General features: G+C 32.7%; 2 protein-coding genes across 6 annotated transcripts; both read left to right on the top strand.

Annotated features, from left to right (window-relative positions):
* Positions 1 to 5634: 5634 nt before the first annotated feature.
* LOC123538003 (jerky protein homolog-like) lies at positions 5635 to 16551 on the top strand. 2 transcript variants are annotated; one of them, XM_045321960.2, is made up of 4 exons: positions 5635 to 6208; positions 12059 to 12184; positions 12876 to 13042; positions 13548 to 16551. In XM_045321960.2, the coding sequence occupies exon 4, from the start codon at positions 13879 to 13881 to the stop codon at positions 15460 to 15462; it is 1584 nt and encodes a 527-aa protein (XP_045177895.2). In that variant the 5' UTR covers positions 5635 to 6208; positions 12059 to 12184; positions 12876 to 13042; positions 13548 to 13878; the 3' UTR covers positions 15463 to 16551. The 2 variants fall into 2 exon arrangements, with proteins under 2 accessions (XP_045177895.2, XP_053386004.1); XM_053530029.1 differs by lacking the exons at positions 5635 to 6208; positions 12876 to 13042 and having other exon boundaries at positions 11802 to 12184.
* Positions 16552 to 20981: 4430 nt separating this feature from the next.
* Positions 20982 to 27690, top strand: LOC123538321 (jerky protein homolog-like). 4 transcript variants are annotated; one of them, XM_045322326.2, is made up of 6 exons: positions 20982 to 21581; positions 21837 to 22503; positions 22700 to 23102; positions 23258 to 24761; positions 25199 to 25266; positions 26392 to 27690. In XM_045322326.2, exons 1-4 carry the CDS (start codon positions 21567 to 21569, stop codon positions 23910 to 23912), a joined length of 1740 nt encoding a protein of 579 aa, XP_045178261.1. In that variant the 5' UTR covers positions 20982 to 21566; the 3' UTR covers positions 23913 to 24761; positions 25199 to 25266; positions 26392 to 27690. The 4 variants fall into 4 exon arrangements, with proteins under 4 accessions (XP_045178261.1, XP_053386003.1, XP_053386002.1 ...); XM_053530028.1 differs by having other exon boundaries at positions 20982 to 22503; positions 23258 to 24312; positions 24661 to 24761; XM_053530027.1 differs by having other exon boundaries at positions 20982 to 22503.
* The last annotated feature ends 33680 nt before the right edge of the window (positions 27691 to 61370 follow it).

Here is a 61370-nt window from a genome sequence, read left to right as displayed (position 1 = left end):
AGAATATTACATTTTCTAAGTAAAAGTTAATACTTCCGTAAAATATTCTTCCATTACTCGACGTTTATATTATGGTAATTTGAGAGTCTGTAACATTTAGACGTCTTCCTGTTTACGCGTAAATCACGAAGAAGGAAACCAGAACCATGCGGTATTCTACATGGTTTTACTCGTGTTAACCCTTACCCTGCTAGATTTGACCTTTTTCCAATTTGGACAGTACTTTTAACTTGTTGAAAGGGGTGCTTATAAAAAATACTGACTGAATTGCGAACAGTGCAGATCATGATCAAACTGCATTGAGATCATGATCAGACTGCACGGGTTAAATTTGTCTGGACGTTGCCTAAAATTTCAAGAATTAGGGCTTACATGTCATCTATTTAATCTAAAGAAAAAACATTATCAAAACACGACCGTTTATTATGCCTTAAACCCCAACCTTTGCTATAAAAAGAAGTGGGAGGAGCCAAATTTCAAATGGTGGCTGTTTTTTGCAACAATTTTCATCAGAGAGAGATTTTTCAGGAATTTGATAGAAATAAGTTGTATTCATTTTTTAAAAAAATATGCAGTTGTGGGGACATGTTTTCTGTACACAAAAATGCATTCCTTCCACAAATAATCCATTGAATAAATTAGATACAGCAGTTACAAAATACAAAATATCAAGGTATTTATTGAAAATTTGAATCTGAAACGACCTTTGACCCAAGTCATGTGATGTAAACAACCACAAGATGTATATAACCCACTTGTGTGTATGGAGCAAGAACTATAGTTCACATCATAACAAATGTGTTTACTTTGATTATGGTTAGTTTTGAATGCATGCACATCTATACATGCATTTCTATTATGATTTGACATTATGATAATTGAGTTAATAATTAATTCCACTAACCTGAGTCCTAGGTCCATCATAGTTATAATTCCAAATGATATGTTATCCATTTGTAATAATTCTTAGATGAATATTAATGTCTATGATATAAGTCACTGTTTTGAAATAATTGTAACTTTTTAGTATATACATAATTACATAATACAGAATTTTAGTTTCTTTTAACATTTTTAAAAAAAATATATACACTATATACACGAATTTTGGCATCTAGTTCCATTTATGACCCATGTATGGTTGGCCTGGAAGGTTTGGGTACAAGCCCCGCACTTGGTTTATAACACATGCTGGCATAATTTCCCTTAATGTCCACACATCAGCCTCTGTCCCTGTCCTGTTTAATGCCCTTTGTTTCTTCTGGATATACTGAGGAAAGTACCAAGCCCCTGCATTTGATAGCATATTCCAGTATTTCTGGTACCTTTTCTTTCGTAACCCACTATTTCTCTCATGTGGATTTGCTCCATCACCGAGCCAAGACTGTCGTTGTTGAGTAACACATGGATACAAGAAACAATGTGGACATGTGCGTCTAATGTCAATATCTTCAACGTTAACCCGTCTGTCATCCAGATCATCATCATTGTCATCATCATCAATGTCCCCACCACCTGTCGCTCCCTCAGTTACTGGACATGGCACAAGTCTTTCCTCATTTTCAACAAGCAAGTTCTCACTATTGTTAGACTCATTAAAATCATTTTCCTCATCATCCTGTGCCCACTCTGATTTGACTAAAGAATTATCAAAATCCCACTCATTAAATTCAAAAAAATGAACCAATGTATCAAACTGTTCCCTTGAAACTTTCAAAGTAATTTCTCGTTTTTCAGCCATTTTGTCTCAAGTCTCACACAAAAATTTTGCCGGGAAATTTCACAATGATCTCAGCATATGTGGAACAGATGATTCCATTATTTCGTTGTACAGTTTCTGTTTGCTTTTCTATAAATTGTTTTGTACTAAAAGAATACTATATGCTTACAACTGTATAATTAAATTTTAGTAATGCTGTGTCCTTTAATGGGGCAGAATATTTTAACTCTTTAATTTTTGAAATAATAAAGTCAACATAACAGATAATCCTGCAACCCCTAAAAAATTGTTTCTAGTGTCTATAGAACTTGACCCAAATTAGTTTATGATCCACTGACCATTACAGTTATCTGTTTCATCAAGATCAAGGATTTATTTTATGACCCAGCATGAAGCATTCTCCATCAATTATCTATATATCCACATGTAGACTGCATTTTTGTGAATACTGTATTAAGTCTAATAATGTAATTTTCATTTCGTGAAAATCCCCATTAAGTGAATTAATATTCATTAAGAACACAACTAAAATTTGTATACATAATTTCTAAAAGACGCCTCATTAATACCAATTAAGACAGTTAAATAAAGAATTTGGAAAATTTACAATAAACAGCATATTTTAGGTCTGGTAAATGCTGTTAGGCCTTGGTAAACTAAGAAATAATATTAATGAAATTTAAAGTACATGTACATATATTATTTCAACATCAAACTCATTTTTTTTCACTGTTTTTAACAAGTTTTAAAGGGTATAATATATAAGGTTTAATATGGTAATAAAGAGTTTACATTCACCATTGATCATCATGTGTGATGATGTAAGACTTATTAACTGATACCAATTAACACATTGCACTACAGATGTCCATATACCATACAAGTGGTCATTTTAGATTTGACTTGCATAAAATAAAGATTAGAAGCATTATAACTTATATATATATATAAAGGATATTAATATAGACTTGCTTATGTACCAATATATATAAGTAAATAAAATATTTTAACAAAGACAAAGTACATCACTCTAGTTTGTGAAGATGGAACAATCAAATTTGAATGAGGGTGTTGAAAGAATTAAAGACAAAGCTAAGCACGGATTTTCAAGGAGTACAAAAAAAAGGAAGTCAGATTCGGGTTCACCCATGAAACGGAGAAATCAAAAACGCAAGTTACAGGAAAAACAGAGTGTTTGTGGAACAATCAAGTTCTATGTAGAAAATGAGGCAGAAAAAATTAAACTCTTCAATAAAGTTGATCAATGTAAGCTGCTGAAAAGTGAAAAAGTGAATGATACAAACAATGCAGTCTTATTAAATACATTGTTGGATTTCTACTTAAAAGCTCATGGAATTGGATCTTGCAACAATTCAAAAGAACAAACACCTGTTACATATGAATCAAAACATTATTTGTTGGCAAACAGAGAGGACACCAGTGAAAAGCATTTTCTGACAAGCAAAAGTGCCCTTAGAAACATGTGTCATGGGATTCTTGAACACCACATAAATTGTCAAGCCCCTATCGATATTGACAACATTGACTGGTTTGGACATGTTGCCAAAGTGCATTTTAAATGCAAGAATGATCATCTTTTTAAATATGATTCTTCACCTCATACTGAAGGTGGAAAATTTCTTGGAAATATGCAAGTTCTACATGGACTGTTTACCTCAGGACTAAGATATTTGCAATATGAGAGACTCTGTGAAGGTTCCATGTTTGGTCAGTGCCCGGAATCTATGTATTCTTCATTGAATGAAATGTACTGTGATGTTACTAAGGAAGTGGCTCAAGAATGTATCACAGAGGCTAGGCAGGAGGAGGAGATAGCATCCATACAAGAAGCTGAAGAAAATGGTACTGTGTATAAAGGAATTAATATTCTAACAGATGCCAGACATGCTACCAGAAAAAATTCAAAACAGTCTGATGTAATTGCTATAGGAAGCAAATCACACAAAATAATCGGCGCAGTAACAATAACAAAGACTGATGACCCAGTAAGCCAGAGACATGAAATCAATGGAGTGAAGCGACTATATGAAGATCTGGATGATTATGGTTTATCTGTGCATATACATGGTCATGATAGAAATTTGTCAATTAACAAATATTTGCGCCAACAGAAACCGGAAGTTGAAAATGCCAATGACACTTGGCATGCTGCAAAAGGTGTTTCCAAGGTAATTAAATCAGTGACAAATGGACCTAAGCATATGCATGGTAAAACATGGCACAACGAACTAAGAGACAAAGCTGCCTCTGTTAAAACACATGTTTACTATGCGATGAAAAATTGCCAGGGATCAACAGAAAGACTACGACAAATTCTTGACAACATTACATTACATTATCAAAATAAACATGAAAACTGCTTAGCGGAATCACGATGTAAAACAGACAGAAATTATATGCCATCAAAGTTAATTCTAAAGGATAGTTTTGCGGTGTCTATTCTTTCAAAAGCAATAAAAAGTCTTCAAATATACAAGACACCAGAAGACTATGTTCATTGCATGGATACCCATTATGTGGAATCATATAACAATGCATGTCTGATATATCATGACAAAAGAATATCATTTGGCAAAAACGAATATCAGAGAAGAACGAACATGGCAGTATTAGACTGGAATGAAAATGTTGACAGACCTTACACGTCTGTTTCAGTGACAGAAGACCCCAGAAACCCCCGGAGGCAGACAGGCAAAAAGGCACTGATTGACAAAACTTACATTTTCAAGTCTGTGTTGTGGGCAAGAATTATAGATAACCTTTACCAGATAGCCAATTAATGTTTACAACCCTGTGTGAAACTTTGAACTAAGAAACTGTCATGCGATGAATATACAAGTATTTTATAAATATGATTTATTTTTATTTATTATAAAGTATATAATCAGATCCTCTAAATTTTTTCAAGATTTTACTGAATTAAAAAGTAATATTGCAATGTTTTATACAGATGTTACAATAATGTGTTATGATGTTCTTTGCATTTGCTATCATTGATTAATATGACTAATGTATAAAGTTTACATTAAAATGTAAATGCAAATACACATTATTTATGAAGTACATGAAATACTTGGTGTTCTCTATGCTGGTGACCATTAGTTGCTACTAGAGGCAAGCATTATCAGATACCTGTTGGAATCTTATCGTCTGCTACAGATAAACCACACCTACAAATTGTGTGTGTAGCAGCTACCGGCGATTCCCCTTTAATATCTTTTTTTTCACTTATCTTCGATATCAATAAACTTTAATCGGTCTTAGTCCTAAATATAAGACCTGACATAACTCATATCACTTTATAAGTTCATTTTAATTGATATTTTACATTTTTTATTTCCCATGTTATGTGAGGTCTTAACGTTGAACTGAAATAACGTATAGCACAAAAATCGCTTCAGATCTGAATTTTGATCTGAAGGTTTTTAACGACTTTCTGGCAAAATTGACTGAAAATTTCACATTGAGTGTGAAGAATAATCATAAATATGCTTTATGGTAGCAATTAAAAGTTATATTTTACCTTATTTGTTATTAATTATCCGATTAATTAATCCAGTATCCAGTCCGTTGAAAATTTTGAATAATGGCACGGTAATAACCGAGGGGTGTTCCAGATGTAAACATGATTTGCATATCAGAATCATTTTTTGAACGAAAGATACCTTTTCTCTATCCCATACAGAGAAACTATAAATGTCAATAATCTTTCTATTTTCAGAAGAGACATTTAAAATTTATAGAGATACAAATCGAAAATATACATGATGAAAATAAATCAAAATTACAATGAAAATATTTGGCGGGAAATATTTTTTCGTCTACCGCCGATCAAATTTAATTGGTACTTTCAATTTCGAAACAAGATGGTGGCACGTCAAATATAAAGGCATACAGACACTAAATAGCCTGAGCACCTATGAAAAAATGGTAGTCGCATAATGGCGGATTCAAATAGTTCTCAGTTTTTTTTGCTGTAAGAAGGATTTTCCTTGAAATCATTGCTATATATTGGTTGAAATCATATTGCATGCCTATACTTGACATACTGGTAGCATTTGCATGTTGAAAAAAGACTCCAAACTGATTTAACATGTGAAATTTATTCATACACCCCTACCCTAAATTGTGATTGTCATTTCAGTGTAAAAATTACGGTGTGTCCGTTTGACCAGAAATATTTTTCTTGCATCAAACATGACCCCTACTTTTCTTTGGATATTTTTACAGTATTAATGTTGATCTACAAGAAAATGTAAGCTAAAGAAATTTAAAATGGGTCTAGGTGTGTATTGCAGCATTGTGAAAACTTGTCATTTTATATAGAATATATAGTGGTGGCTATTTAGTGTGTTATAACCTAAACATTCGATGTCAAAAAAATAAACCGACATTTCGTGGATAATAATAGATTGTAAATCAGTTTAACCTTGCAGAATTGAAGCAAAGGTTTTTTGTTCCATCTAGGTACAAAGTTTACTGACTTTATAATTCTTTAGAAATTGAATTTATGCTACACTTCTTTCATACTAAGCGTTTAGACGTCAAAAACGGCTTTGATAGTAAAAATGTAAAATGTCAGAATATTGAATGTTGGAACGTCAAATGACAACTTTTTCACGTCTAATCAATTGGACTAATCGGTCTATACTATACAAGTATAAAAAGTACCAAACGCAGACAACTAAGTAAAAAATGCATTTATATATTTTTACATAACAGTTTTTAGTATTTTATGTATAAAGCAGGTATTGCAAAATACGTTTTACACAACTATTCAGCCATGTATAATAACCTACACTGCTATTCATGTGGAGAGGCCACAAGTTTCTTACACAAGCAAGAATATAATACAAGATCAAAGTGATAAAGTAAAGAAACTTATTCTATACCTATTTTATCTATCCAATCACGAACGTTCATTTGCAACACGTGACCGTACAATATATTACGGTATTTGGATGCACGTGCGTACAAAAATCCTGTATTTTCTGTATTTGGACGCACGCGCGTCCAAAAAATCCTGTATTTTCTGCATTTGGACGGTTCAACAGTCCCATGTTAAACATACGATAAAGCCCGAAACGCGTGAAAATGTTCCGAATGTAAATCGGATGAAGAAGGCGCTCTATGTACAGAGTTTGATTATGCGTCTTGAAATCTGGATTTAATTTGAGTTTTTTTGTTTACAACACACAAGAACGATTCAAGGGATAACAATGCTTTCTGATTTAGATATTAAAACGTTCGTTAATAATCAGAAAACTTAAAAATACAGTAAAAAGGATCATCAGATGTTGGAATATTTGAAAAGTCGCTTAAAGAAACCGTTCCGGACGAAACCTAGAAATTGGTTTCAGCCCTGACTGTCTGAATAGCTACCTCAGCAGTTTTTATTTAACGGTTAAGAAACAAAATGGAGAAGATTATGAATGGCAACGGACGGGCGGTCAGCATCCAAAACATGTCTGCTCTATAATTCAGTTTTCGTCGGATCTTCACCAAACTTGCTGACAATGTTTGTGGGCATTACATCTCGGCCAATTTCGATAACCAGCCAAATAGTACCAGGCACTCTTTGATTATAGTCCTTGAATTACTCGAAAAACGGGGAATTTAGCCTTCTCCGCTCTTTTAAGTCGAACAGTTTTCATCCGATCTTCACCAAACTTGCTGACAATGTTTGTGGACATAATATCTCAGCCAAGTATTATTACCACCTAAATCGCCAAATGGCTGTTGTAGGGAGGTTGCACCATATACTTTTTTTAATAATGATACGCAGAAAAAACAACATTCAATGAATTACGTATATTACGTATGAAGTGAAATAAATATAGAATAAAAAGGTTATTTAAGGTCTAATATTGTTCTGTATAATATATATTTGCACTCATACCAAGCTGGGAAAAACTAGAAAAGGCAGGAATACAATATTCAGTGAAACATTTTTAATTTAAACTATTATTATAGTAAGATAAAATAGATATAGAATAAAAAGGTTATTTAACATTGTACTGTACAGTACAATGTTAAATAACCTAATAATATTGTACAGTAAACATAACACTATTTAAACATATCGTATAGTAATGTAAAACTATGTAGATATATCTTAAAATTAAAGTAACACTGTTTAAATATATCGTGCAGTAAATGTTACAATATTAAAGATATAATTAAACCCAACAAAACAAACAAAACTATTTAGATATATCGTGCAGTAAACGTAACACTATTAAAACATATCGTAGAGTAAACATAACACTATGTAAACAGATCGTAGAGTAAACGTAACACTATGTAAACAGATCGTAGAGTAAACGTAACACTATTTAAACATATTGTAGAGTAAACGTAACACTATTTAAACATATCAGTAAACGTAACACTATTTAAACATACCGTAGAGTAAACGTAACACTATTTAAACATACCGTAGAGTAAACGTAACACTATTTAAACATACCGTAGAGTAAACGTAACACTATTTAAACATACCGTACAGTAAACGTAACACTATTTAAACATACCATAGAGTAAACGTAACACTATTTAAACATATTGTAGAGTAAACGTAACACTATTTAAACATATCAGTAAACGTTACACTATTTAAACATATCAGTAAACGTAACACTATTTAAACATACCGTAGAGTAAACGTAACACTATGTAAACATATCGTACAGTAAACGTTACACTATTTAAACATACCGTACAGTGAACGTAACACTATTTAAACATATTGTAGAGTAAACGTAACACTATTTAAACATATCAGTAAACGTAACACTATTTAAACATATCAGTAAACGAAACACTATTTAAACATACCGTAGAGTAAACGTAACACTATTTAAACATATCGTACAGTAAACGTAACACTATTTAAACATATCAGTTAACGTAACACTATTTAAACATACCGTAGAGTAAACGTAACACTATGTAAACATATCGTACAGTAAACGTTACACTATTTAAACATACCGTACAGTGAACGTAACACTAATTAAACATACCGTAGAGTAAACGTTACACTATTTAAACATATCGTACAGTAAACGTAACACTATTTAAACATACCATACAGTAAACGTAACACTATGTAAACATATCGTACAGTAAACGTTACACTATTTAAACATACCGTACAGTGAACGTAACACTATTTAAACATACCGTACAGTAAACGTAACACTATTTAAACATATTGTAGAGTAAACGTAACACTATTTAAACATATCAGTAAACGTTACACTATTTAAACATATCAGTAAACGTAACACTATTTAAACATACCGTAGAGTAAAAGTTACACTATTTAAACATACCGTAGAGTAAACGTAACACTATTTAAACATATCGTACAGTAAACGTTACACTATTTAAACATATCGTACAGTAAACGTAACACTATTTAAACATATCGTACAGTAAACGTAACACTATTTAAACATACCATACAGTAAACGTAACACTATTTAAACATATCGTACAGTAAACGTAACACTATTTAAACATACCATACAGTAAACGTAACACTATGTAAACATATCGTACAGTAAACGTTACACTATTTAAACATACCGTACAGTGAACGTTACACTATTTAAACATACCGTACAGTAAACGTAACACTATTTAAACATATTGTAGAGTAAACGTAACACTATTTAAACATATCAGTAAACGTTACACTATTTAAACATATCAGTAAACGTAACACTATTTAAACATACCGTAGAGTAAAAGTTACACTATTTAAACATACCGTAGAGTAAACGTAACACTATTTAAACATATCGTACAGTAAACGTAACACTATTTAAACATACCATACAGTAAACGTTACACTATTTAAACATACCGTAGAGTAAACGTAACACTATTTAAACATATCGTACAGTAAACGTAACACTATTTAAACATACCGTAGAGTAAACGTAACACTATGTAAACATATCGTACAGTAAACGTTACACTATTTAAACATACCGTACAGTAAACGTAACACTATTTAAACATATCGTAGAGTAAACGTTACACTATTTAAACATATCGTACAGTAAACGTTACACTATTTAAACATACCGTAGAGTAAAAGTTACACTATTTAAACATACCGTAGAGTAAACGTAACACTATTTAAACATATCGTACAGTAAACGTTACACTATTTAAACATATCGTACAGTAAACGTTACACTATTTAAACATACCGTAGAGTAAAAGTTACACTATTTAAACATACCGTAGAGTAAACGTAACACTATTTAAACATATCGTACAGTAAACATAACACTATTGAAACATACCATACAGTAAACGTTACACTATTTAAACATACCGTAGAGTAAACGTAACACTATTTAAACATATCGTACAGTAAACGTAACACTATTTAAACATACCGTACAGTAAACGTTACACTATTTAAACATACCGTACAGTAAACGTAACACTATTTAAACATATCGTACAGTAAACGTAACACTATTTAAACATACCGTAGAGTAAAAGTTACACTATTTAAACATACCGTAGAGTAAACGTAACACTATTTAAACATATCGTACAGTAAACGTAATACTATTTAAACATATCGTACAGTAAACGTAACACTATTTAAACATACCATACAGTAAACGTTACACTATTTAAACATACCGTACAGTAAACGTAACACTATTTAAACATATCGTAGAGTAAACGTAACACTATTTAAACATACCGTAGAGTAAAAGTTACACTATTTAAACATACCGTAGAGTAAACGTAACACTATTTAAACATATCGTACAGTAAACGTAACACTATTTAAACATACCGTAGAGTAAAAGTTACACTATTTAAACATACCGTAGAGTAAACATAACACTATTTAAACATATCGTACAGTAAACGTTACACTATTTAAACATACCGTAGAGTAAAAGTTACACTATTTAAACATACCGTAGAGTAAACGTAACACTATTTAAACATATCGTACAGTAAACGTTACACTATTTAAACATACCGTACAGTGAACGTAACACTATTTAAACATATCGTAGAGTAAACGTAACACTATTTAAACATATCAGTAAACGTAACACTATTTAAACATATCGTACAGTAAACGTTACACTATTTAAGCATATCGTACAGTAAATGTTCTACTGTTTAGATTTACAATTGAGTAAATGTAGTACTATTTAAACACATTGTTACGTTTAAGGGTAACATTTGCTTGTTACTAAAATGCTAAAGGTAACATATAAACAAACTAGCAATTATTAACATTAACACTGTTTATCATGAAATGTAACAATATAAATACCTAACAAAAATAAACAAGCTGTAAAGTCCAATCTAATATGCAAGAATAGTCCAAATCCTGTCTTGGTCAAATCAAAATCCAGTCAGTAATAATTCCAAAGTCCTCACAGTATTCAAACTATATAAGTATATCAAAACAATATAAATCCTCTCTTTAAAAATATTTCTTTTAATCCATAACATAAATGTGTTGACTGTCCGAACTTGTAATAATTTGCTATTAAGAAATACAGGAATGTTTTTCAATAAGATCTCCTGTCGTCTGACATCCTCCTATTTAAAGCACCATGGAAGGTTCTAGCAAGATTCTTGAAAACTCGAAAAACCTAGATTTAAAAATAAAGTTAACATCCTGTTGATAGAAAACCATAGAATATAAATACATTATTGACATACATGATGTCTCTAAACCTGAACAGCTTTTAAGAGTAAGCATAATGGGCAATAATTTGTGCATATCAATATAGTACAATTAACGTTACACTATTTAAACATACAGTACATAAAACGTAACACTACTTAATAGTCTATAAACAGTTCCTTGGAAAAGTAGAACGCAACCTACCAAAATGATATATAGAAGTTTTATGTTTTTGCTGATCACAAAGTACCAGGAAATATAACAACACAAAATCTAGATTAACGTAACGTATGCAGTGGAACTAAAAATACAAACTTCAAGTAGGCACTACCTATTTTAGATATATATTTAGTTTACTGCATCAAAGTTCACAAATTAATTATTAAAGTATCATTTTCTGAAAAAGTGTTATTTGATCTGAAAAAGGTCCTGTGTAAAATATTTGAAAAAAAATGGAGACATTCCACTTTAAGACATTATTGAAGGCTCAGGTGACTATTGACCTATTACGTCATGCAAACCATGCTCTTTTTACAACTCGGCATGAAAAAAGCATAATTACGACAGTGAAAAAAGAAAAATATGTAAACAGTAAAGTAGGCATTTAACTAGAGCATTTTATTTTCAAGGGAAATAATTGTGGTCTGACTGTATTATTTTGAAAATCACAGTTGAGATTTTTTTATGTGTGCACCGGTACAGTTTTGCGGGGAAGCGAAAGTTGACCTGGAATTTTGTCTTCTTCTAAAAACAAGGTAAGTTGACAGTTTTTGTTGAAATGTATATCTGATAGCTGACACATAGGAGAATGTTTTGGTTTATACCCATCTTACAGATTTTTTTGAAAATGAAGAGAAACAGGGGGAATTCTGTAAATTTCTTCTTATATGCAAATGAGCTGAAAATGTATTGAAATGACTAGATCAGAAGTTTATGCCTTTCCAGTAAGTTTTTTCCCTACCTTTGACGATAGTTATTAAAAAGTATAGATATCAACCTCTTTGCTGATATTAGTACCTAAAATTTTCAGCCTGTGAATAGCTGTGGAAATTTGGGACTTCCTTTTTTTGAAGATATAAATAGATCTAAGCTATATTTAGACTAAAGTTTTTTTCAGTATAACAGCATGTAGAGAACCCTTACATACAGTCAAATATTCTTGATATTGCAAGGAAATATCATGCATTTTTCAAGTGCTTGCTGTTTCTTATGTTGTGCATACTTGATATAGGTCATTGTCAATGTCAACTATCATTATACTGACATTTGAAGTTGTTGTTTTTTTCTAAATTACCTCCCTTATATATGCATTTTTCTTCATTCATTTTATTGATAATTACTTCCCTTTATGTTTAGCAAAAATTCTCAGATTGCATTTAATTAACTCCCTTTATTTAACATGAAAAATTCTCTTGTGTAATGATTATTTGTATATTTTACTTACAGTGTCTGATACAGTTAATTCGCCGGTTACGACGCATTCACCGGTTCCGAAGTATTCCGAATGTAATTCTTGTCAACAACGTGACATTACTGATCTGAATAGCCATTTATTTTCCTCCTCAAACAAGCTATTAACCATATATATTTCAGCTCCCATTAAAGTTAAAAAGGTAAACAAAATCATATTTACAATGTGTCGAGTGTATGTAAATCGAATATGTCAGATTAGACCGTTTTGAGTGTTTCGTTGACACATGGCGGGCATTTTTTTTTTTGCAAACAAATTCAATCTATTTTTTTTTCTGGTTGGACTTACATGTCAGAGGTGTATGTTACATATTAAACTTAGTTGGAAAAAAGTACAGAAATTACTTTACCTGTGTATTATATCATATAGCCATTTTTGTTAGTTCCGAAGCATGTGTTACTGAATTAACATCCAGAAGAGGCATCCAGTGGGGAAATGTGTAAACAGCTGATTTCATGCAATTTAGTAGCAATTATTAGAAAATCAATGTTTTAACATTAATTTGCCTTTAAAGGTAACTTTTTCTGTTTCCCAGGGTGTCTGTCTGTCTGTCTCTGTCTACCTGTCTGTAATATTACCTATTTGTAAATTGGAAATGTGGGCTGCATTTTTCAAGAAATTACAATTTCTGATTTTGTTTGTTTTAGCTATTTGCATGATGAATGTGGCATTCTCTTGTAAGTTCAACAAGACCCCAACAAAAAGTAAGAAAGTGGCCTGTAGAACTCCTGTCAGCCCAGCACAGAGTAAGGCAAAGAAAGTGACTTTGAAATATAAAGGGGGTACAGAAAATTACCTGGGAAAATTGCCAGAATAAGAGATGCTATTACTGAGGTAGAGAATGGAAGTTCTGTTCGTAAAACGGCGAAGAAATTTGGCTTTAGTGAAAGCTATCTTAGGAGAAGAGTGAATGGTGAAGTAAAGATTGACAGTAGAAATGGCCCTAGTCCAGTATTTTCTTGTGCTGAAGAGTGTGAAATGGCAAAGTGGTTGTCAGAAATGTCAAAAAGGGGAATGGGGCTTGGACCAGCAGAATTTTTAGATTTCGTTCAAGGTGTGGTAAAAAAAGAAAAGAGAAAAACTGACTTTATTAATGACAGACCTAGCTACACTTGGTATTATAGTTTCATGGCGCGCAATTCTCATTTGATTGAGAAGAGACAAGAGTCTTCTCTTGAAAATTCCAGAGCTAAGGTGACTTCACAACAGCTGGATAAATGGTTTGCCAGTTACTATAAGTTTTTATCAGAACTTCATCTCCTTGACAAGCCACACAGAGTTTACAATGCTGATGAGTCGGGGTTTTCAATGGGTAGTAAGGCTTCTGTTGTTATAGGTCCGACTAAAAAAGAGTATCCTGATAATCTTCCTCACTTGTGTGGACAGACAAAGAAACGTTTAACGGGAATGTTTTGTGCTAATGCTGAAGGAGAAGTCATTCCTCCATTTCTTGTATATCCCCAGCCAAAACCAAGTGCATATGACCCATTAATTGGTAGTAGAAAAGGTACTGCAGTAGAATATACAGAAAAAGGTTGGATGAATGGAAAGACATTTCTTAAATTTTTACAACATTTTGACCAGTATGCCAGTCAGGAAAGACCAGTGCTATTACTTATTGACAGCGTGAGTAGCCACATTGACTTGAACATTTTCACTTTTGCAAAAGAGAAACAAATTGAACTTTATAGGTTAATACCTAATGCGACCCATTTCCTTCAGCCAGTTGATAATGGCGTGTTTGGGCCTCTTAAGAAAGTATGGTATAAAATTGTCAGGAAATACACAAAAGAAAACCCAGGTAAAAGCATAGGTAAAGAAAATTTTGCTGGTAAACTTCATGAAGCATTTATGTTGTTTTACAAACCACTTACAGTGTCTAGCAGTTTTAGATCTACTGGTATACATCCAGTTGATAGGTCAAAAATTAGTGAAAATAAACTGAAACCAGCATTAACTTTTCAAATAGAATCAGAATCGTCTGCACCATTAAATTCCATGGAGGAAAATTGCCAGCAGTCAGTGTCATCCTCAAATAATGACATTTCAAATTCACCAGTACTTGATTCCTCAGTGGAAGACAATCCAGTGAACTCACAGTCAAACAATTCACTATCTGGTCTGTCCCTTCTTGCAGATGTAGCCCTGACTGACTGTAACAATAATGTCAATAAGATAACTAGTGTAAACAGTAATTCTTCATGTTCAAAGTACGGATCTCCTAGTGTAAATATTGAATCTACAAGTAGTATTAGTACTGCCTCCTCATTTATTCCATCTACAGACTGTGGTGACAATGTTTCTGTGCACTTAAAGGAAGCACTTGTATTCCCGTCTTGCAGCAAGGATGTAATTCAAAAAAAGAGAAAATCAATGTCAGATTCTATACCGGACTGCTTAACATCATCGGAAAGTATTAGGAGTGCAGCATTAAAAAAGCTGGAGTCTGTAAGAAAATTTGCAAAAAAAGAAAAACTAGCCAGGACGAAGTATATTAAGGAAAAAGCTAAGCAGACATTAAAGGAACAGAAACTTCAAAAAAAAAAAATGCAAAGCCAGTGAATAAAAGAAATACTAGCAAAACTGGTGGTAATAAGTCATCTACCTCTAAGAGGACAAGAAACGCTAAGAAATGTCTGGTCTTTAAAGATAAAAAGTCTGATAATTGTGTTGTTTGTAAACTGCTTTCTGAGGATGAACTAGGATGGGTTCAGTGTGATCTGTGTGACTGTTGGCTACATGTGGCATGTATTCCAGATGATCATGAATATGATAAAAATGCTTTAAGCCAAGAAAATGTTGACTTTTATTGTCACATATGTGTAACTTAAGTTATCCACAGAATTAAAGGTAGATTGTCAATGTTTTTCTGAATTTTTACAACTTCATTAAGACAGCATAGAAAATGTTGATAAATTTATTGTTATAAATGTAGTATTACTGGTACCATACTTTATTTTTTGTTGCTTCTACTATGAGATAGCTTCTACTTTAGATAGCATTGTGGTCAGGTTTTCCATTACTACATTGATTATATATTATAAATAATGATCAACTTTCCTTTGACACAATTACTGTTTACAAACTGAAAAGTACTGTCAATAACTTGAATAAAGTAAAATCAACCATGTAACAGTATGATTTTCTTTATTATACAATGTAAATGATTTTCTTTATTATACAATCAAACAATTAAAGACATGGCATCTTTCTCAGGCATGGCAGATAAAGCCTTCTCCAATAAGTCCACATGTTCCTGGTTTTCAGATTTAATAACATAATCACATGGGATTACAGCTCCTCCTCCAATGTCATGCACAGCAGGCCATGGTGGGAAGCTCTGACATGGCTCTCCTTTGGCTATGGCACTGACAGAGCCACCTGACTCTATTACCTCCCGAAAGGCAGCTGCCAAGCCCCTTGGAACATGACCAATAGGAAGTCCAGCAATGTCACTTAGCTTCAAAAAGCGTTGAGAGTCAGTAACTTGTCCATGCATGTTTGAAGGGAATTCTTCAATAGGTGGAATCCATACTAGAGCAGCATTTTCATCATGCACATGGGTGTATTCCAGATCTACCTTCAACAAAGTGTTCATTGGTGGTTTTATCTGGAAATGATGATATCCCTTTATCACAGAATCCTCTATTTTTATCTCAATCATAATTTTACAGGTGTTATTGTCTTGCTTCAGACTGATCTCCAATAAAAAGTTTTGAACACAATAAAAAAATCTGTTTGACACTTATGAAAAGTCTCGAGTGGGTAACTACCTTTAATACTTAGTAAAATTCCCTTTAGGCTGAACACCACTAAATCCAGCTGTTCTTTATTTCATATAAAATCCACTCACTTCATAACGGTGTTTCGACATTTTCTAGCATATCAGATTTTCAGAGACTTACATTCCCATAAAGAGCTAGATCGCTACTTTAGAAAAACAAAAAGAAAAGGGGGTGTTAACTTTTATATAAGAAAACTACAGTTCGTTAAATACAACCCGCTGAATTTACTACTTTTTGCTTCTTTCAATTTCTCTTTTCGTGACATTAAATTCTTACGCCGCCATTTTTATCTAGCATGCGATAGGAACATGCCGATTTCATTACAATGCAAAGTGATACATACTGAAACGCGGTAGGGTAAAAGTAAGCACGTTGCTGCCGAGAAAATGCACAAGGAAAGGAAAAAAGATTAGTACTATTTATATTTGGACTACTTGTGACTAGACCTGCGGAGGCTTACATTCTATTTGGTAGTGGTCAGCCTATAAGAGAAAATTTTTGTCTGATTTTTCCATGAATTTGCATTCATTCTCAAGGTACACCTATTTCACAATGATTCTGCTTTGTTTTGGTGCAAAATATTGAGAAAATGTAGAGAAATAACCATTCATTACAGGTCACCCCATCCCAAAATATGCAAAATTTAGCCTGTGCAAGCAATATTTCAATTAATTTTACCTTATTCGTGGAATTTACATTTACCATCCATTTAATCGTTACGATGTTTGTCATTTTCATTCAGAAACATGCTAATTTCAATATTATTTAGACAAATGAAGTGCTAAAATGCGAGAAAAGACATTTACTAGGTCCTAAAACGAACCAAAATAGTACCACCTGGTCGAAAATTCGATCTAAATTCCAAAAACACAAGAAATTTAAGCGTTTTCAGCCATTTGTTACCGTTTTATCATCATAAAGAATAGATTAATGGCATTTCCATTCATTTTCGAGGGCTTTCAGAAAATAACATGTATTGCCCCTTATAGGCTGAACACCACTAAATCCAGCTGTTCTTTATTTCATATAAAATCCACTCACTTCATAACGGTGTTTCGACATTTTCTAGCATATCAGATTTTCAGAGACTTACATTCCCATAAAGAGCTAGATCGCTACTTTAGAAAACAAAAAGAAAAGGGGTGTTAACTTTTAATAAGAAAACTACAGTTCGTTAAATACAACCCGCTGAATTTACTACTTTTTGCTTCTTTCAATTTCTCTTTTCGTGACATTAAATTCTTACGCCGCCATTTTTATCTAGCGTGCGATAGGAACATGCCGATTTCATTACAATGCAAAGTGATACATACTGAAACGCGGTAGGGTAAAAGTAAGCACGTTGCTGCCGAGAAAATGCACAAGGAAAGGAAAAAAGATTAGTACTATTTATATTTGGACTACTTGTGACTAGACCTGCGGAGGCTTACATTCTATTTGGTAGTGGTCAGCCTTTAAGTACCCCTGAAGTAATTTTTACATAAGTGTGAAAAATACGCCGGAACCGGCGAAAGTGCAACGGAACCGGATAACGTATACGGATAGTAAACAGTATTGACTTTTCTAATCATTGATGTATTTCGCTGAAAAGTATAATTGTTTTCAGTAAAGGACTTTATACCTGATTAATATGTGCTGTAATATTTGTAGAGGAAATCGTTCTCTGAAAGTTACGCGCTTTGATATAAAAATTGCGTCGTAACCGGCGAACTAACTGTACATGTAGTAGTCGAACTAATCCGACGTATACAGTTTGTTTTATATTGTGACGGTCAAACTGTAACGTCGGACCAAATTATGCCAAAAACCGAGTGGAAATCGAGTTTTATGAAGTTTGCATTTAACACCAAATTTTCACATTTTTCTGCACTCTACTTGTTATACATAATAAATACAGACGAATACCTGATAATCTTGCTTGTTTCGATAAGTAAATCGGTAAAAAATATGTTAGTTTCAAAACGAAACACGTTAGCTGAAATCCTATGTAAACAACCGCCCAACTGTGGTGAAATATGAACCGCGTCAAATCGCCGACCGGTGAACCGGTCAATTTCGTCCCCCGTTTTTTTTTTCGTAATGCACCTCTTACATGTTTTGAATTTGTTGAACGTTAGTGAGCATTGTAAAACATTTTTCTCCATGTTTTTTTTTTTATCTGTTACAATGAAATTAATAGAAATCTTCTAAATTCACAAATGTATTATCGTTCCAAACAACAAAATGTAAAAGAAAAGTCAAAGGATCCATTCATTAAATTTGACATTATGTTTTACTCTGTTTTGTTTTTCTTTAATAAATGTTTTATTTGCAGGGTTTTATCTGAATTTAACCACGTACAAACGTATAATAAAAATAATTGATTTTTGAAACGAAAATAAAGTACGTTCGCGCAAAATGGTCTTATCCGAGACTGAAATTCGGTGAGCGCCAGGAAATTTCCATAACCGTAATGCACCCGTTTTTTTAAGTAAGTGGTATTTTGCTGGCTTTATGACAAAATTCATTCGTATATAACATGAATAATTTAAATACAAAAGAAAAATGAAATATATTCACACAATACGTTTTTATAACACGTTGAAAATCGGCGAGCTTAAGGGAAATATTAACTCAAATTACCTAAACTTCTCTTATATAAACAGCTTTTTTTGATTATTTTTTGGAAGATCTACAACCCTGTTCAATCAGAAAAAAAATAACTGAGAGAAGTTTATTAAAAGTTATTTCTGTATACGAGATTTACGGAAATCGTGTCCGCGGCATAAGAGTACATATCTCCAAGAAATAAATGTTTATTTCTGATCATCGTCTTGAATACTCGGGTTTACTTTGAAAGTGTTTTAATACCTGTCACATTCTTTTTTAGTTAAATAATGTATTGATACCGGTTACAAGACCGATTCCAAATCGGCAAATTCTTTGGAAAGTTCGAAGCATAGATTTTTTTATTTATTCTAAATAATTTTTATTAGGTTTTGAATATTAGATAATTGTAATTAATCGCCTGTCACAATCAAATAGATTACCGATAATTGCAACAGGGGTGCAAATTGATATAGTAAGTCTTCTTAAGCTGAATTTGTTTGCAAATTAATTGACATCTCGTTTGAAATATGTTTTACTTCAGTAAATGCCCTTAGATTCTTTGGACAACAAAATAATAATTTTTTTAATCAGTAATGAAAAAACGACTTCTAACAACGCATTGTTGGCGAAATATTGAATGTCGCAAGTTTTCTTTAAATATAGTCACTATGCCGGTTTACAAAAGATACGCATATCACGCGAAATATATAATTTGTAAGTCATTATATTTATAAGAAATATAACCACGCATAGTTATTTGATTTTGTTATCTGAAGAAAAAAAACTAAAATATGCACAAGTATTACTGTGCCCATGTACAACAGAAAGGAGCTCGTTTGTTAAGGTCCGTTAGTTAGTACATTAGTAACATGTGTCACCATCATATATTACACAGTCAACAATATAAAATCAAGTTGATTAGAGACATACATTGATAACACTTTTAAGTTATCAAAGGAAATACAGTAGATCTAATGAAATTTCCCGCGCGCTTGCCGAATTTCAATCTCGTATAAAATATTTTTGCGCGAACGTTTTTTTTTATTCTTCTCGTAAGTAAATTATTTATGAAAGTATTTTATTGAATTGTCTCAAAATTTCAAAACTAACTTAGTTAAAAAATAAATATGTAATACGATGAAACGTGTGATCCCTTCTCTAGTCTGAAACCATGTTACTTCTTCCCAGGTCGGCACGGGTGTAATTAAGCTCCTCCGGTTTTGAGAATAAATACGCCTACTTAACTGGTCTTAATATTTGCCTATGCAAGAAGTTTAGTAAAATATTTTACTGATAGTGACATGAAAACAATAACGGGATCTGAAAATTGTTTGAAGAGGGCCGATCTGGAAAAAATACACACCGTGAGGTTTGCACACGTAGACAAACTGACTTTTTATATCCTCTAGGCTGTTTTTATGTATATATATATATTCTGTATGCTGTTCATACGCTTTAAATAATAAACAACACAGTATACATCATATTTCGTGTTCATTTCTTTTAAATTCATAATGACGTAAAAAACGAGAATTCAGCGTACAGGTTTCCACAGATTCTCCAATACTTGAAATGTAAACGCTGTAAGGTGCGCGTTTTCTGATTGGTCGAAAAGGATCAAAACAACGCATTATAAAAATATCATGGCTGAAAAACAAGGTCAATACTGCGAGGTACTTGTGGATTTATGATCGGTTTAAGGTAATGCTTTGTATTTCAAGAATATCATTGGTGCAGATCGCGAGAAAAAGGTTCTTTCTTCGTGGACATGCTATATATTTCATGGTGTTTAACAATTTTCATTCATCAGTTTGAGATGCGAGCAAATGTTGCTCGCAACAGATCCCAAGTTTTTGACATACTTTGGCTTGTCGCGATGGCTGCACAAGTCAGAAATTAAAAAGCAGCCACTCAGCGACAGTAAGCTTGTCTATACATGTAGTTGCAGTCTGTCTTTGGAAGCTGTAGAAATAACAAGAAAGAGGCTGACATAGTGGTATAGTTTGTTATATATGAAGTTTATTGATGGCATTCATGTCATGATGATATCATTAAAGTACAACATACATTGATTTTCTGACAGTCATGTGTTATTACATTTGAACTGAGACTGTTTTATAATCAGGTTCGTGATACTTTTTTTAATATATCCTCTGTTCACGTATTATCGGTGTAAACATATCAACGGTGCAATCCGAAATGTACGATTTATTCACGCGCACTATGTCACTTCCGGTTTATTTTTGTTGACAAGTGCTCCCGCCATCTGTCAAAGTAAAAAAAGTGGAAAAAATGTCATTTTTGAGGGTAAGTAGACTTTATTTTCTGCTTCTTTTAAGAAAACTTTTAAAAAACAATTAAAAATAATTCATTACTTCTCATAGTATTAGGAATATACCTTAAAATGTCAAAAAAACACATCGGTCCAAGTGCGCTCAGCGTTCATGTAAACAATAGTGACGTCAGAGCACCTGCCATGTCCGATTTTTTTTTCAGCTACTGAGTTAAACTTCTGACCAACATATTTAATTGATTTTTAATTGGATGTTCACCCTTTTTCAGCTTCCAACCATTGGTCAGAATAAGAAACAAAGTAAAAGGCTTTATAATACTGATCTTCTCTGGAAAGCATATAGAGATGTTAAAGATAAGGGTGTATCAGTTTATAGGGCTGCACGTGTGTATGGTGTACCAGAGAGCACATTAAGAGACAGGACCCTTGGACTGCAGCCAGCTGTAGAAAGTAAAGTGGACTTACCACGGTCAGGTGCATCGGCAGTGTTTACAAGGGAACAAGAAAAGCAACTTGTAGATCATGTTTCATACATGACAGGGATAGGATATGGGTACACCAGGCATGACTTTCTAAATTTAGCAACTGACTTTGCTGTGTCCCTAGGTATTAGATCTGTTTCTGATGCACAGTTAACACATTCTTGGTTCACTGGATTTAAGAACCGTAACCCTGAAGTCTGTCTATCCAAACCTCAGAAACTGTCATTAGTACGGGCACGATGCACATCAAAGGAAGTGCTTGATAAGTACTTTGAGGAATTAAAAAATGTCATGGACAAGTATGATCTGACAAATCACCCAGAATACATATGGAACGTAGATGAAACCGGATTGATGATGGAACACAATCCACACCATGTTGTTTGTATTAAAGGGCAGACCCCACAGGCAGTTACTTCCAACAGGGGGAAGACTGTCACAGTTATTGCAGCAGGTACTGCATCTTCTGTGTTATGTTTTCTACCTCATAATAATCTTGTAAACCAGACTAACTTCATAAAATTTTAGCTAATCAGTTACTAATACTATGCTAATGCAAATATACTGTTAACACAATAAATTCAAATGATGGAAACATGTTTGCTGCTTAATTTGTAAATTGCACATAATATTTCTTTTGTATTTTTCAGGTAGTGCTGCAGGAACAAGAATCCCTCCATTTTTTGTATTTCCTGGTAAGAGATGGTGTGATTCTCTTTTAGAGGGTGCTTCACCAGGATCTGTTGGTATTATGTCAGAGACCGGATGGTCCAACTCAGCTGTCTTTCTTGAGTTCTTAAATGAGCACTTTAAGAAACTTGTTCCTACTAGTGACCATGCAGTTCTTGTGTTGTTTGATGGACATAAATCACATGTCAACCTCACTTTATCTACCTGGGCTGCTGCGAACAATGTTGTATTCTTCGTCCTCCCTCCTCACACCTCTCACATAACTCAGCCGTTGGACGTAGGGTGTTTTGGCCCTCTCAAGAATGCTTATTACAGTGAATGCCAGACATTCATGCGGAGAAATCCAGGAATGCAAGTGACCAGGTACATAGTTAGTTTAGCATGTTTAATTGATTAAAACATATACATGTAATTATCATTTAACTGAATCCCTCTTGTTAAATTAACCGTTAACATCCTTGTTTTAAAAAAACCTATTATTATATTTTTCTTTGCTTATATGAATTTTCTTAAAACAGGTATAACATTGCTGAGCTGGCTGGGAATGCTTATAACAAGGGTGTCACTGCAGGTAACCTTATCTCATCATTCAGGAAGACAGGTATATATCCACTTAATAGGATGGAAATAAGCTGCCAGAAAACAGCCCCAGCAACAATTTATAATGGTGGTGACAACAATGGTATTAATGCCTGTAATAATGAGAAAAGCACCTTCCTTGATTCAAAGAAAATCACTGTTGTACCCAGTGTTACACCTAAAAGGAAAGTACCACCAACCATTACTGGTGACATTAGATCTCCCTCCAAAAAAATGTTACTGAAGCCTGCTCCAAGTGAAAAAATCTCTCAGAAGTCTGAACCTAAAAGCAAAAGGAAGTCTGAACCTAAAGGCAAAAGGTCTAAACCACTCTCACCAGTGCCATGTACATCAGGTGTCTTCAATAATGTAGTTAGTAGTGACTCAGAGTCAGAAACATCAGTTATTGATGAGCAAGATCTTTGTTGTGTTTGTCACAAGGCAAGACCAGATGCACTTAACCTTGATTATATCTTGGAAATTGTTTTGTGGGCCCAGTGTGATGTATGTAACCACTGGACACACCTAAAGTTTTGCTCCAGTGTCCGTTGTGTCAGGAGGGGAGATACCTTCCTGTGCCCTCACTGCACATAAAAAATGTCTGTTATCATAATATCAGGAGAAAGTTAATTTGATTGTGACATTCAGTCAGTGTACATGAATATGAATTTTAACAAAAGTGTTGTTATTGTTTGAATTTATTTATTTTTGATATATCATATTTTATATTAATTGGCATACCTGTTACATTTCAGGTTGAAATAAATACAGAATTCTATTAAATTATAGCAGTGTGTTTATTATTTGGTATTATGACCAATTTTGGTCAGAAGTTTAGTTCAGTAGAATCTGGTAGGTATTATTTTATGTATGCACCGGTGATACGTGACAGATCAAAACAAAAATGGCGGATACAGTGACTTTGTAAATAGGTCACTGCTTGCTTAGCTGAGATGGTTGATGAAATAAAATCAGCCTGTTAAATGCAGAAAAGGTAATTATTTTAACATTCACTAATAGCAGAAAAAGTCATTTATTCGTTTTTTAAATGCGGACATTTTAAATGCTAGTACACCGATAATAGGTTACATCAGGATACATTGTATACAATAGTTGCATTTTTTTTCAATATTAATTGCAGCTTTATAAATTAGAACACTTCAGGTTCATGTTTGATATAGTTTATTAATGATTATAATTTTAATCATACAATGAGTTATGAGATATTTTATTAATTTTAATATATTTAGATTAATAAATGTAAAAAGTCTGTATTAAATGCATAGGTCATCTTTTGTACAAAAATAAAGGAAAAAAAATGTTGTATAATTTTCATTTTCAGTTTTGGTAGGGAAAAGTTTGAGTATGTACATGTACAGTTGTTTGACCTGTCTTACCCTGTGGCAGTCCAAGAAGATGTTACCATTATGAAAAATGCAGGAGGTATTATGCTTTTGTATGTTAAACATTCTTGCTCCTGAAATAACTGTACAAGACAGCTATAAGACTGACATTCCTGACAAGATGTGAACCTTCTGGACTTTATGTCAGCCTGGCATAAACATTTCTTTCCTGTAGCTTTGTGTATCCCTCAATTTACTAAGTACATATCTCCATTAAAAATAATGATAATAGATATGGTTTAGTAATAAATGTGTGATAGCTTTGTAATGTCAACATTTCAAAAATAGAATGAACATGTACTTTGATAATAAATATTGAAATACAAATTTCAGTATATTGTATCAGTCAGCAAAAACATGAAGTACATTTGTATCTTTGTATTAAGATAATTAAAACAATTATATTCAAATGCTTTGACACTGATTTTATGTTGATTTCCTAGAATGTGTGTGAATTAATGTTTTACAATATTTCAGAACTTGAAGACAATTGTTAGTGCAGAAGGGACATAAAAGTTATGACAAAAGTTACAGATATAAATAAGGTAAACTATTGTGATAAAAAGACATGGCCAGTGCTGCACATCACAAAGGCAATATTTGAATTTAATTTTTTGTCACTTATGAGTTCTGTAAAGCTGATTTTGCAATATATATAAAATGATTAGGATTAATTTTTTTTACTGTGATCTTTTTTTCACATGATTTTGTCAAGACTGACAATTTGTTCATTGGAATAAGATAGTTAAAGGCGGCATTGTGTCACATAAAAATATGTCTGCATAGTTGCCTAACATTAAATGTCAAATTGTAAACAAGGAAATTCTAAATTTGGAAAATCCTTTGTTGTTTTTCTTCATTTAGCTCAGTTGAAGGAGATGAAGTTTGAAGCAATTTTCACAGTACAACCTCTCCAGAGTAGCTCACTCTGAAGCAAAAACCTCTCTATAACAACATCATGAGAATTTCCCTAAGCTGAAATATAACTATCAAATTTACTTCTCCAGAACAACAACCTCAAAATAACTAAAATATTTGTATATCCCACAGGGTGTTGCTCTACATAGGTTGCATTGTACTTATAATATCTATGATTTCAAATGCTTTAAGAAAAACAACACTTTCAACAAGGGGAAAAGTGAACATATATTACTCATAAGGTGAAGTTTTGGCAGTTCTCAAGTTCATTGTTTTTGCATGCTATATAAAAACACTTTAGGTAGTTTATCATTATTACATCATATACTAATCAGAGGTTGTAGGTTGTTGTTGGAGCTTTTAGGTGAGATCATAGGTGAACATCATCAGATTTATCTGTTTATTTTTTTCACCATTTTATTGAATATATGTACATTGAATGTTATAAAATATGCAATCTTTTCAGACAGTCCTATTAAATAACTTGTCATTTAGTGGATCTAAGTATATGTAAAATTTAAATAAAGCAGCAAGCCAAGTAGCAACACAATCTTGCTGCTTAAAACAGGTAATTCCTTAGACAAGTTGAAATTAGACAAAATGTCAATTTGTAGAGTTACCTGACTTGCTGCTTGATAATATATTTCTAAGATTAGAATATCTGCAAATGTCTAAAATGATGTTATAATTGTTTTAAAAACTATCATGTTTTATTCTCTTTATGTAATAAAGTTTTACATTTGTATTTCCAGAAGTGCTACAAGTGTGTTGTCATGTGAAATGGAATTTACCCCAACTGTGCTGCAAGATGTATATTCAAGTGCAAGACAGCCATGCACCAGCTGTAAACTGAGATGGACCCATATAATAAATATGTTGACTTTTCTATGTATTATCATCTGTACAGAATGTGTTCATGACAAGACTGTATACATATATTGTTAAATCATTTTTTATTTCCATTATTGCATGCATGTAAGAAGCAAGCATTTAACAATTGCATTCATAGAAGTGTTAAAATGTGATCAATCTAATTTAAAGAAACACATTTAATTGGACTTTTTAAGTTTCATAGTATTTGTGGTGGAGACTGACCCAGTCATTCAGCAACTTATACTGTCTGTGTGTCATTTCTTGTATGTTATAGATTTCTTAATAATACATTAAATGTCAAAGTTATGGTAAGATGAACTCATTCATCACTTGTAGATTAATGTTAAAGCAGTTCAACATTTTACCATAAGTTAACTAATATTCTATTTAACCAGAGTTGTCACATATTTTCATATAAATATTTGTATAATACAGTCTAATCTAATCTACATGTGATGTTCCACAATTTTTTAGTTATATTTTATGTTGATATTTTATGTTGTTTTCATGTCTCAACATATAATTACTAACATCAAAGAAACTTAAGTATTTTACAATTTGGTTGGTATAATTGGTTGTTTTGTTTATATATTTTATTTTTTTCCATCCAGGAGAATAAAGAAATATACATTTCAAAATATCTCATCATTCTAGATAAGTACACTACATAATCAAGATAAAAGAAATAAGAACAAAATATGTTGGTGGAATTTTATTTTCAAAAATTTGATATACAGTCTTTGTAGTATTTACTTCTTTAGATATGTTGGACTGAAATGGGAATAACAACATACTTTAAATTTTTGTAGTCATAAGTTAATATGGGAATTATTAACTTAACTTAAAAAGATTTTATCTCACTGTTATGCAATCTGAGCTTTAATATTTTTCAACATTGTCATTGGCAACAAGGCTCAAAATTATTTGTTGTGTATACCTTGCATTCATGTGTGATAAATGCTTTTATGGTATTCTTTAATATAATTTATGCTTTTCATCTTACCATGGAATAAAAAAATATAAATTTATTTGTCTGAAAATTAAGGTAAAAATACTGACTGATTAAATTGCAATATAAGAAAGCTTATTTGAGATAAAGGGAGGTAATTCCATAAAAAAATATGTATAATGTAGATGATAAATGTAATGAAGGGAGGTAATAAAATATTGTGAAGTTATTAGTCTTCATTTCTTTGATGAGCTAATTAATTGTTTTACATTTTGGTTTATTAACTACAAGTATGACCTAACATGTGTACCTGTCCTGAAGGAAAATAAAATACGTTGTTTGATGTCCTTGTACTGTTAAGTTGTTCCTGTATTTGTTTACATTCCATGTCTGAATGAAATGAAGAAACAGACTTTAATGAGGGTATCCCGGGAAAATACCTAAGTTTATTTTTATATCAGCAAATTTGATGAGATAGTCATTCAGGAGTTGTCTATCCTATTTCCAAAAATGCTATGGGGACTAAATTTTTTGGAGTAAATATCTCTTTTAAAAAATAACACACAGCATTTTAATATTGTATATATATTATCTGATGCACTTAGCAATATATATTTGGAGTCAAAATGTTAAAAATTCCGGTTTTAATTTTTTAGTTACAATGTCTAAGTAAAGATCAAGTCAGTTACTGCCCTGGGGAAATTTTCAACAAACAGACGATTATTTTTTTTAAAGTCAAAACCCACAGAATTTCACAAGCTAAAATATGTTGAAAAAGCTACTGCTGGAAAGAGAACAATCTCTGCTACCCATATATATGCGCCAAAGTATGGGAAAATATCTAGAAATAAGACGTTCCTGTCAGATGCATGACTTATCATGTATAGCATTTAACATACTAGGTAGCTTACTTTTCCATTGCATCGATTGACAAACGGTGTTCACTCAATAATTTCACTCTATAAACTCTATAAACAGGTTGTTTCCCTTGTATAAACAGGGCTTAGGGTAAGTCTCTATGTAACGTAATGTTTCAAGTGCAGTTATGTTGTATTGTGTTTAGTTTAAATTCCTAACATTTTCACTTATCACAATAATCAATCTAGAAAATATCGTCTTTGTCTTTCGCAGAGTATTTAACTTAAATATTATATCACATTGACAAGATATATGTGTGTGTGTTAAGAAATGGTTTGGAAGCACAGAAATAAACTAACACTTCGAGTAATAGCAAAATTCATCCTCATTCTATTCTTTTTAATCTCTGTAAGTAGAGTTTCTTTAATTATAAAATGTTATTACATTTGCGGATGCGCAGGCTGGTCTGGATCCATGCTAGTCGCATATGCACTATGTTTGTTTTCTCATGGTGCGGCTCAATTATTGCTTTTTTCAGTGAACATGACTTTATTATTGTGTAAATCTTGATAGAACCTGATAAAACAAGGAGATGAATCAATTTTCTGGATCGGGCTTGTCACAATACTAAGATAATCCCCTTTTAGCACTGTTAATACCGTATATAATGTAAAACGTGTTCCAAGTCTTTATGCAGATAGTTAATTGCAGCCATATACTAATAAGATTTTTGTCCTATGTAAATTGTTTTTGTTTGTTTAGTAACATGTTACTTAAGACACAAAATCAGTGAGACTATTCCTATTAAACTGTACGTGCAGCAAGTTGATTAAATTTTGCGTCTTCAAGTGAAATGAAGTAAGAGACTAAATGGATGATAAAAACACAATTTTTAAGGGAGATAAGTGTCGTTTAAAACGAGTTTTGGAGAAAATGCACAGTTCTTTACAAAGTATTCATTTAACATTCTGTGCTAAAAAGCATTAATGTATGTGTGTTGCTTTTCAGTAAACATGGCAATTTATAACTGTTCAATATAAGAAGATTAACTCTTATACATGTATACTGAATTCTTGTTAAAACCAGATAAAACAAGGAGCTTAATTTACTTTCTCGGTCAGGCTTATCAAAACAACCAACAAAAAAGAGTACTTATGTGTTTTAAAACAGTACTTATACCTTGTAACATTTCTTCACAATCTATACTAAACCAAAGAGCAGATCCACCATTTACTATTTTGCAAATAGTTTAAAAATTATGAAAGTAGATTTCTTAAATTAAGGGGACAGTTAGATCGATCTATCATTATTAACATATCAAAATTTCAATAGTATTAAATTACGCAAAAATATGATTGTATTCATTTTACTACTGAAGCAGCCCGCCCGCTTAGCTAAATAGGGAGAGCGCAGATGTACGAATCGCGGGGTCCCGAGTTCGATCTCCGTGACGATTTGATAAAAGACACTGTGTCTGAAATCATTCGTCCTCCACCTCTGATTAATGTGGGGAAGTTGGCACTTACTTACGGAGAACAGGTTTGTACTGGTACAGAATCCATGAACACTGGTTAAGTTAACTGCCAAAAGCCCGTTTTCAAAAGGTCACAAAAATACACATGAAAGATGCGTTTTATAGAAAATAAATGCAAATGTATATACAATTTATAGAAAGAGTTAATATGTTGAATTTTTTACTATGAAATGTTTAAATTTCACACACGAATTGAATGCTCTTCTGTAATAGGGCATGACAACGCCATTATTCTGTTTTTGTTGTCATTTTCTTCCCTCATAACGTTTTCCGCTAGTTTGTAAGTTCTAGATGTTTTAGTGTATTTTTGTGACTTTCCTAAGATGGACCGAAGACGTAAAATGAGCGGATTCGTATGACAGAATAAATAGATTTTTGTTGAAATTGTGGAAACTTACCAACAACATATTGTTCTAAGCGTAGACTAAATTTCAAAATTGTATTTGTTCAGTAATTTTTAAATTACTGGCAAAAAAACTAATGGCGGATTAGCTTTTTTGTTCAGTATATATATGCAGAAAGTTAATTTAAGTCTTATATATTAATAAGTAGGATATTTGTCTTTTTTCCTCGTTTCTTTAGAAACACGTTGACTTCAGACACAAAATTAGTGACAATACTCCACTTCAATACGTGCACTTAATAGATTAAACTTGTCAATTTGCAAGAGGTTATAAGGATAATGAAACCCATTTTTCAGGATTTGTCGTAGCTTAAAATAATACCGCATCAATTAGATTACAGTCTCGTCTGTATTGCCTTTTATTGTTTCTTGGTTAATCAGTCTCTGGATTCTGCAGGTGTTATATTCGCTCCACTATAAATCCATGCAATACTGCTGAATAAGCATTTCCCCCTAATTAACCTTTTACCATTAAGACTTAAACATTAAGTAACGTACTTCTTAGAAAATGGATTCAAAAATAATAACGAGTAATCATATACCATGAAATACTTGCAATACTGCTGAATACGCATTTCCCCCTTAACTGACCGTTTACCATTAAGACTTAAACATTAAGTAACGTACTTCTTAGAAAATGGAATAAAAAAATAATAACGAGTAATCATGTACCATGAAATCCCTGCAATACTGCTGAATACGCTTTTCCCCCCTAATTAACCGTTCACCATTAAGACTTAAACACATTAAGTAACGTATTTCTTAGAAAATGGAATAAAAAAATAATAACGAGTCATAATGTACCAGGAAATTCCTTTTGCGACTACGCAAATTAATGTTTCGTAACCAGATATTCGTTCAATTTCAGACCTCAGTTGCTTGTGTAATATTTCTCATTTTCTGAATGCCATGCTTTATCTAACAAGTGATTTAATATGGCTGAAGCTGACATTTGTAAAATTACAGACAAAAATCGTACGTCAGTTACATGATATTTTCAAATGTCAATGTCACACTCTTCTCAAGGGGTCAAGTGTAGAAGAAATGCGGAAATGAAAACAAAGAAGAAGATTTTTCATGTTGAAATAGAAAGTTGCTTGGTCAATGGATCCTTTTTCTAAATGATATATCATAGATGGCATTTGTTTGCATATGTTTGAGATCGTAATACATCTTTCACCTGCAATATTCTACGAGTGAAAAAGTTTTAAAACAACTTGTACTAAACTAAAACTCAACACGTAAAACGAAAACCAGTTTTTCTCTTTCTTTATGCCTTTTCAATGGTTAGAATAAGGCACAATATTTTAACCACCTATGGTCTGGCCTGAACGAGACTGAAACGAAACATTATTCGATTAGCCTCAAGCTATTTTAACGACACCAAAGAACTTGCGGCGAGAACAAGTAAATGTCACTCATTCAAAGCAATGCAGATGAACAAGAGACGTGGGAAATTCCATGAAAAATTCACAAATTTTCTAAAACCAAAGCGGCCACAATGCATACGAGGGATATTGTTCATGATCTGCTTTACTAGCTGCAAGATAAACACGTGTACAAAGTTTCCAAGCAATAGATCTTACAGTATTAAAGAAAAGCTGATTTTAACAAGAATTACTAGTAAGTACAATAACGGACATAAATCTGATAAGATGCATCGGAGCATCGGCGTTATTGTTCTTATCTTTCTAACTTTCGCGACGTCGATACTCAGTCGTTCCTTTTTGATTTGTCAAACCACAATATGATTGGTCATTTTATCGTGTCGAGTACATTTTATATATTTTTCACTATATACATCTAGTATTCCCAAAGAGACTTGGAGATGATAGTCTTTTAAATTAAAACAGGTCTTTTATTTAAAAAGCGTTATGGTATCTGTGCTTATGTTAAAATTTGGTACAATTTGAACATAAGAAACTGTGAAATTTATTAAAGACGCAATCTAAATTAGTAATGCATAAAAAGTAAAATGTGAAATGAGGAGGTACTACATTTTGTGTGATTGCCCTTCATTTCCAATTGATGTTTTTTTTCCGAATTACTTTATCATTTAACGTAACGCCCATCTGAAGATATTTCTAAATGAATACCAGTGTTGAATTGTAACGTTTATTTAGTTCAGCATTTAAAATTCCAACAGACTTTTAATTTTATGTTAGAAACAGGTAAGACAGTGGTCCAAATCGAGAATATGCCTAATTAAATAGTTAGAAAAATATTTCTTTCAATATTTCAATATTACACATGTCTTTATATTGTCAGGGCCATAAAGGGAGGTAATCAGAATATTGGATCAAATAATAATTTCTACTAAGTTAATAAAATATTCAAACCTATGTCAAGTACATGAGAAAACAATTATCAAAAAGTGACTTTAATATGAGAAATACTATATTTTGTGTTCAAAAGAAGAAAAAAAATGCGTACTGAACACATTTTAAACAAAGGCATAATGACCCTTTAATGCTGTACCAAATATAATACCTTTACACAAATGATGAACAACATTCAATTGTCAGAGAGTGGTTACATATTTTTTGTTATACTTTATTGCTGAAATGAATTAGATTGGTGCTGAATTGAAAAATAATTTAAGATAAAAAGTATAAAATTTGTACTTCATTACTACATCATTTGAAAATAGTTTGAGCAGCTTGTTCACAGTCATTTTCGGCTATTTCTGCTTTGTTCATAAACTGTTATCAGTCTAGTAGCATCATTACAGTCATTTTCGTTTAGTGGCAGGTGCAAGTTTCGTATTATTCAGAAATTTGCCATAGTCTTGTTTTTAAGAAGCCCTGTTTTTCCATACCACTAAAGCATCTTGAGGCCCGGAAATTTGCTTAAGTTGGGGGTTGCATAGCTGAATCGTATAAATCATTTTTAGAGTATTTGCTATTGCTTAAAGAATAAGAAGTATGCATTTGTGAAAATAAGGTAAAACGAAGCATACGTACCCTTGATTCTGTTTTATTTCATTTCCTTTAGCAACCACTCTACGTGTGTATTAAGCAAGCAACATACCGAAGCTAACAGGAATTTAGATAAAAGTTTATATTATTTAAGGATTGTAATAGTAAACCTTCAGTATTTCTATTGTTATTTATAAAGTTTTGAATCGACCAACATTAATCCAGTGTGAATGGATATTTTCTATTTAAATTTTCAAGTTACTCATTTTCGGACAAAGGTAATCTAATTCCAATTTTGACTCCTTTTTTTCTTGGATCATTTAACATTATAGCATGTATTTTGGAAACGTCATAAATCTCAACCAAGGCTTTTTAGATTAGGCTTTTCCTGTTGGATGTTCATCTTTACTTTTTTCCACTTTCTCTCAACACCCACACACTTTTATCTACCCCTTATCCTCACCCTACCCCCTTCCCTAACCTCCTGGCCTTTTTGTGTATTTTGCATATAATCAAAATGTACTTGTTGTTGGAGTTTTGAAGCAACACGTCTGCTATATTTTTCCGTTAAAGTTTCTTGTTGTTGCGAGGCTATTTTGCAATGCATGGCTCTGTGGTTGTGTTTGGAACGCTCTTTGCTTCCAGGAAATATACCCTTACCTTTTATATTTGATGCATAGAAGCTCGTAAAACTACGAACACATTTTGCTATACTGTGCTTTTCTTGTGACATATGATGAATTTAACTCTTTAGTCTGTATTGTTAAATAGTAAATTGACACGAAATTCACGCGTTTTATTTTTGTTCCAGTTTCTCCCGATATATATACAACGCGTTACTTTTGTATATGAAATGTAAACGGACACAACGCTGCTTTGCGATTGGCTATTTACGGATGATCATGGTCTAGAATATATTTATAACGAAATACTTTTATCATGTATCTATCATTAAGTGAAGTAATTTTGAACTTAGGTCCAATAGAATCACTTTCGGATCCAGAGTTAGCTCCCGCCGTCACAACCTCTCTACAATCTAAGCCGTACTTTTATTACGTTTTTTCCTTCTATGTGATTAAAAGCTAAAGACATTAAATATTTCTGCTTGCCTCGCCCGTACATAATTTATGATTATAATTAATACCGTGGTGTGCAATACTCCTATGCATATGAAATCTTCTGCACATTTAGGTAGCATGTGCTCCTAAAAATTATTAAAACGAAATTTAATAACGTAACGCATGTTTTTCTCGCTTCCATCGCATGTCATCATTAAAGTAAAACCAAAGTAGCGATATGGATATGAAATTGGACAAAAAAAAAATCATACATGTTTTTCCATAATAACAGTCGCCTTAGGTAATAATCCAGGTAACAAACAAAAAACGCTTTCTTATCAAGTAACTGTCATTACTCGGGGGCAATAGGATTGATATTCAACTAAAATAGTTTCACCCGCATGATCTGCCCCTGCTGAATGCGCTTAAATGATGTGTATATCTGAACTTTGCCATACTCTTTTTATTACGGAGCACTACTTTTCCGTACACTAACGTATCTTGAGAACCGAAAGGTTGCTTAACTTGGGGATTGCATAATTGTACCGTATCGGTCATTTTCGGAGTATTTGCACATGCGTTAAGAATAACAAGCATGAATTTGTGAAAATAAGGTAAAACGAAAAATACGTTCGCATAAATCATTCCATTTGATTTTATTTCCTTTAGTAACTACTCTACGTGTGTAGTAAGTAAGCAACCTAACGAAGCTAACAGGAATTTAGATAATAGTTTATATCATTTAAGGGAGGTAATAGTAACTTTTTAATATTTCTAAGTTTTGAATCGATCAACAATAATCCATTGCGAAAGGATATTTTTTATTGTTATTTTCAAGTTATTCATTTTTCGAACAAAGGTATTTTAGTTCAAAGTATTGGCTCCTTTTTTGTTGGATCATTTAACATTACAGCATATTTAAATAGGTATTTTGGAAACGTCATAAATCTCAACCAAGGCTTTACAAATCAGGATATTCCATGAACACAAGGAGTTTAAATTCAACCACAATCATCTGGATGCAAATAGAGTGATGTATGGTTTTATAAGGGAAAAACAACAACTACAGTGTATCAAATATTGTATTATATTTTGACTTGTATTTCACTACACTAAACATTTAACCATAGTACTATATATGCTGAATAAGCTATGTCTTTTACCTTGATTTACGTTTAACCATTAAGACATTTATTACTTTGAGTATCATATCATTTTATATATGAGTCGTCTTATTTCTGCGCAAAGCAATAAACAGTAATCCTCTTCACGATTCTGTTTTCAAATTAATATTTCCTAACCACATATTGATTGCAATATGATTCACAGACTGCAATGTCAAACCACATTCACTAGGTGAATGTCAAGGCCTTGATATTACAAAAAGCTCACCATGGTAACCAGTCTTTAAATGTCAGACCATGACCACATGTTGATTATATAACTTTTGTTAATGTCAATGTTATCCTTCTCAGGTTTCCAAGTGAAGGTTTTTGTTTAGAAGAAACAGCTGGAATAGACAGTTGCCTCGCAAGTTGATCATTTCTCTCAACTATAATGTTGTGCACGTGCTTATTAATGATAGATGTACCTATTCGATTTAGACTAAAGCTACGTTTTCAATAACAACTACAAATGAAGTGCGGAACTGAAGCATATATCGCTTATCTCTCATTAGCAGTCTGTTAACAAAGCACCGTGTGGTCTTGACACTTTACAGAACTACTCCTGTTTCATTCTGATTCTATATATATAAGTAGTGCATTCTAACAGGCCATAATCAAAATGCTATGACGATAAAATTCACAGAAATGATAGGTGCATTTTTTTCTACAAAGTTAACAAAAGTTATTATTTTTCTTTTAAAAGCGCACAAATACTCGGGTCAAAAGGTACATTTTCTGCAAAAGCGTGAGGGAAAATTAATGAGAAGAAGTACTCACCCGAGAATGGTCAACTTAGTCTTAGTCCAAAATCTGGTCCATCATTAAATCCACGAATAACAAAGAATTTCATCACAACTATGTATACACACTCGCTTTAAATACTGTATGATAAAAAATAACGTTCATATCTTCCTCGAAGCTTGCGACAAAAAAAACTAATCAGCGACCTTTAATAACAGATCAGTTCCAGTTAAGTCACAAAACTTGGCACTGGCGCTGTCAATCAAATTTGACTAATTTGCATATCAATGACGCATGACTTTAAGTGGGAATCTCGGCTAAACATTTCTTTATATGTGGCGTTTTTGTAAAGTTGTTATTCGGAAAATTGATTATTATTGTTTTATTTCTTACAGTGATAAATACGTATAATATGTTGTCGTTCTCTGACTATTGTATGTCATGTATCATCGGTGACCATGTTAGAATTTTGGAAGATTTGTGAAAGCAGGTGATTAGCATTTATTTTATACTAAAACAAATATTTGATTCATACTAGAGAACGTCTGCATTGCATCAACAGAAACTCCTGCAAGGTAAATGCGATTCCGGATGCTTCGGTTGAAAGGTCAATTAGTAACATTTGTAAACACAAGGTGCGTATCATAAAAGTGAAATAACTTTTTAGCACATTTTTTTGTATGCCATTTGATAGAAAATATATTCTACATCGTTCTAATTTTTCTCATATATTTTTAGCCCTTTATTAATGTTTGAAAACGAATTTTATAAAGTGTCGAGCGATTTAACAAAATTTCTATAAATAGCGTTTTCTTATGAATGATATTTTTCCTTTCTTAAGGTCATAATAATTATATTTGTATATTATCAAAATTAACAAATACCATTTCTCTTTGAGTTAATTGTTTGAAAAATTAAAAATAATATGAGCCGCACCATGAGAAAACCAACATAGTCCGTTTGCGACCAGCCTGGATCCAGAGCAGCCTGCGCATCCGCACAGTCTTGTCAGGATCCATACTGTTCCCTTTCAAAGCCTATTGCAATTAGAGAAACTGTTAGCGAACAGAATGGATTCTGACTAGTCTGGGTCTTGATCCATGCTGGTCGCAAATGCACTATGTTGGCTTTCTCATGGCGCGGCTCATATTTAGTTATGTTTGTTTAGATTATAAGCCACAGATCTTGGAGCAGACCAAATCGTGCGAAACTCCTGAACATTTTACCACATTATCCAGATAATCAAATGGTCATAGATTGTTTAGCTTCTACTGGATTCAATTTTTTCACGAAGGACCAAATATTATGGATTGTCTTTCAGCTCGGAAAACTATGTATGAAAGCTGAATCATTATAAACATGAGGTACTTCAGTAGCACGTTTCGAAAAAAGCAATACGACAATCATGTAATTTGTATTTTAGATACAATATCAAAATAGCCTGCAATCTAGGTCTCACTTGTTTTTGAAATCAAGCCATGTTAAGGTCAATTGTAATTTTCTTTGAAAAGTATGTACATATTGTGCTGCCATTTGGTGATATTTCTTAACCAGATAATCGATGTCAAAAACATAAGGTCATCAGTCCAACACAGGCACTTTCGTCAAATGCCAAACGTGACATTTTACAATCGTTTCTGTCAAACACAAACTTTCCTCTTCTGATTCAGCTCAAGCAGACCTTTTCCAAACCATAGTATATATGGCAATAAATCTTCCTGAAGCTGACATGTGATGTCTGCAAGTTTTCTGTAAATATCAATACCACTTCTCTAGTTTTTTTGGCATATAATTGATGAAATGAAAAAGAATAAGCAGTGAGACAATATCGTCTGGCAATATCGTCTGGCACAGCCTTGTATATTTATATATTGACCACATTTATTATTCGTATCTATACATGTGCCCGTTTCTCATATTAATTAATTAATTTTCTGCATAAATACAATGTTATGATTTCCTTACATGGTATACAATAATTTGGTAAAAACAAAATGTGACAATCTTCATCAAGCTATTAAGTCTATATTTGATCTTGTCAATATGAAAAAAATGTCTTTTTACCTAATAGGCAGTGTGAGCCGTTTTTTTTCTATGTGTGTATCGTATAAAATCTTTAGCAATGTCATTTAAATAATAGATAACAAATGGCGGTTCCGCTGTTTTGTTAAGTATATATATATAAATAAATATATAAATATAAATAAATAAATAAAAAAAAATAATATATATATATATAATAAATATACGAGGCCATATACGATTAAATTGTATCAGTGTTATTCATAAATATTTTGAGATACCTTTTGGAGCATTTTTTAAATTACAGTTCTTCGATATATTATATTATGGCTAAGTGTAATTCAAAATAATTATAAAACTAACAGCGAATTAACAAGGTTTAGACAGCTATTCAATATAAATGGTACCAAAAGGTCAACTGCTATGACCTAGTTGCGTTTATTTAAAGGAGAAGGAAAATGTATATAGAGCAGGTTGTAAAGTAAATTCATTCCAATGCTACATTAATAAAAAAAACCCCAAAAACGTATAACAGTATCTTCGATATACAGGTACATATAGTGGGCTGTAGAGTAAAGTTCAAAGGCCAAATATAAAAAACATGAAAGGGTATCCTCGAGATATTTGCGATAGGTCACCTTGTTTTCAGCTTGCCAATTGCTTATTGCATGGAAATCAAGAGAAAGGAAATCCACTGCATTTAAAGGTTTCAAACAAAATTTCATCGTAATACCTACCTGTCGGAATGGACTGGAATAACATTTAGCACAAAAAATTACAATTAATTGTAAAGAACTTTCACTCTTTTTGTTTATATTTGTTTCTTTTTTGTATGTTTGATAGAACTGTCTACTTTGTGAGGCAAGGTATCGCAACATCTGCACAGACATCTATGTTTTTTGCCAATTCATATATAGAGGGTCTAGTTAGCTTAAATTGAAAAGAAAAACAAAAAAAAAAACAAAAACTAGCAGCATATATGACATCGAATCATCATTGCATATATGTCTATAATTATGCATACTTATTAAGTTATTTCTTACTATACATGCCTATACTATATAAATGTAAAACTTTAGGTGACTCAAAGATGCTACAAAACATATAAAACATTTATTGCAATAAAATTTTCCGAACCTTATTTTTCTTGATTTAAACCACTTTACATGGATAACATAAATTTCTGATAAAAGGCTTGTTTTTCTGAGCTTAAAAGTTACCATTTGTAATTGATGCCATACTGAGACACTTAATTACTTCAACTAACATCCGTAGCTGTGCCGCTGCAAACTATAGTTAATCATGCCTCTGTACAAAAAAGGAAATGAAATCTTCTTTTGAGGTAACCCGTTTAAAGGATGATTAAAACAAAGGCATCGATCGTGATGGTTGGATTTGCATTTTTGTTATCAGCTTATTTTGTGTAATAAGAGTAATCTCTTGGATTTTCATTCATCAATTAACATCTTTTCAGTCAAATAGAATCCAGATGAAAGTTGATACCAATTCTGGTACCTTGCTTCTTAAACACATATCGAGTCATGTAAAAAAATGTTTTAATGAAGTGGTGCACTTGTATTGGCAGTACATATGTTGTTACACAGTTATTGCCAATAGAGACGCAATCCTGAAAAAAAAAAAAGACAGAAATGTATTTTTTAGGTTTCATCAATCAAATATTGTGTATAGAATGGTAAAGTACAAACTTAATTCCATCTTAAAGTTTTATGTACCTATTTCCCATTGGTCTTAAAAAGGGATATGTACATAGCAAATATACTAAAGAAATAAAGTTCCACTTACCTATAAAGCACATTACCGCCTCGGTAGCCTAGTGGTAGAGCGTCCGCTTCGAGTGCGGGAGGTCGTGTGTTCGATCCCCGGCCACGTCATACCAAAGACGTAAAAAATGGTACTAGTAGCTTCCTCGCTTGGCGCTCAGCATTAAGAGGATAGTGCTAGGACTGGTCAGCCCGGTGTCAGTATAATGTGATTGGGTGGGGTATCATGCCATGTGTCTACGGCGTGATATTCCAGTGAGGCAGCACTATAAAGTTGAGCATTGTGCTCACTGCTACAAGTAGACACCGTCGTTTATATGACTGAAAAATTGTTAAAAAAGACGTTAAACCCGAACACACACACATATAAAGCACATTGGGCATTTGATGACTGTCACAGTTAAACATAATATATAAATGTGGTAAGGATGTCAACTTGTTTTACTTAAGTATGTAATACATTGTATTTACAAGCTGCTATAAATTCAGCTTACCTGTTTCTTTAATCAACTGATATCTATCACTGACGTTACAGGCACGGCTCTTTTAAACAAATAAAATATAAGTCTGCTACATTTATTTGGCAAAGTTTTTCGAAGTAAACATTTTGACTCTCTCATTGTCTACTTAAAACGTGAATGAAAAAAAAAAACAACAACATTGGCAGCTGTTGCAAAAGCAAAATTGGATAAACATTAATGTATGTTGCTGTGTTTTCTATTTCAAGAATACAACTAGAGTGAACATTTTGTCGATTGATTTATTTACCTTGTAAACGTACGTTTGCTGATCTGGTGTTCAGTGTAGAAGTTGAAAAATAATAACAATGCATTTGGATGGCATACATCTCAACATATGAAAACATTGTTTGACCACGGTTTGATCTTTAGTGTCAATGGTAATGAACGGTTCTAAAAGTTTTAACACTTCCTGTGACATTCATGTCGTCAACTGACATTTAGATAGGTCGAATGCTAGCACGAGCAAAACATTTCAAAAAGATTCATGGAAGTATTTAAGGTATTTTTAATTGATAACCATTTGTACAAGTACAATATAGGGTAACTTTATTTTGTTTACACAGAAATATTTATCACCAGAGTATCCACCAGAAACAAGTAGCATATTCATACGTTCAAAAATAGCATCACAGATAGCATTGAGGTCTGATAAAAATTGCTTTCTTGTCTGCTCTTTGATTTCTGTCCTGCTTCTTTTCTTCTTATGAAACTTATTTTTCTCGTTTGTGTTTTTAAATCTGATACCATTATTATGGGCCAGGCCAGACATTAAAAACAAAAATTTGAAATTTTGCAAATCGAAAGGACCAAATCGTCACTTACGACATACATTGCACGCACAAAAAGCCATCACAAATACTCAGCGCCTGTGGGCGTGGAGAAAAAAAACAATTGACTATTCATACACGTGATTCTGGATAAAAAGCACGAGATATAATGCTATTTTTCGTTGAAAACATCACGTTTGAATAATTGAAATCACTGCGGATGCTGTAAAAAATGTCAATTGATCTTGTTGATCTGTCAAACACAAACACTTTCGTCTTCTGATTCAGGCCATGCATCTGATGTTTTCTAACGATCCTTTCCAAACAAGGCAACAGATCTTCTTGATACTGACACGTGAGCCCACGTAGTTGCGTGTTCTCTGTAAATATCAATATCATACCTAACCATAGTATATATGGCAACAGATCTTTATGAAGCTGACACGTGAGATCACGCCGTTTCGGATTTTCTGTAAATATCAATATCACTTTTCTAAAATTGTTTTAGCAAATACATGTAATTGATGAAATGAAAAAGTAGTTAGACAATATGGTCTGGCATAGCTTTGCTAGTTATTATTTGTATCTAGACAAGTGCCAATCTTTCAAATTAAGCAGTTAAGTTTTCGGCATATTCGGTTATTATTTCCTTATATGGTATGGTACGCTAATTCGATAAAAACAAACCGGAAAAATCTTCACCAAGAGTCAAGTTATAGAATTATGGAAATGTCAAGAAAGTTGCTATTTAGTCTATATTTGGTCTTGGCAATATAAGCAAATGTTTTTCTCCCTAAAAGGCAGCATCAGGCGTTTATATTTTCTATGTGTTTATCGTATATAATCCGTAACAAGATCATTTAGATAATAGATAACAAATGCCGGGTTCGCTGTTTTGTTAAGTATATATATATATATATATATATATATATATATATATATATATATATATATATATAGTATTTATAATTATAATATTTGATAAACGTGGCCATAAACGTTTAAACTATATAAGTGTTATTTAAGAAATAATATGTTCCCAAACGTGGTTTATCGTAGAATAACCCGAGTTTTGAGTTCATATGCGTAAGAATATATCACGAAGGCCGTAGGCCTGAGTGATATATTGTTTCGCATAAGAACGAAAAACTCGGGTTATTCTACGATAAATCACACTTGGGAACTTATCATTTCGATTCTAACACGACATACTAGTATCAACAGTGTTAGAAAAAATGGTAACTACTTTTTACGACCGTGCAACGCACATGGATCGGATGACGTCATTGCACGCGAGTTATAATTGTTTATTTTTCTGTATAGTGTAGGCTATAAACCGAAAGATTGTGCACTTTGTAGAAGAGTTTTTGTTTTGTATGGTTCTTGCGTATCATATCATAATATTACAATTCTGATGTACAATAATTTATTGTAACCAAAATTGTAATGATTTTTAACCCTTTGACATTTCTTACAGGTACGAAGGTAGTAATTCGCTAGATATGCCTCTGGAGAGCCGATTACACCGTGACGTTATTTGCCATTTGTCGCGTTTGCTTAAAAATATTACCGGCATGCTTTTCAAATTTCTTTCTAGAAGTTTTCTTTAAAAATGTTTTCATTTTTCCCATCTAGCTGGAAACTTGGATAAGTAATTGATAAGTAACTTTGAGCAACTGGATGACGTTCTCTCTTCACTACAAAGAAAACACTTTCTCGCCAACAGCTGCGCCTTATTAGCTTCCAAACGTGAACGTTTTAGAATCCATCAAATGTATGAAAGTTTTTCCGTTACTCGAGCTGTCTGTTAAATACGAAATTAAATGTATCATTCTGTCGCGTTCTATGTATCTATATCAGTTTCGTTTTGTCTCGTTGGCGCGCATACCAAAACAACACACACAACTTTCAAAATCTTGTTATGGTGTGTTGGCGTGTGTGCCAAGACGACACAAAGAAACGTGTGCATAAACCGCGCGCAAGCCAACGCAACATCACGAAACATCCTAAATTAGACACCTTAGATAAACCAACAACAGCATTTACACCTGACGACATGCTGAAATTATTACGTATATAAGAATTAAAACATCACGCAAAATATTCGAAGACGAGTTTCAAATGTTATCATTGAAGAAATGAAATTGTTTTATCGGGCCGAATACAAAAAGACAAGTTTCGCGGCAATGTTTTTGCATGTTTTAATCAGTTTTTTTTATAAGTGACGATAAAATGTGAAGAACATGAAAATGTGAATAAATGCAAGGACCATAACGCCCCACTAATCACCTGACAACTCGTTTTGTAGATTCTCACTGACACTTCTTTTTTAAATTTAGCTCAATAATTACATGTAATAATATATGGAGAAAAAATGCGGAGTCAGGCGGACAGACAAAATATGTCTCATTTTCAAATGAGGCATATACAATTAGCTTTAAACAATATGAAATCAAAGTAAAGTAATACCATGAGATTTGTTTAAATGATACCACATTCTTAAGTTTATATAAAAATAATTATTGGTTAAATACTTGTGAAAAGGAATAAGAATGTCAAAATGCAATTCTTCTCAGATGACATTGACCTTTATTCTGTTGACAAAAAGAAACACTAATATTGTGTTCATCTACAAAGTTTATAGAATATTAAAATAGTTGATATAGAAATTATTTTAAATAAAAATATCTAATGTGTCATTTTTCGTTTGGTGACATGACTTTTTACGTAGAAACAACAAAATGGGATTACGACGGCGCAAAGCAATTGTAAAATCATATTTCAAACGTAACGACGCGATTACATTGTACGCATGTAGATCGATAAGGTTTTATAACAAGTCATCTTAGACTTTGCATTTGCAGATACTACAAGATTATTTTTGCCTTTGACTCCTGATTAACTTGAATTTGAAATGTCACGTGTATAATATTGTTTTATTTAATGGATTAATCTTATCAAAATCATGTCCTGCAAACGATAAGTTTACATTAAGGGAACATCTTAAAGCTTTTGTAATGATGACAAGCTTATTGCTAATAATTATGTTTACATAATTTATTGGCTATTATTCACATCTGACCTTGATCTGAAGTGTTCTTTACCTTGAGGAAAAACTGTTGGATATTTCTGTACTATCAAATGAAATGATACTTACGCAAATTTAAATAAATCTGAAATAACGGTACGGAAGGCAAGAATCTGATAAATTTGTTAGGACATTGACAGCCTAATGACAGTGTATAGAGACGGACAGACAGACAAACTGAAATATTGAACAAGAGCTCGTAGAACACGAAATGCCCCCCACCCCTTGATGCATTCAGTAACTGCACAAGGAACAGATATTTGGTCATTGTGCACTGGACGTTTGACGTACTGACCTCAAATCAATAATGAAGGGTCATTTACCAGTCAAAAGTGACCTCTGTATCAAATCTAATTTTAGACCAAAGCATTCACTAGTTATTTGGCAAAATATGTTCTACTATTCTGGGTCAATGTGACCTTGACCTTTGACCTACTGATCTCAAAATCAACATGGGTCATCTGCTGAACATGATCAACCACACTATCAAGTTTCGTGAATTTCGTGATTGTAGATCTAAGCGTTCTCGAGTTATCATCCAGAAACGGTTCAACTGTTCCGGGACGCTTTGACCTTGACCTTTGACCTACTGATCTAAAAATCAATAGAAGTCATCTGCTGGTCATAATCAACCACCTTATCAAGTTTCGTGGTTCTAGGCCTAAGCGTTCTCAAGTTATCGTCCGAAAACCGTTCAAGTGTTCTGGATCACTGTGACATTGACCTTTGACCTACCGATATCAAAATCGAAAAGGATCATCTGCTGATCACATCCAAGCTCCTTATCGACTTTCATGATCCTAGACCCAAGCATTCTTGAGTCATCATCTGGAAACCGTAGACATGTTCTTGGTCATTGTGACCTTGTCCTTTGACCTACTTACCTCAAACTTGGTAGAAGTCACCAGCTTGTCATGGTGAATCTTTCTATTAAGTTTCGTGATTCTAGGCCTAAGCGTTTCTAAGTTATCGTCAAGAAACTGTTTAACTGTTCCGGGTCACTGTGACCTTGACCTTTGACCTACTGACCTCAAAATCAATATAGATGATTTTCTGGTTATGGCAAACCTACAAATCAAGTTTTGTGATCTTAGGCTTAAGCGTTCTTAAGTGGTCGTCCGGAAACCGTTTAACTGTTTCGGGTCACTGTGACCTTGACCTTTAACCTATTGCCCTCAAAATCAGTAGAAGTAAATTACTGGTTATGATCAACCTACCTGTCAAATTTCATGATCCTAGGTCTAAACGTTCTTCAGTTATCATCCGGAAACCGATTGGCCAACATATCGACCTACCGACCAACAGACCTACCAATGTGCCCCTCTTTCTTCGAAGGGGGGAATGAAGGTAGGGTTTCACAACCCATGAGCATGTTCTTTACTACTTATAACATCTTTTTTGCAAAGATAGCTGAACAAAACTATGTAGAAACCAAACTTTAAATGTACCATTATAAGTGTTGTCCATTTTTTCTGTAATTTGACAAATTCTCTGGGCCGTAACTCTCATATATACACATTGTTTTCATTTCTGAGCACCCAGACTGATTAATAATTTCCTCCGACATACATTTCGCATAAAATGATGGGACATTTGTATTTCATAAATAAGTATTATGGTGGGTGTTGTGTACCTATGCCTTTTATAAATGATTTCAAGGGACATAGCTCTGACCCTTATGATTTACCATAAAAGGATGGATAGAGGGGTGTTCTACATCTAAATTTCACGTGCCTCTATGCAAACAAAAATGAAATGAAATATTCTTATTGAGTTAATCGATTTAAATGCTAATTTAACACAAGCATCGATCTGTTTATTTGTTATAAACTGGTTTTGTATAATAAGGGTAATCTCCTGGATTCTCATACATCAATTAACACCTTGTCATTAAAACAGAACCCAGATGAAAACTGATACTTAATCTGGTACCTCGCTACCAAAAACACATATCAGGTCGTGTTAGAAATATTTGTTTGAATGAAGTGGTGCACTTGTATTTAGAGTAAACTGTTTTCCATTGTCATTGTCAATATAGATGCAATACTGATAACAAAAGACAGAAATATATTTTTTAAGTTTAATCAATCAAATATTGTTTACAGAATTGTACAGTACAAACTTTATGCTACATTAAACTTTAATGTACTTATATTACATCGGTCTTAAAAGGACAGAAGAAGTAGGGGATGTATACAGTACATATATATCAAAGAAAGATATTATTATTATACTTACCCATAAAGCACATTGAGCATTTGATGACTAGCACAGTCTAACATAATGTATAAACATAGTAAAGTCGTCAATCGTTAAATTTGAATATGTTTTAAGTTGATTCTACAAGCTGCTTTAAATTCAGCTTAAGTTTCTTTTCTATCACTGACGTTGCAGGCATGGCTCTTTTAAACAAATGAAACATAAGTCTGTTACATTTATTTGGCAATGTTTTTCGAAGTAGAAGTTTTGAACCGTTCACTGTCTACTTAAAACGTGGAATAATAATAATGATAAAAAAAAACAAAAAAAAAACAACGTTGGCAGCTGTTGCAAAAGCAAAATTGGATAAACTACAACTAGGGTAAACATTTTGTCGATTGATTTACTGACCTTGTAGACGTACGTTTGGTCAGGTTTTCAGTTACAGAAGTTAAAAATAATAACATGTGTGCACTGTGAATGTATTTGGATGGCATACGTCTCAACATATGAGAGATAAAAGGTAAGGGTAGATTTCCCGGAAGCACAGAGCACCCAAAACACAGCCATAGAGCCATGCCTCGCAAACTAGGCCCACAAGAAAAGAAGCTGTAACTTCAAAAATCCAACAACAAGTACATTATAAATATATGCAAAACACAGAAAATGGGGGTTGGGTGGTAAGGGGTAGATAAAAGAGTCGGATGTTGGGGGAAGGTGGCGCAAGGATGAATATTAAACAGGGAAAGCTACGTCCCCCAAACGTAGTATTCCTACAACGTCGCAGACACGCACGTACAAAAGAAAAAACACACACACACACACACGCACGCACGCGCCCACACACGCGCACACACACGCGCGCACACACACACACACAACTTACATACACAGATAACAAACAGACAAGCAAGAAAAACATCGCATCGCCCATGACAAACACGCATAGATATATATACACACACATAAACAGGAAAAAAACAGTTGGGCACCTCCTAAGGACGGCCGGCAGACAATATTATGGTGGGCACGATAACTTACTCATAGTAAAATCACTATGGGGCACTGCCCATGACAAACACGTACGGATACATATACGCACACACAGAAGGTGGGAAAAAAACAACAGTCGGGCACCGCCTAAGGACGACCGGCGGACAAAATTATGGGTGGGCACGATAACTTACTCATGGTAAAAGGAGAGAGGAAGCAAATGCAAAGAAGCGTAAAAGGGAAAGGGATGGAAATGGGCGATGGGGTAAAAGAGGTAGTAAGGGAAAAGCGGAAAGAAACGTAAACAACAAACAAGACAACGTACACAACACAAAGTACGAGACGGACAGAAAACATGTTGAAAATAGGGTCACCGCCTTGGAACGGCCAGTAACCTATAGAGGAAACTGGGGTTTTAAACGCGTTTAGCTCATGCCAACCTCGCACTTACCTAATTTTCAACAAGTAAGACAATGTAAATAAAATCACTCGCGCTGAGAAAGTCTCTAACATTAGTGACAAAATACCAGATCATATATAGTAAAACAAAAATATGGTCAATCTAAGGTATAGATACACCAATGTACTCAACAACTTGTCTGAAGTCAGAGCACCAAGAGCCTAACTTTTAAGTGCATGACTAAGCAAGCTGCAAGACAAAATTCCACTCTCTCCGTCCGCTTTTATAGGATTTAGGAGAAGAGCATCAAGGTGTCTTACACTTAATTAGGTCATCGCACCATCAAATAGGAAAACGTAGCTATTAACTGTAGAGGGGTCAGTCACCAAACATGCACTGTGCTTAACGATTTTCGCATTGTATCCTCTTTTGATATTTTTTTGACACATTTTACAAATATTTATTTAAAATAAGCATTATGTTTAATTTTTCGGATTTTATAAACAACATGTCCATAGTATACCGGGTGGGTAAGACCAAGTTTTAAAAGTGTTTTAAGGTTTTGAGTTATATTTCTTTAAAAGTTCAGACGATCTGTAGTAAAATTTAGTGAAAGCCTTCCGTAGTTTATGATATCGGTAACCCTGTTGTAATAATTGTTTGGTGATACATTAAAATATTACTACCATTAAAATCCTCTAACTTTGAGCAAGCTCTTGCATAACGAATAAGTTGAGAAATATAGATACCATATGATGTCGCTCTAGGGACATCTCCATCAAGGTGGGGGAACTTGACGATTTCAAAATTGAAATCTTCTCTTTTATCATATGTTTTAGTTTCTAGATTACCTTTCACAATTGTTAAATCTAAGTCCAAAATGACGCTTCTAAGTTTGAGGTATTAGCCTTGTTAAGTTGTAACTCTTTTGGATAAGTTTGTTTCACCATTTCTGATAAATAAACGTTGTCCATATTTAAATATCATCATGGTACCTCGAGGTTTCATTAAAAGCTTCAGTAATTTCAAATTGTGTCTCAGTGGACAAACTGAGCATGAAATATCGTTTATAACAGTATAAGAATAAATCAGCAATGCGTGGGGCGCAGTTAGTCCCTATCGGGATACCAATTACTTGTCTATAAGTTTTATTGCCAAATTTGATAAATATGGTATCTAATAGAACATTGTTTGACCACGGTTTGATCTTTAGTGTCAATGGTAATGGACGGTACTAAAAGTTTTTAACACTTCCTGTGACATTCATATCGTCTATTGACGTTTGGATAGGTCGAATGCTAGCACGAAAAAAAGAGATTTAATTTTCATTAATTAAAGTAGTTAAGTTATTAAGAATAACATATGAATTGATATATCACCACGTACAAAATGGAGTGACTGGAGTTTCTTAAAACAGGCACATTTATCACCAGACCATGTAGCATATCATACGTTCAAAAATATCATAATTGTACGTTCACAAAATATAACTACATCATCAGAATACTTGTTTTGATAGATTTTATGACGATCAAATATATTTAACAGATAAAGATGGATTTATGTACATAAACTCTGTAACCTTCGGAACTATACAGAATACGAAGTAGTATTCGTTGTCGATGGTGAAAGAATAAATGCATTTTTGATCCATGATATACATGGCACTTGCCGCAAGCACACTTTTAGGAAGTGTGTTCCATATAATTGATGATTTTGCCGTTAGTGTTGGAGTCATAATCACAGAAACAGGGACATCATCAAGTTTTCCGAATATTACGATTTTGGTAACAATAGAGTATGGAGCCCAGCTCAAGAAGAAAGCACCTGTAAACAGATAGAAGTATGAAAACAGATTGGTAAGCTTAATCAAGGTTTCACAGAGTTAAAATAAGACGCGAGAAATCGCACCCAAAAATGAAAGTTATTGTGTGTTTACATGTAGAAACACACATACACTTTTTTCACTGACTTGAAATAATACTTAATATTCTCTTAACGTGCGCGTAACATCACTATTGTTGTAGTTGCTAGTCTGTTAGACAAAATGAAATTTACAGACTTTACAGAGGAGAAATATACCTTCTATTTTCCTTCTACGAATGTCAAACTCCTCAGTGATATATTTACAACTGGCAATTTCAAAACGGTACACTATTGTTTTATCTGTTTGTTTTGTCCACACTATGAATATCTTACAGCAAAGCTGGTAGTATATGTTTGTGTACATGCTAATAAAGATCGAATCCATACATAAACCGACTTCCGTTTGAATGCTGTTGCAATTTTTATTGGATATACATTCATGTTAATAAGGTTACTTAATCCAAACCAAGAAACTACGCCCTTGCAAAAAACTAAATGTTGACATGATAACCCTCCCCAAGAGCGGCAAATACTTATGCAATATTTATACCTCGTTATGTACAAACGTCTTTAGACCCACTTGCGATATAAATTGCACTGCGGTCAAAACAATAACAATTCAGATGAATGTTAAATGTTCAAGAATTATATGCGGTAAAACGGCTAATACATTTAACTATAGCTGCAATTTACTTTTTCCGATAACAGTAATCATTTCATAATTTCAAGCTCACATAGTTTAAAGCGAAGTGGTAAATACTTAAACTATACAACAAACTTGTTGTTAATAAACATTCAATCAGCAGCATAAAAGATTAAAGATATATTCAAAAAGGGTTAAGATGCAGTTCACTGCTAAGATATTTTTTTTCTTAAAGAATTGAAATCATTTATTAATATTTCAGATATGCTGCAAGAATACAAGGGGGCAATGAGAATACTATTGAAGAAAACATCCACAGGAAAATGAGATCACTGATATTTACTCAGAGAAAATATCAGTACTTCACTTAATGGAAAAATCATTTATGTAAACTTTACATAGAGAGGTAACATTGAAATGTGTCACATATCAAATTGTGTAACACGGAGGCTTTTGTATGATCATACAGGTTTTTGTAACACATAGATATTTGTATGAAACATAGCAGAATATACAGCACCTGGATACCTTTTAGTTAAAACATTTGACAGGAAACGCTACAGACGACAACTAACGGCTAATCGTTTATGATATTGAATCGACATCCAACTGATATCATACTTTGAAGGCTAATACAGTAAACCTCACTTATAAGGAACTCGGATATAAGGAACACTCGGTTATAAGGAACAGTTTTCAATTCCCCGATCTAATTCCTTCTTTATTCAATGTAAAAATCCTCGGTTATAGGGAACTCGGTTATAAGGAACACTCGGTTATAAGGAACACTTTTTCTAGTCCCAAAGTACGAAATTCAATGGAAAACCCCTCGGTTATAGCGAACAGACATAAAGAATAAAAATTATTGAAAACCAGAAATAAACAGGAGAATCGCTGATGACGTCAGAGTAACGTCGGCATTTTCAGGCGCTTTAATGCACATGAATAAACACAACTTATTTCATTTCTATGATATTCACGGATACGATAAAAAGAAAATATATAATATCATTAACATTTACCAAATACAAGACAATAGTAGACTTATATTTACTCAAGATTACGTTCGAGAGCTAAGATCTACATGTATTAGGTATTTCATGTTGACAATAGTGAACGAAAATCAGTAACGGTCACGGTCATACTGTCCTAAATAAATGTGCTAATTACGCGTCATTAACAATGGCCAACAGTCCAGTTTATCAAATTTCCAATTGTAAAAAGTATAGCAGGTGCTAAAATGGACAATTGCAGAACTATAGGTATAATTTACACTTTAATCCGTATGTATGGCGCTGTTGTCTAGTCGTAATGCACTATATGTCATAAACACCCTACTTTTAGATTTTAATGGGTTGTCTAATTTAACATTTTTGATTCTTGTAATTAAAATTTGAACCGTTTTTGTATTAGTATTGATGCCTATTCTCATAACATGCAGTCGAGCAAGGTAAGGGGAGTAACTGCAACATATCACACAGTCATAATGTAGCGCTCTCTAAAAAAAGAAGATAGAAAAAAATGACAAAAAATAAACACAAATTACGGTCATTCTTACCGACGTACATGTTGGCTTAGTTTAGGTTTAACGCCGTGTTTCAACACTATTTCAGTCATAAACATGCAGGCAGTTTACCTTATCATCTCTCCAGGAAAGGACCGGTACTAGACTCGCAACATTGATTCATGGTCGGCCCGGAGTGTGAACACATAGCCCTTTTCAAACGTCAGTCAAATAGTGTTCGCTATACAAATTGTGATCGTTATACAAACCTCGGTTACAAGGAACTAGTACGCTATACGGATATAAGGAACTTCGGTTATAAGGAACAATTTTTAGAGGTCCCAAGCTGTTCCTTATAAGCGAGGTTTACTGTAGATAATACCGGTTCGATAAACCGTTAAATTTGTATAAGTGATGTCGGTCCAATATCGGCCCACTATGTAATGCTTGCTGGGAAACTATCAGCATACCAACGAGTGTTGTATTTTGGACAGAACTGTGACAGTCACAGAAAATTTAGAACTCCACTTGCTTTAAAGTTTTAATGTTGGGTATCTCCCCTTAGATTAGAAACCGGTAGATATGAGAACATTTCAGAAGATTTACGCATATGTCCCACATGTGTCTAAGATATTGAAAATGAAAAACATGTCTTATTACATTGTCAGACTTACGAAGAAATAAGAAATGGACTACTTGTTAAAGCTACAACTATAAATATAGAATTTAATAGCCTCTCAGACGATGATGAATTGATATTTCTGTTACCCAGTAATTATACTGTTAAATGAACTGCCAAAACCTGATACAATATACTAAAAAATAGGAACAACATAATATACATAAATAGCTATTCTAATGTTATTTTAAGTTTAAAATAAATAATTATGTATTGTTTTGAAACAGTAACATTTTATGTTAGTGTAAGTCATCATTGCTAATCATTGCTTCTCTGATCTGATCAGAGGGGATAAATGATCTTTTAAGATATAAAATGTATCTTTTAAGTATGCGCAATAGTGCTGTGTAATGTTTCTCTCGGTATTTTAATAAGATACTCGTCTTTTGCAGACTTTTTTATATTTAGATTAGAAGTGGTAACTTATCTTTTATCCTTGTAAGTATACTATGTTTGTATGGTGCAATAAAAGTAGAAAATTTGAATCAAGATACTATGCAGATCTTGCAGTCTAATTTATACCAAGTTCTAAACTTATGAAAAGTACTTTACATTGAATAAGTAATGATATTTTATGGTGCTTGATTTTTTCTGTAGGATCTAGATTGAATCATGATTTAATTTAAATTATGGGTATTCTCATTCTTGGTATGGCTCGGACAGTTGTATCAATGTCACAGTCATAGGCTGTAACAAAGGTTCTTTCATTTGCACCATTGCGTTAATGGGGAGATGTGCTATTTGGCATTTCTGTCGGATCTGTATGGAGTTTTGAGTGTATAACATTAGTGTGGTTACATCAAGTCAGAATTTTTGCCGAGCATAAATACCATTTCCTATAACTCACATTATGTTGGGTAGCAATATGGTACATATTATTACGTTTTTATGTCATTGTATATAGTGTTCTTTGTATGTGCATGTTGATGAGATGAAAATAAACTAATAAGACTATGATATATATACCAAGATATTTACGCATGTTTCACCAAACTGTTTGAAGTCCTTATAGCAGAGCATTATTCTAAGTCTGTTTCAAAATAAATTTTCATTACATTTAATCTTAATATTTTTACTTGTATGCTTTTCTAAAATTTAATAAACTGATCTACCTTTAACGATTAAATCTAGTTAATTAGCATTTTGAGTATCAGAAAATCAAATGTCAGGCTATCAATCTTTACAACATCTAGATAAAAGAGCCAAAAAGACCCACCTACGTTATACTGCAATTCGCCTTCCGGTAAAAATGTTTTTGTTTGAAGTCATCTTAAATCCACGAAATTTTGTCTGTACCGTTAGAAAGATTAGTTTAGGTATACTTGATTGTTCCTTATGAAATTTTGTGGTTACCAATTCGAGAAGATTGTTTTCGACAGAAACCAGTTGTATTATGTTTATGTGTATGGCGCCAGATCACGCATGTAATGTCGTGGACTAGGCCGTCCTTGATATAATTGTACGAATTTTGTTTATACAAAATCAAACGTGTTTCTCTCTTTACATAACACATAGTGAATGTTATTCTTGGCTGAATTAAGTTTATTTTCTTTTCAACGTATACTTGTCTTTGAATGGGCTTACAAGGACCTTTTACGGCGCATGTTATAGTCTTTGGCTCCAGATACATGTGGTATTACTGACGATCCATTGGAAGCAGAGGACGCAACCAAGCGAAACGAGACCGCAATCGGTTTGACTGAGATTATAAAATCTGCAACACTTCTCAGGCACCCTAGCTAAAGCGTTACTCATATAAACAGACAAATTAGATAGATCCGATATCAAAAGCAAAATAAATAAATGAATAAATTAGTCAAAGTCCAAGGACATCTATCGTTACATTTACAATATAGTATTATTTTATTCCATTTATCGTTTCTAAAATGTTTCTTTTGCATTAACATTTGTTTCTATCATATTTTATCACATACAACTTATTAGAGCATTTTTTTTAAATATGTAAAAAATGTATTCAAATATAGAATGAGGAAAAGTTGTTAAGTATACCACTAGGAGGTATTCTTAAACTGTAATTATTATTAGAAATAATTCTGGAAAAAGTAATCATTCTTGCTGCAGTAGTATCTATTAATAGTTAAGTTATCTCTGGTGGCTAATCAAAGCGTCATGTGTATCTAAATTATTTATAAACGCTTTGTCTACAAACATAAAACATAGAATTTCATAGCTTTTGAAATTGGAGATAAAACAGTCAATTTCAAAAGTTATGGAACGCTATGTTTACCCTGAAACATTTCAAATGCCTAAATGAACAAAAATATCTTATCTCGGAAAAAAGCTGAACCTTAGCTGTTGAAAGTGACATTAATTTAGTCAAGAATTTTAGCAAAGCATACTTCCTCAACGGGAGACATTACCAGAGAAAATGCAATTCGAACAATTAACAAGAAATGTAAGGTAATGCATACAAACACGGATCGTTGTTAACGAATAGGTCCGCCTTTTGTAAAACTATTTTCAAACAAAACCTAAAGATAGAAAGAAAGAATTGTTTCACATGAAAATTGAATACTGTAGTATATAAACATGTATCTGACTCTATAAAACGATTGTAAATTTGATGATATATGCACTGAATTACGGATAAGGACTGCATGAAAGGACCATACTTTTGGAAAGTTCAAAGACTTTAAATACTCACTATTAAAAAAAACTGTTACATATATTCGTTTTGAACCGTCAGTGCTGAAATTCCGTGTAACTGGGTTTGACATAGTTTTCATTAATTATTGCTTATTTTCATTTCTTTACAACTGACATTCGTTTTTAAGTGGTGACAACTTTTTGGGAATATTGTAAGTATCCTGTCGCACATGTCAGTTCTTCATAACATGTATTGGACAGGAAGATAATTGTTAATGATGTTGGTCGTTTATCAAATGTTTTTGTGTATTTCTTTTAAATAAAACATTAAATCCGTAAACATAGTTATGGTTATCCAGAAATTAAATAATGCCATAATCACAGTTCGGCTACACCATAAAAATAACATGTAAAACTAATGTAATATATATATATTAAAAAGTAAATATTTAAACTGTGATAAAATAACTAAATTGAATCACGCGGGCAATATGCATAGCTAGACATGTTACTACAACCAAGTATTTAGTGTGAATAAACTATGACAAAAACTGTTAAAGGATTATTCTAATATGCAAGACAGATTTATCAATGGGACAGACCATTACATAAATGTAAAAGGTTATGAATAAGAATGGCCATTTACAATGAAATAAAAACAACTGTTCATACACGTGATGCTGCATAAAAAGCAGGATGATATAATGTTCGTCTTTCTTGTAAGCATCAGGTTTGCATCTAACTAATCTTTGCAAAAAGATACATTTTTAGTTTTTGCAGTAAATAGTTTCTGAAATATGTATGTTAGTGTCTTTCGAAAAGAACCAGGCAGATTCAGTTTGAATCATTGTTGTTGTATTTTCTGGTACTGCACTTCAGTTTTAATATAACATTTTATTACATCATATGATAATACTAAGTCAAATCGAATCTCTTATCTATTTGCTTGGTTGCGTTACAGATTTCCAAAGGATCTTCTTACCATATCTAATTGATATACTGAATTCTGGGACACATGATACCAGACTGAAACCATGTCGTCATTTATAATTGAAATCATTGCGGATGCTGTAAAAACTTATTTCCCGAACGGATATCCATATTATCCTTAGACTGGTATTTTTCGTGATGTTTCTAATAAAATACCTGTGTTTTGATGGACGACAAATTTAATTACTAGTAAATAATGATGAAAAAAGTAAGAATCGATGTAATTACATTTACCTATTAAACGACTGAAGCAGTCACGTTCGTAAAAACGTGATGATGAACGTAGATGTTTTACAAAAAATGTATTCTTTAAGAAACTAATTTATATTTGAAGGAAGACATTTACTTATCTAGATTTAATAGATGGAATAAAAGCATTTCGTGGATACTACAGTATTAACTTAATAAATAAATTAATTGTCTCTCTCTGTGTAAGACTACATTCATTAAACTTTTTAACAACAATGGCATATGATAATATTTCCTTTGTTTGTAATACTTATTGGCAAAGAGTTTCGTGTTTTTAACAAGGTTTTCATTATCAAAGCACATACAGTGCAAGACAAACTTAAATTTCAGGTTAACCGAGTCCTTGATGTTTGCTTAGAATTAACGTCACCCTGAAAAATCAATAAAGTTGTTACAACAATGGAAATATTCTACAAAAATTTAACAAACTATTTATTCAATCTTGTTAACTTGCAAAAAATCACCATTGGAAACACAAAAAGTTAGTCAGATTAAAATGACACACAGCTAATTTCCCCAGAGACCAAAATTTATTTCTTAACAAGAATGCAAGTCAACCCAGTTTACTCAGTAGCTACAACACAAAACTATGAGGGCGGCGTTCTAAATTCGTTTTTCCGGACGTAGTAGGTGTTCTCCTTGACGAACTGACGGAAGATAGTTTTTTTAAAGTCATTTAATCTTCACCTGTAATCGTGTAGAGAATTTTGTAGCTACCTGCGCAGAACAGGTCAGTACCAGAACAGAATGCAAGATCACTGTTGACGTTAGCTTACTGATTGACATAACTGAAATGCCTCGGAGAAACGGTAATTAACCGCTCAAACAAACGAACAGATAAACAGAAACATACATTTTATATTTATTTACGACAAAACAAGCTTATATGCACGGACACGATACGATGTAATTACTGCATTGTGCAATATATAGTGTTCTGTTTTCTTAAATTACCAGTAACTGGCATTCACCAGTCAGCATTCTAAATAATTGAAGACATCTGCTTTAAGGAATAAACATCTGTTATTCTAACTTATATACAATAAAGATGCAACAGTAGTTTGTTTCGTTTTGTTGGATTAAATCTTCACAATTAAATGTCATATGGCGACTGTCCAGTTTTATTTGCGAATGATTTATAATCGCCTCCTGAATAAACCTTTTTAGGTGTAACCACGAAGTGAACCAAGAACCATGTAACTACATCTTCTAGACACCTCTCCCGTACTCCCTTGGATTATGCATTTGATGGTTGTCTATTTCTCGATTTCTCGAACATAAGCAATCACGTATGTAAACTAAATGATAGGTAGTTACACGATCCCTTACTACTACAACTACAACAGTTTCGTGAAGTATCGTGAAATGTCAAGAAATATCGACGCAGTTTCGTGAAGTATCGTGAAATGTCAAGAAATATCGACGCATATTGGAAAATAAAGGATTCAAAACTTAATTCAATAGGTCAGTTCAACAAAGAGTAAAATAAATCACATCTTACCACTACAAAGGAAACCTGAGATTACTACGTATATAAATCTAGTCTCAAGAACCTTTGACTAGATGGCAACTAGAACAATTAAGACCACTTCCTAATCACAAACAATTATCGTACGTATGTTGGCAGATGCCCAATCTCGACTAAAACCATTTCAGCCTATATGTTACACGTTGACGTACTGGTCCCCAAACCTAGTGGTTCAAGCAATCAATTACTGAAATATCAAGCAATATTTAATTAGATTTAACACACAGTTTTCAATTTTGAGTCTACAGTGGCATTAACCTCTCAAACAACTGAATTTATTTACTGGTCTAAGACAGTCACCCAATGAATTTTGATCATCATAGCCTGAACAATAATATCACTTTTAATACTGTAATTGTTTGTCTAAAAGAAAGACATATATTTAACAGAAAAGATAAACACAACTGAAGAAAGCAGCCAACCATAAAATAGCACAGGCCAGTGTGGTAATGTGGCCCGGTACGTTGTCTGGATAAAATAGGTAGATGTACTTTAAAGGCATTTATGTTCAACTTGTTATATATGATGTCTATAAAACTAAAGATTCCTGCGTACGAATAATTATTGTGTAAATATATATGCTTGAATTGATTTTCCTAGTTTAGTGTAGACAGTCGGGTCTAAAATTTTACCTAAGGTATCTGAAGTCAGACTGCATGGAAACAGCATCCATCCATCTAGATTCAGCTCAGATTTTGAGAAAAAAGTTAACGGTTCTGAAACATTTTTCTTACCTCCATTATTTTCGTCTGGTCACATGCTTTTAAAATATACATTTGTTTCAGGACACACATTGCAGATAATAGGGGACAGGTCTCACTAAAACTGCAATTTGGGACATTTTAAACTAAAAAATGTAGCGTCTTGAAACAGAAAGTTTACTCTTTTTATCATCAAAGAAAAACGGAATCGGAAGGCTGTAAATGTCACATGATAAAGTGGCAGAATCTTTCTTAAGTCGAAACGGCAATTTTCCTATACGATCATCATGATTTTGATTCAAAATTTGATGAGCGACTGTTTTCCAAAGTGTTGTTGTGGAGAGCAAATTCATAAAAAATGAAAGAAAAAAGAAACGTAAGAGGAAAATTAGATGCGGATATATATTTACTTGGAATTATATGATTGTTATTTTCTGGTGTTTATATATATGTATACCTTCTGGACTTTAATTAATTTTTGCATGAGACCACAAGAAAGCTTATCCTCTATAAGACTATCAGAGTTTTAAGGTCTGTTAACACTGATACATGTTTGCAATTTCAGTTGTTAAAATATGCGGTGCTCATTAGTGCATTTATCTTAGTGAATTTCGTTCAATAAATTTGTTTTTTTCCGTTTCTGTAAACAGACTGTTTCAGAGCCTTCACCGTGTTTGATTAATGAGCTTAGGATAAGAAAACTGTTGCCGAAGACAATGTAATTTCTATTAATGTGATTTTAACATTTCAATCAACGAGTATATATATATATATATATATATATATATATATATATATATATATATATATATATATCTGAAATTCCTGTCGTATCCTACTTTATTGCAAAGGACATTATAAATTCGACATACCTCAGTATCTTTCAAAGGTATGACATACTAGCTGTTTAGAATTGAGTTTATTATGTTGAAGCTACTTATGCGACGAATATCTGTTCAAGTAATAGTTTATATTAAAATGTATTTAAGGTAACAGTGAAGCAAGTTTGATATTATCAATTATCAGTCTCGAGACACGCGCCTTTCACCGTATTCTGTAACTCGTGTTATAAAAGAAAAAACTGAAAACATTTTCCCGAAATAAGAATAATTTGTCCAGTAATTACGTCTACGAGTAATGCAAAATTGTCTGACGGCAGCACAACATTTCGTTCTGATATTAAATATTTAACGTAGGTGCAATAGTACAGAATTAGTTGTCTACAGAGAGAGTTTTAGGACCTAATTAATATTTATAATGCATGTAAAATAGTCTAAGCTAAAAGTTTTTGTAACACGTAGTACATCAAAACATCTTCAATATCACACAATTTAAAATGCTACAGAGAGCAATGTAAATCAACATGCATTTAAAATGACTCGCTGAAATATTTGCTAAAACGTATAATATACCTCCCAAAAACTGGTAAAGCCTGAACTTTGTGGAAGTGCCTATTAACATGTTACAAAAATCTAGTAGCGATTTTCGCGATTTTCAGTTCTTTTATTTTATCAAACAAGCCATTAGTGGTGCTATTCAATTAAGTCACCTTATCCATCTGCGAATGAATAGATATAAATCTATTTCCTTTAGACAAATAGATTGTTCAGTGCAACCCTTTTTGTTGCCGAATAGTAAATATATCCGTAGGTTTTCGATAGGTTACCTTAAATATGATATTTTTCAGTCAGATTGCAAATGTCTAGCACTATATTACCTGTATATATATGCCCCAAACCGAATACCATTAAGGGAAAATCATGGTATGCTCTTACCATTTTCTCTATAAACTATTATGTATCTTTGATAATGAATATATTAAAAGATTTTTATTAGCAGATGTGCTCGGACAGAATTTCGATAAATAATAAGGATGCTTCTGCCGCGGTTTTAAAATTATTGGTTTGGGGATAGGATACAAGAGAGAGCTTCACGTTTGCTTCATTCTTTTGCGAAATTTATGGACAAAAATTATAATCTTTACAAATGTATGTTTAAATCGCAAATAAAAAGTACGCTCCAAAACTCTTGAGACACAATTATTTTTTGTAATTTAATAAAATGTCAAATCAAACTGACGTTTGGTGGCGGGTTTACATGCTACCAGAGTCATAAGAATAATTCAGAAAACACTCATTTTTATTCCAGAAACATTAATAAAATGGTCATGGTCAGTCCAAGAACAATGCGGAGGAATTATAATTTATAAAGTAGTCAAGCCACAGTTACATCAATAACCGCATACAGTCTGATCAGTTTGATTAGATTGAGCTGTCCATTCCATATTCACATCACTGGCGGCATTCAAGCTAATCTAGGTGAAGTCGCATATTCAAGTTGGATCTGGAGTACGTTGGTTTCCCTATTTTTAAGTAGATTTTTTTCATGTTTTGTCTTACGGCAAACTTAAGTAATACATGTACTACATACTGGAATTCGAGTTACTACAAAAATATCAAAATAGAAACAAGTGGAAACTTCACAGCTATTTCTAAGTGTAATATAACGAAGTGAACGTTGTGGGGTTTCTTTTTCATATTCTTTATCTTAAATGTTGAATGTGATTGATTCTCTTCTTGAAATAAATTGTGTCACCTGAACGGTTGTATAAAATTAAATTTTGTACAAATAACAGGGTATCTGTTAACATAAAATAATATATGTAAATTCGGTTATTCTTTGCTTCTTTTCAA

The sequence above is a fragment of the Mercenaria mercenaria genome, chromosome 18 (assembly GCF_021730395.1).
Source record: "Mercenaria mercenaria strain notata chromosome 18, MADL_Memer_1, whole genome shotgun sequence".
Lineage (NCBI taxonomy): Eukaryota > Metazoa > Mollusca > Bivalvia > Venerida > Veneridae > Mercenaria > Mercenaria mercenaria.
The sequence above is the reverse complement of the archived record's forward strand: the minus strand, read 5'-3'. Positions and strand labels throughout refer to the sequence as shown.

Coding starts and splice junctions, on each gene's coding strand:
- LOC123538321 (XM_053530028.1), top strand. CDS start 21,819: ATGTTCACCCTTTTTCAGCTTCCAACCATTGGTCAGAATAAGAAACAA. Junction 22,504..22,699: donor TGTCACAGTTATTGCAGCAG/GTACTGCATCTT, acceptor TGTATTTTTCAG/GTAGTGCTGCAGGAACAAGA. Junction 23,103..23,257: donor CCAGGAATGCAAGTGACCAG/GTACATAGTTAG, acceptor TTCTTAAAACAG/GTATAACATTGCTGAGCTGG.
- LOC123538003 (XM_045321960.2), top strand. CDS start 13,879: ATGGCAAAGTGGTTGTCAGAAATGTCAAAAAGGGGAATGGGGCTTGGA.